This window comes from Lactuca virosa, chromosome 1 (assembly GCF_052849685.1).
Source record: "Lactuca virosa cultivar CGN04683 chromosome 1, Lactuca_virosa_CGN04683_v6, whole genome shotgun sequence".
Taxonomy (NCBI): domain Eukaryota; kingdom Viridiplantae; phylum Streptophyta; class Magnoliopsida; order Asterales; family Asteraceae; genus Lactuca; species Lactuca virosa.
Window position 1 is genome coordinate 154,284,205 of NC_136426.1, and position 72,089 is coordinate 154,356,293.

Sequence of the window (72,089 nt, forward strand, 5' to 3'; positions counted from 1 at the left end):
TTTAGAGGGTAGTTGGGTCATAAATTTGGAGAAGGTTAGGTAAGGGTAAAATGGTCCTTTGTACCCCAGGCATGGAGTTGTGGTTTGGATTGGAACTTAATTGTTAATTGGGTGTCGTTTTGTTATTAATAGTTCGGGGATCAGTCAACCTGTAGCCAGGAGTTTTCTGTAAGATTCAGCGGTACGATGTGAGTCTTCTCACTATATCCATGGGTCGAAGGCACCAATGCCGACCTATTACATGTTATGTGGTATGGTAATTGTCTTTGTGATACTTGCATGGAAGACCCCGAGGAGGGGGGGGAGTCCATGTCATTCCAGGTAAAGACCATAGGGGGAGCCCATACAACTATATGTATGTTGCATGATAATATATGGTTGTATGTTGTGTGGTATTTTGGGGAATTCACTAAACTTTGTGCTTACGGTTTCAGTTTATGTTTCAGGTACTCCAGTTTTCCAATGAAAGAGCTCGGGACGATTGCATGGCACACACCACGTGTTTCCGCATTCTGTGAATTACTCTGATTTGATGATGTTTTTGCTAACTCTTGGTTACCTTGGTTTTATGGGAAAGAAATGTATTAACGATTTATTAATCTAAAAACAAAAATTTTTATGTCATGATTTTCGGGACGTTACAACATTACTACATTGTTTTCATGTGGCTTCCCGTCTCAAAGTAAATCTACAAAAAAAAAGGTTTTTGGAGTTAGTATTGAAAATGGTGAACTTCTTCGTATGTCCAGTTTTCTTAAAATGTGGTCAAGCACATTTCCTATTTATCTATCTCGGTCTTCAAATTGGTGCGAATTTGGAGTTAGCCAAGAATTAGGAGTTGGTTATAGAGAAATTTATGTGTCAGTTATTTCTTTTGGAGGATCCTCCACTATTGTCATCTTCAACATCTAATTGTCTTTTGAAAAATTTGCTAATGGAACCCTACAGTGGAAATATTTCAACTATAAACTTGATTTCGATTTTCAACAACAAATAATCACTAACTATTAACCCTAGTCCCTGGTTAGATAAACATAATTGCTAATTTCTAGTTTTCAACACAATGCCAAATAATGAAAATTTGAAATAACCTAATAATAAATAATAGGATTGAGTTATTTGTGTTACTTACTTGTTTCATTGTGCAAGGTGGGTGAAAGTAAGGGTGACAATTCTTGACCCAACCCGTAACTCGACACGAACCCGACATGAAAATAAACATGTTTGAATTGAGATTTTTGACACACCAACCCGCAAACCCACCAACCTATTTATTTCATGGGTTGGGTTGGATTACTTGTTTAGGTTCATGGGTGAACCCGCCAACCCGAATATATATATATATATATATATATATATATATATATATATATATATATATATATATATATATAATTGAAAATTTTATTTATGAATTAATAGAATATAGTAGTATAAGTCATTGTAAACTTTTTTTTTCTTCAAATATGTTGCTTATTAACTTATTATGTTAGATTTGTATTTGGTTATTCATTTCATTATAGTCAATGTAAAATGCTAACTATTAATTAATATAAAGACGTGCATAATTCATATAAATTTAACACACGAAAAGTTATGCAAAAACGACTCATCGACTCTTTTACCTAAAATTGACTCACTGAGCCGCAAGCTCATATACTTAAATGAGTTATGTGGGTTGGTTTGGGTTGATATTTCGAACCCGCCAACCCATATATTATATGAGTTTGGTTGTGTCAATGTATTCCGGCCCACCAACCGAAATCCAACCCAATTGCCAGGCTTAAGTGAAAGTCCGTCGGTCAGAGAGAGGGTTCCAGATGCCAACGATAAAAAAATTGACAACAACAAAAGTCAGCAACGTCAACATTGAACAATGCATGGGTACGGGCGAATTGTTTTTGCCTTTTATTTTCCTCCTCTTGATTTTGAACAAGAATAAATAAATGACCTACCTCTTATTTCATTAAAAAGACTTTGGTATTAAGTTTAGGCTTAAACACTTTGAGCTACTTTAAACACTTTAGACAATTAGACTACGTTTGAATTTATAAGTTAGGGATAACCTATATTTTCTTCCAGGTTTTTTTTTTTTTTAATGACCACTAAGTTCCACAAAATTCAATTACTATTTTAAATCACGCGGGCCCAAAATTTAACTATATTACAAATCCAAAAGTCCAATACAAAGCCCATATCGATATACCTCCGCTTCTCAGCCCAAAGCCACCGCGCCTTATCTGAAATCCCCAATCAATTGGAGATATTCCTGCAACGGTAAAAGAAAGTTTCTGAATATTTCGGATTGAGGAGACGAGGAAGGCGATTTGTGGTCTCTGGAGGAGCCGAGTAGCCGACAGCCTCTCTGCCTCCGGTTTTCGATTTTGGTTACTGGGTGATTTTGGATTCTCTAATTCTAGTATTTCTACTGATTCTCTCATACAGTTAGACTAAGAAGGTATGCATAAATTATACACTATAATTATTGATTTTGGTTTCAAATTTCTGATTTTGGCTACATTTGTTCTCTCTCTCTCTCTCTCTCTCTCTCTCTCTCTCTCAAACACACACAGACATTCTCTTCTCTTTTGCAATTCAATATTTCTGGAACCAAAAATGTTCCACAGCCTGTAAGAGCATACAGGGGAACTTTTTAATTGATTTTTTTCATAAAAAAACTAAGAATACAAAAGTCTCATAATACGCGAGCTTTTTCATTTTGCTTTTTATTAGTTGTTTTTAGATGTTGTATAGTTTTAATTGGTTAAAAATATGTTGTCCCATACCAGAAATGAAAAAGCTAGAGCTTGTTAATTAACAAGCTTACTCAAAAAGCTCTCACAATAGTTTTTCCATTTTTCAAGAGTTTTTTTTTTTTTTTGAAAAAGCTGGAATTGGGGATGCTCTAACACTGATGCTCTTAATTTGGCTGAGAGCTTGAGTTCATCTACGATTATATCTTCTTCAATGATACGAATTGGTTGTTTCTTGCTTAAAGAGTTTACTTTATGTACAGCTTAGTAGCTGGGTTTTTTTTGTTATAACTTTGGATTTTGAGTACAGTTAGTTCACTGTAATTCTGTAAATTTTAGTTGCTTTTACAGTAGAAACTTTTATTGTTTTTAATTGTTTAATGTTTACTATAATTACTTTCAAAGGTTTTAACTTGAGTATATGTTTATTGTGGTTTGAAGTTGAATTGCATTGTTCATGTGTATTCAATTTCCACATGTTTATTGTTTAAAATCTTTACTACCCATTGATAGTCTTTGTTTGTTGTGTAGTTTTAAGTATCAAAATTCATTTTTAGCTAAACATGAAAGGATTATTGATATTTTTCCTGATGAAATTTATAACTTTCAGTAAATATTGCATACCCTACTAGTTATCATGCCCACTTTAAAAGCTAGGCATGAACATAGCAACTTGAAGTGGAAGGAGGAAAGTTAAAACAATACAATTAAAAAGAAAATACAAGAACTTAAATTTTACAAGTTATGATTTTGTATATGTTACATTTCGGTTTTTTCATATAATCATATTCACTTTATGACTCGATGTTTAATTAGTAATTCATATAACACATTCTCATTTAAATAAAGCAACATAATTCTACTTCTGAAGATATTCTAAATCACTTCCAATGTATGAAGTTTTTTTACAGACATCAGACACTCATGCTCCACTAAGTCTAAGTGAAGTTCAAAGATGGCAATGGCTTCTTTCAGTGCCATATCACATTGTCATCATCACAGGCTATGGTGGCAACCAAATACTTCCAAGCTTCCAGTTTCTTGCTCTATGCCACCTCCTTCATTTACAGGTAAATAAAGGGCCCGTTTGATAGTTGTTGTCTGGGAAAGTTTACTGACCGGGAAAGAAACCATGTTGTTTGATTGTACATCTGACTGACTGTGCTGAATGATGAAAAATGACCATTCAGCCAAAAAGATATGGTTTTAGGGCTTTCTGGGAAAGACATGTCTTACTGGGAAAGACCACTTTTCTTATGCAAATCAAACAGTCTTTCCAGCCCATTCAGCCATAAAGATCTGTTTGGACCTGGAAAGATGTCTATCAAACGGGGCCAAAATCTCATCATTTTTCTTGATTTTGTTCATGATGAATTGATGATGATAGTATGATACATTCTTGGATACCTGTTTGTTGAATTAAGCAATTTGGAATGTTGAATAGGTACTAGTCATGGATCTAAAGTTGGGTATAAGAGATCTGGAAGATTTGAAGGAGCTGGAAAGAGCATGGAAGATTCTGTGAAGCGAAAAATGGAGAAATTTTATGAAGGGCAAAATGGTCCACCTCTTCGTGTTCTTCCAATTGGTGGCTTAGGAGAAATTGGAATGAATTGTATGCTTGTTGGGAATTTTGATCGGTATATTCTTATTGATGCTGGTGTCATGTTCCCAGAGTAAGAAAGAATCTCTTTCCTTTTTCCTTTTTCCTTATAAGTATTGTTTGGATTCTGAATAATAGTTGATTGTTTATTTGAAAATCGTTACAAATTGAGATTGTAAATAACCACAATGAAAAGAAGTTATAAAAAATGAATACCACAATTAATAACTTATGTTGAACACTATAAGTTCAAATATGTTTAAGTCATGTTCTCTTTATGTCCATTAAATCAAAATCTTTTATAAACTTTATGGCCATTACTGATTGTGAATGTTAATAATTTTTTTTTTCAGCTATGAGGATCTTGGTGTTCAAAAAATTATACCTGATACAACATTTATAAAAAAATGGTCTCATAAAATTGAAGCAGTTGTTATAACACATGGGCATGAAGATCACATTGGTGCGTTGCCTTGGGTAAAGTTTCTATTCCACTTCTTATTAAAAATCATTTCTTTTATTGCTTATCATTTTAATATATATATATATATATATATTTATTATCATTCAATTATACTTTCTAACATTTTGTTCTCACTTTTTAACCAGGTTATACCTGCTTTGGATTCACGTACTCCAATATTTTCATCAACCTTTACAATGGAGGTCTAAATGTCCTTTTCTCCTCTTATTTTTCTAGTTTTATATATGTATTTTAGCAAATTACAAAAAAAAAAACATTATATTTTTAGCAGTTTTGCAGTTTATCAACCACTAATACTTCATATTTTTTTTTCCAATCAAACCATATAAGTTTAGATGTTTTCCCAACAGGCTGAAATGGTTAATTTGGAAAAATGTCATCAATTTTTATGGTTTGAGTGGAAAAATATGAAGTATAACTGTATAAGTGATGAAACTATAAAAGGGTTAATCTAAAAAAATACATTATATTTTGTGTTTTTTCCGGATTAGACCTCAATCTTTTTTGCCTGAAAAAGACCTTGTATTTTTTCATTTTTTCCAATCTGGCCCTTTTAGTCATTTTTCTCCAAAAAAAGGGTTTTATGCAGAAAAGTCCCGTTATTTGGGGAAATTTTTTGATAAAGTCCTAAACGTTTTTTTTTCAACAGAAAAGTTTTATTATTTTGGGAAAAAGCACGTAATCTGTTATTTCCTGTTAAAATAAAAAAATTTTTTTTCTCTTTAATTGGGGTAAAGTCCCAAACTTTTGGGAAAAGTTTCAAAAAAGTCCTAAATTTGTTTTTTTGAACAGAAAAGTTCCATTATTTTGAGAAAATCATATAATCTGTCATTTGCTGTTCAAATATAAAAGAGGATTTTTTCATTAATTTGGGCAAAATGTTAAATAATCGGGACTTTTCTGTTCAAAAAAAAACTTTTAGGACTTTATTGAAACTTTTCCCAAAAGTTTGGGACTTTTCTGTAGATTTCCCGACTTTTCTGTTCATAAAATTTTTTTTAGGACTTTATCAAAAGTTTTCCCAAAATAATGGGACTTTTCTTCATAAAACCCCCAAAAATATTGTAAAATATGAGGGTTTTTTCGAGAAAAAGTAAAAAAAGTTGAGGGTTGCATTTAGAAGGTTGAGGGTTTTTTTCGGAAAAAAAAAATACAAAGTTGAGGGCTTTTTCGGAAAAAATGAAAACATACAAGGTCTTTTTCATGCAAAAAAAAAAGTTTGAGGTTTAATCCGGAAAAAAACACAAAATATAAGGTCTTTTTTGAGATCAACCCAACTATAAAACTGCCCAAAATATAAATTTGACTTATGTATTTACACATATGAATGGATATTACTATGTTTTAGACATTTGGAGATTTTTGCTTTTGTTTTTTGAGCAGCTTATTAAGAAGAGATTGAAGGAATCAGGCATATTTGTGCCTTCAAGGCTTAAAACATTTAAAACAAAGAAGAAATTTATAGCTGGACCTTTTGAAATAGAGCCAATTAGGGTTACTCATTCAATCCCTGATTGTTCTGGATTAGTTCTTAGATGTTCTGATGGTGTTATTCTTCATACTGGGGACTGGAAGGTAATTTTACATTTTACACTTAGTTTCTAATGTGTATCCATTGTTTGTTCTTAATCAGTTAATACTTAATTACAACTTTATATTCAACAGATTGATGAGTCACCATTGGATGGGCAAGTTTTTGATCGTGAAGGTTTAGAACAGCTCTCAAAAGAAGGGGTAACTTTGGTAAGTTCCTATATTTTCTTTTAACTTTAAAAAAGGGCAAGTTATTGAATATTATATATGGTTTAAGTTAAGTTAATAATGTATATAGATTAAATATTATGTTCAGTTTATAACAGTTCTCAGTTAAAACAAAAAGATCATTTCTAGATAGAAGGGTAAAATGGTCATTTACATTTACTCTCATTAAGTCCAAAAAGGGAACGATCTTTGTTCATACAACACTTATTCTAGACAGACATTATTTATGCCCTTAGAAACTGATAGTGGAATTTGTGAAAGCTTGTAATCTTGATAATAGTTTGAATAAACACTTGCAATGTTATGAGAGTCAATGACCATTTTACCCTTATGTCTACAAGTGATGTTGAATAATTTCTTCTACATATGAACCTTGTTATCAATGTCTTATGTTACAATTTACTTCCTTTGTCCTATACAAATCGCAACATCTGATACCACACACAATTTTTAGCGAAATGCCTAAAATACCCTTTTTCACAAAACAAGTTAACTTTTCATCCCCAAATTGGTAATTGAGTCAACAGATAGTGAAATTTGTGAAAGCTAGTAATCTTGATAGTAGTTTGAACAAACACTTACGATGTTACGAGTGTCAATGACCATTTTACCCTTATGTCTACAAGTCATGTTGAATAATTTCTTCTACATGTGAACCTTTTGTCAATAATGCCTTATGTTACAATTTACTTCCTCTGTCCTTTTGTCAATAATGCCTTATGTTACAAATTGCAATATCTGATACAACACACAATTTTTAGCGAAATGACTAAAATACCCTTTTGTATGTTTGTCAGATGATGAGTGATTCAACAAACATACTCTCACCTGGAAGAACACTTAGTGAAACAGTTGTAGCAAATTCATTACTTAGGAATATTTCAGCTGCAAAAGGAAGAGTAATAACAACTCAATTTTCATCAAATATTCATAGACTTGGAAGTGTTAAAGCTGCAGCTGATGCAACTGGAAGAAAGTTGGTATGTTTTTTTTTTTATCCTCATGAGTCATCATCTTATGGAAAATGCAAAAGAAATTCATTTTCTTGGAATATTTTTTACTTATATTTCCAATATTGTTCCAAAACTGCTCATTGTTACAAAATATGAAAATACAGTGTGTTTTTTTTTTGCAATTTTTGTTAATGATATATGGTTTGTTTACTAGAAAGAAATAAGTCGAATGGTTTTGGAGTTCAATCACTAGAAAACTTTCATTGGATTTTGTGTTTTCTAGTCAAATGTCTAAAATACCCTTTTCATGTTGGTTTTCAATATTATTCCAAAACTGCTCTTTGTTATAAAATACGGTGTGGTTTGTTTACTACAAAAAAACCAAGTACAATGGTTGGGAAGTCAAATGTCTAAAATACCCTTTCCCACAAAATAACGTATATTTTAGTCGAATGTTGAAAATACCTGTTTCCACAATCCACAAGATAAAGTATCTTCTAGTCAAATGTCTAAAATGCCCTTTTCTACAAAGATAAAGTATCTTCTAGTCAAATGGGAAGTTAATCACTAGCGACCTTTCATTGGATAAAATATTTTCTAGTCAAATGTCTAAAATACCCTTTTTTCCAAAATAAAGTATCTTTTAGCCAAATGTCTAAAATGCCCTTTTCCACAAAATAACATATTCTAGTCGAATGTCGGAAATACCTTTTTTCCACAAGATGAAGTATCTTCTAGTCGAATGTGTTCCAAAATACCCTTTTCCACAAGCTAAAGTATCGTCTAGTCAAATGTCTAAAATACCCCTGTTTTGTTTCAGGTATTTGTTGGGATGTCTTTGAGGACATATCTTGATGCTGCATGGAAAGATGGAAAGGCACCAATTGATCCTTCAACTCTTGTAAACAACTTGACCCTAAATTTATGTTTTCATGGTTTTCATTTGGTGTATAAAGTCACCTTTTTTTTTTTTTTTTTATTTTTTTTATTTTTTTTTTTTAAATATTGACCACTATTCATGTTGTGTAGGTGAAAGTTGAAGACATTGATGGTTATGCTCCAAAAGACTTGCTAATTGTTACTACTGGCTCTCAAGTAAGTTGCAATAATAGGTGCAATTAGAAAGTAAACTTGATTTTAGTAATTAGGTTAAATGCAAGAAATAGCAACATATTTTCATTTATTTATTTAAATAGCATCCTACTTTCATTTCTTTATATTACAACAGTGTATTTTTATATTGTATATATACACACAATTGCTGCCTATTAGGCATGCCTTTATGCTATCATACTCCTTGCCATTGTGCTAACATGCACCTAATTAATCCAATTTACAGAAATGCCATGTTTAGTCCCTGTAGTTTTAAAATGGAATAATTACACGTTTAGTCCCTATAGTTATATACTATTGTGGCCACTTTAGGTTAATTACAATGTTTATATGGAAAATTACAGAATGGTCCCTGTGTATCATAAAACTAGAAAAATGCTTCCTATATTATCAAATATTTGTAGAAATGGTCTCTGCTTAAATGGAAAATTACAGAATGGTCCTTATGTAATATCATAAAACTAGAAAAATGCTTCCTGTATTATCAAATATTTGTAGGAATGGTCCCTGCTTAAATGGAAAATTACAGAATGGTCCCTATGTAAAATTACGGAAATGGTCCCTATGTAAAATTACGGAAATGGTCCCTATGTATCATAAAACTAGAAAAATGGTCCCCGTCTAATATGGAATTCCCAGAAATGGTCCCTATGGAATAGTGTAGTTATACAAATTGTCCTGTTTCTTACAATTATAGAATTGGTCCCTACATTTCAGAAATTTTCAGAAATGGTCAATGTTTAATTGAAAAATTACAAAATAGTTATTCTATTTCATTAATGATGTCAAAAATATAAGATTAAATCAATTCGCCAACTAGTTTTTTTTTTAATATTTATACATCATACTTTGAAATATCTACCTAAGTATAAAAATGACATGGTAGATTTTTCAAAGTACAATGCTGTAATTGGAGAAAATTAAATATCTATTAAATTATAAAAGTGAAAATAGACTTATATTTGGCTATTTGCTTATGCAGGCAGAACCTCGTGCTGCACTTAACCTTGCATCATTTGGAAGCAGTCATTTTTTCAAATTGAGCAAAGAAGACTTAATTTTGTATTCTGCCAAGGTTATTTATTATATATCATCCCAATCATCATAGTATTAAAAAAATATGTACATTGTGATAATTTAATTAGTTTTTTGGGTTAATCACATAAAAGACTTTATTTTTTTCATGTAAAAGACCTTGCATTTTTTCATTTTTTCTGATCTGGCCCTTTTAGTTTTTTTTTTTCCTATAAAAATGAGTTGTAAAATGTAAGGGTTTTTTTTTTAGGAAAAAGGGTTAATCTAAAAAAAGACCTTATATTTTGAGTTTTTTCCGGATTAAACCTCAAAAAATTATTTTTTGCCTGAAAAAGACCTTGTATCTTTTCATTTTTTCCGAAAAATCCCTTGTATCTTTTCATTTTTTCCGAAAAATCCCTCAACTTTGTACTTTTTTCTGAAAAAAAACCCTCAACGTTCTAAATAATTCCAAATAAACACTCAACTTGGCTCGTTTTTCTCAAAAAACCCTTCACATTTTACAAATTGTTTGGCAAAAAAATGACTAAAAGGGCCAGATCGGAAAAAATGAAAAAAAATACAAGGTCTTTTTCAGGCAAAAAATAAATTCGAGGTTTAATCCGGAAAAAACACAAAATATAAGGTTTTTTTGAGATTAACCCCAGGAAAAACTACAAAAGTTGAGGATTTATTTGGAAACATTTAGAAGGTCGAGGGTTTTTTTCATGAAAAAAAGACAAAGTCGAGGGTTTTTCCGGAAAAAAATGAAAAAAATACAAGCTCTTTTCCATGAAAAAAAATAAAGACGAGGTTTAATCCAGAAAAGAACATAAAATATAATGTCTTCTATGAGAATAACCCTAGTTTTTTTTTTTTTTTTTTTTTTTTTTTTTTGAAATCATCTCCCTTGTTTTATTTATATTATTATTATAGGTGATTCCTGGTAATGAATCTAGAGTAATGAAAATGATGAATCGATTATCAGAAATTGGGCCCACAATAGTCATGGGTAAAAATGAACAACTACACACATCTGGTCATGCCTATCGTGAAGAATTGGTAATTATTTTTTTCTTTTCTTGATTAACTAAATAAAAAAAAAAACATATTAATTAGAATTTGAATTTGAATTTTGTAGGAAGAAGTACTGAGGATTGTGAAACCACAACATTTTTTACCTATTCATGGGGAACTCTTATTCCTCAAAGAACATGAATTGCTTGGAAAATCCACTGGGATTCATCACACTGCTGTAAGTATCTACTATTAAGGAGGGCATTTACGTCTTTTCCACCTTTGTCTCTATTATCATACTAGTATATATTAAAAGTAAAACAAAAGTCCTTATGAAGAGTAAAGCTTTAGGCTTTTAAACTTTTGCCACTGAAGTTTTTATATTAAATTATGGCCACAATACATAGTTCTAGATTTTTACATTTTGGCCACAAATAATCTTAAACTTTAGCCACAAACTTTCTTATTTTAGACTTTAGCTACATAACTTTCTTATTTTGGCATGTTTAATCCCTAAACTTTCGTACGCCTGCACTTTCCACCCCAATTTATAAAAATTTCACTTTTACCCCCTCAAATTTGGATACCAACATTTTTCATTTCTATACCTTTCGTATCTTGGCATGTTGCAGGTTTCGCATGTTTGGTCCCTACGTAGAAAATAAATTACAAGAACAGTCCTTGTAATTTACGTAATAGGTCCTTGTGCAGAATTATATTTTACAAGAATGATGCATATGTTTAAAAATTACATAAATGCCCCTTCCTAATAACAAATTTACAAAAGTGAGCTTTGGTCCCTACATAGAAAATGAATTACAAAAATGGTCCCTGTGGTTTTTTTTTTCAAAAACAGTCCCTGTAATTTCGTAAGCAAAACCTTGTCTGCGTTGATGATTTCTAGTTGTAATTATGTTAATTTTATGTTATCAATAAACAGGTCATTAAGAATGGAGAAATGCTTGGGGTTTCTCATTTGAGGAACAGAAGAGTTTTGTCTAATGGTTTCATAGCCCTAGGAAAAGAAAATTTACAGGTTTCTCTCTCTTTCTCTCTCCTCTCTTTCTTTCTCTCTCTCTCTCACACACACACACACACTGATAGAATCCCACAACTGCAGTTGATGTACAGTGATGGTGACAAAGCATTTGGTACATCTGCTGATCTTTGTGTAGATGAAAGGATGAAAATTGCAACAGATGGAATAATAATTGTCAGGTTAAAATTTCTCAACTCTAAACCCCCATTTGTTACACATGATGACATGGCATGTGACATGACATGACATGACAGAACAGGTTGTACTGTGTTTGGCATGTTGCAAAGGTTTTTGTCCTGCCCAAAAGGTGGGACAATTTGCTATTTGCTCTCAATCTCTCATTTCTGTAAAAGACGTAAATGCCCTCCTCATCCTAATATTGAAAATAACCCTAGAAATCTTGTCTAGTCCCATTCAGTCTAATCCTAATATGCATTTACATTATAAATTTAGGATAATTTAAAGAAAGAGAGGTAAATATGTATTAATGTTCAACAAATATTATGTCTTTATGTGTGTAATATATATTTATATATGATTTTTTTTCATATCATTGCTCTTATGAGTCACAAATTGACAACTATGCCTTTACTTGTTTTCTCCTTCTTTTTCCCTCCAAACCCCATTAATATTGTTTATACCGATGAATACTGTTATGTTTTTTTTTTTCGAATGTAAGGGTAAAATGGTCATTTAGTCACATTAAGACAATTTAGTCTTTATATGTGTAAATATATATATTTATATATAATTTCTTTTAGTATCATGGCTCTCACAAGTCGAGTCACGAATAGAAAAATTATATTTTCAAGTCACGAGTTGACAACTATACCTTTACCTATTTTGCCCTTCTTTTTTCCTCCAAACTCCATTAATATTGTTCAAACTGATGAATATTGTTATGTTTTTTGTTCTAACGTAAGGGTAAAATGGTCATTTAGCCACAAACTATGCCTTTACCTATTTTTCCCTTCTTTTTTCCTCCAAACTCCATTAATATTGTTTAAACTGATGAATATTATTATATTATTTGTTCTAACGTAAGGGTAAAATGGTCATTTACCCACTAACTATACCTTTACCTATTTTCCCCTTCTTTTTACCTCCAAACTCCATTAATACTGTTTAAACCAACGAATAGTTATATATTTTTTGTTCGAATGCAAGGGTAAAATTGTCATATAGTCACACATTAACTATTGCATTTCTGTATTTCAGCATTGAAATCATGCGCCCTCAATCAACCGAAAATACTGTATTATTGAAAGAAACAATTAAAGGAAAAATAAGAATAACTACTCGATGCTTATGGCATGACAATGGGAAGCTTCTAGATGCTCTTCATAGTGCTGCACATGCAGCCCTATCCAGCTGTCCAATAAAAAGTCCCTTACCTCATATGGAAAGAACTGTTTCTGAAGTTTTAAGGAAAATGGTAAGAAAATATAGTGGAAAAAGGCCTGAAGTCATCACACATGCTATTGAAAATCCTATTGCTGTTATTGCTGATGAAATTAGTGAAAAGTTATCTGGTGTGAATGTGAATGTGAATGTCAACAATGGCTTTGAGATGCCTTTGGGGAAATCGGTTGATGGGAGTTTAAAAAAGAGAAAGTCAAGTAAGTTTCAAGAAGAAAAGAAAGATCCTGATTTTGATACTAAAGGTATGCATAATCCACTATTTATATTTTATTGGGTTATATGCAAGAAATTGCAACTTATTTTCATTGACTTGTTTGTTATATTATTATATATAACATTCTACTTTTGTTTCTTTCTATTACAACAATGTACTCTTAAAAATCTTCCCATTTATAGCAATAATTTGGTAGAAATTTTAAGGGTTAATCTCAAAAAAGACCTTAAATTTTGTTTTTTTTCCCGGATTAAACCTCAAGTTTATTTTTTCTCTGAAAAAGACCTTGTATTTTTTCATTTTTGACAAAATTGCAAGAATGGTCCCTGTGGTATGTCGAAAATTGCCACTTTGGGCCAAACAGGTTTTGACTAGCACAAATGGTCCAACAGTTTCCATTTTGTTGCTAGTGTGGTCCATTCTGCTTTAATTTTTTATAAAATGACGATTATGCGCTCTGTATTTTCTTTTTTCATTTTTGTATTACAAAAATAAAAGAAGAAAAGAAAAAAGAAAAGAAAAAAATACCCTTTCTCTCTCACTCACTCATTCACTCACTCTCTCTCTCACTCACACACTCTCTCTCTCTCTCTCTCTCTCTCTCTCTTGTTTCTTGCTTACCACCGACAAAAGAAGAAGAAATCGGCGTGTGTGTGATTGAGTGAGAGAGAAAGGGCATTTTTTTTCTTTTCTTTTTTCTTTTCTTCTTTTATTTTTGTAATACAAAAATGAAAAAAAGAAAATACAGAGGGCATAATCGTCATTTTATAAAAAATTAAAGCAGAATGGACCAAACTAGCAACAAAATAGAAACTTTTGGACCATTTGTGCTAGTCAAAACCTGTTTGGCCCAAAGTGGCAATTTTCGACGTACCACAGGGACCATTCTTGCAATTTTGTCTTCATTTTCCGATCTGACGTTTTAGTCATTTTTTTTTCAGAAAAATTGTAAAATGTGAGGGTTTTTTCGAGAAAAACTAAAAAAGTTTAGGGTTTATTTGGAAGCATTTAGAAGGTTGAAGGTTTTTTTTTTCAGAAAAAAATACAAAGTTTGAGGACTTTTTCGGAAAAAATGAAAAAATACAAGGTTTTATTTCAGGCAAAAAATAAATTTAAGGTTTAATCAGGAAAAAACACAAAATATAAGGTTTTTTTTTAGTTAACCCAAAAAAAAATGTAGAATGTGAGGGTTTTTTCGAGAAAAACTAAAAAAGTTGAGGGTTTATTTTGAAGCAGTTAGAAGATTGAGGGTTTTTTTCGGGAAAAAAATACAAAGTTGAGGGTTTTTCGGAAAAATTGAAAAAATAGGTCTTTTCAGGCAAAAAAAAAAAATTGAGGTTTAATCCGAAAAAAAAAACACAAAATATAAGGTCTTTTATGAGATTAACCCAAATTTTAAAGTACAATTCTTTTGTAATAAAAAATTGAAATTACAAACGCCTATTTTTGCATTTAACCCAATTGTTAATATACCTTTTTTTTTTAATCTTTTATTTCTTTTGCAACATCTTCAAGCATATGTTTGCAAGACCTTTATTACAGCTGATTATTTATTTAAATGATGGTCTTAAATTAATTAATTCTTTTATCCTATGTGGTATTTAGAGTAAAAATATATGAAATTATTTTCTATTTTGTACAGGAGATGATGGATTGTTATCCGAGGAAGAAACCACATCTGTTTCCGACTCGACCGGAATCGCGGTTTCCGATTCCGATGAATTCTGGAAACCATACACGGATTCCGATTCCGTTGAGCAATCGGAAAGTGATAGCAAGGATGATTCTGATTCTAGTAATACAAACAAGAAGCCTCTGAAAAGAAACAGATGGAAACCAGAAGAGGTTAAAAAGCTTATAAAGTTTCGTGGTGAATTGAATAGTAGATTCCAAGTTGTGAAGGGAAGAATGGCACTTTGGGAAGAAATATCTGGGAATCTTTCCACTCAGGGGTATAATCGAAGCCCTGGGCAATGTAAATCTTTATGGGCTTCATTGCTTCAAAAATACGAGGTTTTTTATTTTCCATATTAACTTTACATTTTTTTTTAAATGTTAATAATAATTATTGTTTCACTCATGTCTTGTTTTGTTCTAAACAGGAAAGTAAGAAAGAATCTGAAAGCAAGAGAAGCTGGCAATATTATGAAGACATGGATAACATCTTCTCCACTTCTTCTGATGCTACTATGATAAACAAACAATGATTTAAGAAATGAAATCTGTTAGCTAGGGTTTTGCTAGTGGAATATATAATTATGTGGTCATGTAATTTCATTAGATTTGAGTTTATTTAAGCTAGGTTTTGCCACTCAACTTAAGAAATTGTATTCTTCTAAAATCCATTATGAAAAAAAAAAAAACATAAAAAGAGGTGAATCCCTCTAGGGTTTTGAGTATTCCATGACTACATACATACCCTATGTCAAATGTCAATCTTCTCCAACTTTTGGAATCTTTATGCATGTTGTCTTAACAGATTTGAATGTTATATATAGATGTTAGTTATATAGGCTACAAGGACAAGCTTTCCAGGGTTATTTTTGTTGATGTGGATGAAGAGGGTATTCACATTTTTTACATAAACAAGAGATCATGACCAAGTCACTGTCCCATTTTGTTCGACAAAAGATTATAGTTTGTGTCTCATTGACATTAGTCCTTGTTCCAGCACAATACATACCAAACACAGTGCAACTTGTTTTGTCTATCTGCATTGTATAACAACAGGGGTCATAAGGTCTTATAGTTCAATCAAAATCGCTATCAGTTAAAATGAAGGTTTTAGTAACAATAGACTAAAAATGTATAATCTAGATAGATGTTAATGTTTATAATATAGAGCTATTATGAACAAGATGGTAAGCTTAATGATTTTAGCCACATAATTGAGTATTATGTATAATATGTATTTATAGACTCGAACACATAAAAGAGATCTTGAGTTGTGATATTCAAGAATTATGTGTTATTTTGACAACATGTGAGATGGGAGTTGTTGCGGGATTCTAAGAGGTGGAATCCTATATACCTAAAAATTTCCAGGTAAGAAACTTTGGCCACTTTTTTTGAAACTATAACTTGTTAATTTGAGGATTTTAGTTGGACAACTGATTTCTGAAAAAAAAAAAAAAAAAAAAAAAAAAAAACTAATTTCAAGAAAAAATCTTGCACTTTAGGCATTTTTTTGTTGAAAAAAACCATTTTCTTCCTTTTATGTTCCGACCATGCAAGATAAAAAGCTAATGCCAAAAAGACTCTTACTTTAACTTGGTAATTTAAGCATTTTCAGTATACATATGCCATATGCATTTTAGCATAAATATACCGATACATGATGCATGGTACATTAATAGATATGTGGTGATGTAAACTCTGTTTTTAGGTAGTCGTCAATCATTATGTGGTGATGTAAGTTGTCTTAAGTTTGGTTTTTCGTGGGGAAACCATTGATGCAAATAGAAGCTTGAGGATAGATCAAAATTGAACCCAATAGAAATTGTTTTAAGTTAGGTTTCGTGGCATGAGTGACACTTTTTCCATGCACACATCTTCAGAATTCACGTCGTTTTCCCAGAGTTTTCCGTTCGATATTCCATGACCCTCTTTTAAATCATTATGTTGTTAAAAGACACTTTGATCATTATCTTTTAGGGTTACAAAACGTAATACGTGAGTCAGTTTTTCTTAAAAAATGCTTATAACCATTAAATCATAAGTATCATCAATGAGACAGTTTCTTTCTCATGAGCTATGCTACCACACCCAAAAGCTTCATTGATAATACGAAGTGTATTAGAAACGTCAAGTTTCTCCATCTTTCTTATTGGATTCCATTTTATATTTGATATAACTTGGAGCCATTTTTTTTTTCTGAATCTAATAACAGAGAGAATTAAAAGGAGGAATGTCAGTTGTGCTGAGGAAGATGGGATCAGTCAATTGCCAGAACACTTGATAGACTCGATCTTAGAGCGGGTCCCAGTTCAAGATGCTGTAAGGACAAGCATTATATCAAAAAAATGGAGGTACAGATGGACCACAATGAGGGCACTGGTTTTTGATCCGAAGTTCTCTAAAAAGTTTGCAAAAAATGGAGCTTTTAGTCGTAATGGTTTTATAAGGATCATAAACAAAGTCTTGATCCTTCACAAGGGTCCGATCTTGAAATTTGCTCTTTATATACCAAATATGTTTCTTGATAGCTTCCAAGAAATCGATCAATTCATGCTACTCCTATCAAGAAACAGTCTCATGGAACTCATCATTGTTAATGCAAATCAACGTTATGAACTTCCTTCTTGTGTATTTTCTTGTCTAGAATTGAGAAGTTTGAAAGTGACAAAATGTTTCTTCAATCCACCACGTGAGTTTGAAGGATTTCTCAATCTTGAAGAACTTATTCTAAAGCGTATTGATTTTGGGGGTAGATTGTGTGGAACTAAGATCAACCTACCACGGCTTAAGACGTTGACCCTGAATATGTGTACAAATGTTTACAATTTCAACATTAAGGCTACAAAACTGCAGAATTTAATTGTCATTGCTTGTCCTGATGCCATGTTGCTTCAGTTATTGGACAACCGATGCCTTTTTCAGGTTTGGATTGCTTTCGAGAAACCCATACAAGATTTTGTAGGAGTTGAAAAAATGACTTTGGCCAAAATGTTGAGCAACTTTCCAAGAGTTATACAGTTCAATATCGACAGTCATTTTCTTAAGGTAAACTTTTTATTCTTTTTCTTAAGAGATCCTATATTTCCGGTCTATTGTAATTCTTTTGCATAATTGTAATTCTTTTGTATATTGGGTAAGTTAAAAACTAACTTTCATCTCACAGTTTTTTATTGCAGAAAAAATTCCAAAATTGCTTCCACAAACAATTTATAATTTAAAGCAATTGCGGTTGTTCCATTATCAACTTGCTGATTTGCATCAACTTCACGGTGCTCTTTGTTTGCTTCGGAACTCACCAAATCTTGAAACGTTGTGTATATTCATGGCAATGGTAAAGTAGAGAACATTATAGGTAAAAAGTTTTCGCTTATCCGATACAAGAGTTGATGCTAAACTGTGGTTGCATTTTTTGTTGTTTTAGGAGACTCGGGTTGATGTGGGAGCAGCTTCAAATCACTTGGAATCCCCAAACTGCTTGGATTGTACATTGGAACATTTGAAAATTGTTGAGATGAGACATTTAAAAGGATCAAAAGCGGAACTGCTTTTTATAAAGCTTCTTCTTGCTCATTCCCCTTCTCTCCAGAACTTTACCATTACACCAAGTCAGAAAACTGATGCTCAAAAAAGATTTGACATTGCTAAAGATGTGATGCAGTTCCCTCGAGCCTCAACAAAAGCAAAAATGTTCTACTTGAATCCCAAGCCATAATCATGTAGGTGATAATGTTCAACCACATTGCAATTATTTTGGGGTGGCATTACTGATTTTTTGTATTTATTTTTATGTCACGTGATCAAGTACAATTTTAAAGTAGATGAACAACAATTCAACATCAATTTACAAAAATGTAGACAGATACCTACAACCGAAATCAAGACTTCGTTAAAGTAAAATACGAGATTTTTGTAGAATGATAAAAATGACCATTTTAACGTTTTGTAATTTTTTCCTGCTAAATGAAATGTTCCTGTTTGAGAAAATATTTGAATTAACTTGCTGAATAATTATAAAAATTATAAAAAATGCTCTATTAAAAAGGTGAAATTGTGAAATCACCACCAAGCATCATGTTGTATTCTGTTTGAGATTACAACATCCATATGCAATCATTTCCAAACAATACAATGTCAAACTACAAAACATGGTTGGATATGTCTTCTTTGTGGCTTTGTTGGCTCCCGAAACACAATATGTGTGGGATTAAGGTGAGGACAGTTATATTCATTGTTTAAACCAATCTAAAACAGATGGAAAACTGAGTGGTGTGAATTAACCACCTCTTAACAAAATGAATCAACTGCCTCTTAATCAACAAACACAACCTCATTTGAGTGCTTAACAGGGGGCATAGACAGACATGAAGTTAATCAAAAGTAATGCTAGAAACCAAAAGGAGGATGTGTTTGAATCATCATTCTTCAAAGATGCGGGCTTCTTTCATAATAACTCAATTATTGCAGTAAGGCAAAACCCACATCAATTTACAAAATACTAATAAAGTCTAAATAGGGATCACTCATTCGGATGTAAGTGTACAAGAGGAATCACCAAAAAGTATCATATCAACATATCATATTATACTATGAAAAATGTATTTTTTCTTTCATCTCATGCAATGAAACCCTTAACCATTCAACTTTCAATATAATATATTTAATTTATTAATTTATATATATATATATATATATATATATATATATATGTATATTATAAGTTTAGGTACTCAAACTCACCATATTACGTCGTTTTGTATCACATATACACATTGTAATTGTCCAATGTTCTTCTAATTCAACTTCTAACTTAATTTAATTCCAAGATATTTATAAATTTTACATTTATCTTCCTTTTACATAATTTTCATTTTTAACTATAATATATATAGCCTAATAGGTGTTCGACATAAAGATGTGATGTAAGAGGAAGATAATAGTGAAAATTTGAAAATCTTGAAAGCAAATCAAGTCAGGGGTTGAAATTTAAGAACATTATAATGAATATATCAAACAAAACGACGTATTATGGTGAGTTTGGGTACCTAAGCTTATATACCCTTAAGGGTATATTCACTTTTCCCTATATATTATTAAATATAAATTATTATCATATTAGTTATAAATTTTTTGAATTGTCAATCTAATATCCTAATTTATTAATTGTCAACATAATAAACTAATTGTCGATATGATGTTAAATCGAAAACCTAAATCAAAATATCAAACAAATTAAAAATGTTTTTTAAGTTATTTCTAAATAGCTAAAAAAGAAGTTTTAAACGTTCACAACTTTTCAAATCATTTTTAAAAGCGATTCTAAATAAGTTAATTAATGCAAGATCACTACAAAAAAATAAAACTCTACACCTACACTTTAGTCTTCTATAACTTTCTAATGATAATAAGATGCCTACTAAATTAATTAACAATAATAATAATAAATAGTGATATATATAATAGATTAAATTACATTACTTTACTAACAATTGTTCATATTTGTAACGTCCCAAATTTCAACCCACATTTTTCGATTAAAACTTTAAGTATTTATTTATTTCACAACTGCAAGATTTAAAACATTTATCAGAGTATCATTAAAAATTATCAAGTACACAAATCCCCCATTGATGCAATGCAATCAAGCCGTGCCCCTCCTTTAATATAAGAACACCTGAAACATGTAAACCACAAATCGTAAGCACAAAGCTTAGTGAGTTCCCAAAATACCACACATAGCACAACACAAATAAACAACTATGGGTTATCAGCAACCTTGGGGACTATCAACAATCCCAGTGGGCTAACAGCACACCCGATGGGTTATCAGCAAACCTGGAGACTATCATCAGTCTCAGTCACATATATACAACATAACACAATAATAACAGCTAGACCCAGCTGCTCATCACAGATACAATTATTCTACCACACAGGCTCATACAAACATGCAAGAGTCACAAAGACAACTAACATCCTACATACATAATTTAGTGAGCCGACATTGGTGCCTTCGACTTACGAGCAAGGGAGAAGACTCACCTGAATCGAAAAAACCCTGAAACACTACGACACGATCTCTTTTCTGCATTGCTTGCACCCGTAAATCCACTAACACCAGAACCAGATGAAATCTTATTTAATAGCCCAAAACCCTCAAGTTTGACCTTTGGTCAAACTTGGTAAAAAAGTCATCAATCAACGGAAGTCAAAGTCAACAATTCAACTTCAGGCTGAGTACGCCCACCGTACTCAGCTCGTACGCATGGCGTACTCATCGTCCAGAATCGGGACCCCGTACGAGTACGCGCATCGTACTCAAAGGTACACCCAACGTATTCAGCCAAATGACACTTTTCCATTAAGTGCTTAATCTCTTAAGTTCTTTCATCCAACACTCAGATCTAGTCCTACAACATCATTTTAAGTCATAAAGTTTCCACCTTTATGAGTTTCCATGTCTATACATGTAACACCGTAAATTTTCAAACAAAATTTTCATTTAAAATCATATAATTCTCATAACATATTTCACAAAAACCTCATTTATTTAATTTACAAATCGCAACTCCATATTTGTTTGATTAAAATCCAGGATCCTCAAAACATAACTCTTTCGCTTGTGTGTACAATCAAGCCGGTGCCTTCCCGTGATCCTGAGAAAACCTGAAACACATAACATACAACACGGTAAGCACAAAGCTTAGTGAGTTCCCCAAAATACCACACATATCTCAGCAGCCTCTCATGGCTATACTCAGATAAGACCCTCCGGTCAATGTGTCTCAGTGGGACCCTCCGGTACCATAACTCGGGTGGACCCTCTGGTCCTAACTCAGCAAGGCATAGCATAATAACAAAGCATATCATAATCACGAAGCATAATGCGTAATATAGATATCACATAACTCAGCGTGAGCATATATAAACAACGTTTACGTTGACTAACATAACAGCATAAGTCACGAAGACAGTATGCACAATAACGCATATATCAATATAACAATGAGACCCTCTGGTCAATAATGAGGACCCTCCGGTCCAGTATCTCTATGAAGACCCTCCGGTCACACAGTAACTACTACTCAGATGTATAGTGAGAAGACTCACCTTGACAGCAAGCAATCATCCTCAAACTCGAATCTCGAACAAGCCACCGCTTAACACATAGGGTAATTATCTCAATAAATACTCGATTCTCGACTCTAAGTAAACCGAAGGTTATTCTTCCTCTTTCTAACTCTTGAAGTGGATAAAAGACCATTTTACCCCTCCATGGTCTCCATTACTCATGTTGACCAAACCCTAAAGTCAACAGAAGTCAAACTCGAGTCAACAATCCATATTGACCTGACTCGCCGAGTGCACCCATGTGACTCGTCGAGTCCAATTGTTTTCCTCAGAAGTCTCGTGGAGGTTGACTCAGCTCGTCGAGTTGACTCCCAACTCGTCGAGTTATTGCATGGTCGTGAACATCGGGACAAACCCTAACTGACTCGTTGAGTCAGCTCATGGACTCGGCGAGTTTACTCAACCTGATCACTCATTCAGACGCCCAATGTCAGATCTACCACACTAGACTCTAGATCCAGTCCTTAAAGGTACAGAAATCGCGTAAAGTCTCGACCTTTACGTTCATGCATGACATATATGACCAAAAATGCCAAAACAAGTCTTACAAAGGGTTAGGTGCTCAAAGTCTAGTCTCTAGCTCAATAAAGTTCAGGTCCTTAGGCTCTCCCTACCCTCCACACTTCAGATATGAGGTTTCAACCTCAAATCATACACAAAAGGCTCATTGACTCTAAACAATGGAAGAAAGCCCTAGAAAACTCCCATATCAAGATCTCCATAGAAGATGAGCAAATCAACATCTTTACCTCAAGAAAACTCTGCTGAATCTGAAGATCCAAAGTCTCCTCTTGCTCTAACCTCAATACTCATCACTTCTCCTTCAAAGAATGCACCCACAATCACTAATTTAGCTCTTCTCTCCCTCTCTAGCTCTAATGGAGATTAGGGTTTGATCTGTGACAACCGTCAAATTCTGGTCTAGTCAAAGTCAAATAAAGTCAACAAGTCAAACCGGTCAACTCTACTAACTCTTGTATACTAGGGTTCACTTTATGTAATTACTGTACAACTCACTATTTTAATAAGAAATCATCACTTGAAAAGTTTGTATTTTTAGATTTCTTGAACCCTAATTGGGGTAAGTGAGGTAGCAAAGCGATAAAACACTATTACATACCCTTCGGAGGTGTGTAAGACTCTTAAACATGGCTAAACGGGGTTTGCGGACCTTGCGTTTCAAAGCCAAACACTCAAAAAGGCCACAAAAGAAGTCTCTCCCAATCTCTTTCACTCCATCTCTCTCAGCCTTAAATCTCTCCCAAATCTCTCTAAGTATGCCAAATCTCTCCAAGTATGTCAAATCTCTCCCAAATCTCTCTAAGTATGCCAAATCTCTCCAAGTATGTCAAATCTCTCCCAAATCTCTCTAAGTATGCCAAATCTCTCCAAATATGTCAAATCTCTCCCAAATCTCTCTCAAAATCTCTCTCAACTTTTTATAATCACTCGGGGCATCCCGACCCTCGAATTTGACGAAAACAGCTCGAAAACGGAAGTCTACGCGAAAAACAGCCTTAAGGAGCCGAACCTTCTTAGGAACCGAACCTTCTTAGGAGCCGAAACCTTGCATCAGAACCGAAACCCTCTCAGCCGAAATGGACCGAGGGCTCAGTCTATTTCGGTCCCCTGACCATTCCGAACCGAGACCTGACCTTCGGCTCTCCCCTTCCCACCTTCGGTCCGAGAGGCGACTCTACGCAGCCGAACCCTACTCTCGGTTCCTCTTCTACTTTCGGTTCTAAGGGCTAGGACCGAACCTCCGGCCCTGAACTTCGGAAATTGGCAGTTTTTGCCCGGTTTCCAATATTTTTAGAGTTTTGAACCCGTTTTTCGAGATTTTAACATGGGATTTTCACCCAAACTCGTATTTTAACATAATAAACCCTAAATATTCATATTTAATTATATTTTTAAGAAAATCCTTACTTAGGAATAAAAATCTAATGGGTATGGCTTAGAGGTGGAGTGTTGACCTTGCTTTAGTGTATGACACAAGCAACCACCCCATGCCCACTCCATGAACCACCCTTGTCCTTCCACCATATCTAGTCATTCCATAGTACTTTTCCCACCATTTTTCAGCCACACACTTGGTCAAGAGCTGGAAAGCCCTCCCCTCTCCTCACATTTCCCTCATTCCCCTCATTTTCCACCAAAGAACAAACTTCATTCTCTCTCACTTTCTCTCTCTAAATTTCGAGATTCAAGGATATTCTCCAGACTTTTCTTCTACTTTTGGTAAGTATTATCATCCTCCATATGATTATTTCACTCCTTTCTACTCCAATCATAGGTTGCTTACACAAACTTCATCATATTTGTGTTAGTTCTTCGAATCTTCAAGCAACCTTCTAAGTGTTCTTGAGTTGAACACTACCTTTCTTCAACATCCACCCACTGAAATCACACAAGGTGAGTTCATACCCCTATCTTTTCATGTTTTTCTTAAGTTTTAAGGGGGGGGGGGGGAATACAAGTTAAAACACCAAGAACACCACTAAACTTACCCAACAGCTTTCATCAGAAAAGTTTAACTCGATTCATGGACTGTTTTGGTCAACTTAAACATTTTAGTTTTCAAAACTGTATTAGGTGATAATAGTTCAGGTTCATAAATTTAAAATGACTATTTGCACATCACCATATGATTTTTCTACAATTTATGGTGATTTTTACAAAACTGCCTATCATTTCAAGAACAAATCCGGACCAGTCTGTGAATATGAGCTTTTTCACACAAGTGGGAAGTCACTAAAAATCATAATAAAATTTATGAACAAACTAGACACATTTTCCAAACTCTCAGAATTTACAGATTCTGATTTGGACTCTTGATGATTTTTCTATAAATCTTCTAAGAACAGGAATAGAAATGTTAACACTAGAAAAATGTTATCTATTCATTCATACCTTGTAACTTGTTGAGCAAGGTGTGTATCATTATGTGCATATATGTGTTATATTATATGTCATTTTGTCTTGGTAAATAGACATACAGAAAACAAATGGATTTTTACCTTCACAAAGATGGTAATTTATTTAAAATAAACAAAGTTTATTTCCATTGCATTCAAACATTTTGATAGACTATTGTAAGCATAGTTTATGTTCACTACTACTACTATCATTTGATAAACTATAATAAGTATAGTTTATGATGCACTACACAACAAGTTCATTACGAAAGGTTTCATTTACACAAAAAGGGTTTTCATTCACTTCACGTAAATCCGTTAATGACTAAATTGTGAGACATTCGCTTCATGTTACTTTTCAAGTAATGCACTATAAGTCCTGTATTGTAACCAGAGTGTCTTTAAGGGAGAGCGTGATAGTTGTGTATAGATCTATATTGGGATTGACACCCCACACCTTGCTGCTAGCTACAGTAGGACCTCGAGGTCTACGGGTGACAAATGTCATATCAGTTCCGACGCCTGAAGAACGTCGTTTCAGGCCATCTAAGTCATAGTATGGTTATAATAACTCACATAAAGTATTAACAACTCATAGGAATTACGTGAATTTCATTAAATCAAACGAGTTTATATCAATTTAAACTTGCATTGTTTTACTATAAGTATGGAAATTACTTGTACATTTTGGTCTTTGGATTTAAGGCTGCAATTCACACTCTAAGGAAAATATTGGATTTTTCTGAACAAACATTACTTTTACAAAGGAAAAGGTTTTCATCACTGCATTCAAAAGCTTATGAACTCACCAACTTAATTGTTGACACTCTTTTAAACTACTTGTATTCTCAGGGAATAAATAAACAGGTAAACAAGCGCTTTTGAGGATGGGACGTTAAGGCGTCAAACATTTCATTTTTGTCAACATAATGTAATTGATTTGGAAACATGTAAACATATACTATGATGTAACCTTTTCAATTATATTTATGTTGGTTGTGTTTACTTTGATCACTATTAAAATTGTTGTTATGATACTATACATGAAGTCCTCCACCCTCGGACGTTTCCGCCATCCTTGGTTTGGGGGTGTGATAGATTGGTATCAGAGAAATGTTTATAGTGAACTAAGTATATCGAACCACGTAAGATATACAAACTATAAACCCATTTGGGACTGAAAGTCTCTGGTTGAACATTTTCAAATGACTTTACTTTTAGAAAGTAAATGGTTTCTTGTTAAAAGTATAAGTACATGCATACATGCTCGCATAGTGTCATAACTATGAAGAACATAAAGTAAAAGAGGAGGAGTTGTACGTTACGAGTATGCCTTGGGATATATGGTCAAGTCTGGGATGGATATAGCCTGATCAACTACATCTGTCCGAGAAGTGACTTGCATATATTGGGGGATAGTCGTAGTGGACAACAAATCTGACAACCTAACATCACCCTATAATGAATACACTAAGAACCAAACATAACATTTAAAAATACTATAGGAGTATTTTGTAAATTTATAACTCGACATTTTAGATTCATTTCATATCTCTTACACCCCTATTCTCGTACGGACATCATGGCGGGATTCCATCTACCTGGAGACCCTCACTTTCCTAATGAGGGAAACGCCAGATGGCTCGAGGCAGAACCCGAGGAGATGATCGAGGAGGATCCTGAGGAAGACCCCGAAGAGGTTGAGGAAGAAGAGGAACCCGAGGAGGAAGAAGAAATGGGGGACGAAGAAGAAGAAGAACCAGAGGAGGAAGTCATCAACTCTCCTTACATCGCCAGGGTGCCTGCGAACCGTTTTGGCTACAACGGGCCCGAACCCCGTTGGGTAATAGTGATCGAGCGATGGAGCCGTCAGCAACGACAACGATCACCATTTGGCGATCAATGATGTTACTACGACCTCAGCCATGGGGACCGGCTGACAGAGCACTTCCGGTCATGACTCAACAGATAACTAACATCGATGATCGCGGTAGAGCGACGACAGACCGAATTCGGGAGCTGAGTGCCAATATAGAAGCTACTACTACCCGCACCAGAGACCTAGAGAGAGACTCCTACTTCAGGGACCAAATCATCAAGGACCTTCTCGCCGCTCGAGCAGAAGCAAGGGAGTATCAAGAAAAATACTTGGCACTCGAGGAAAGAGTGATTGCGGCCGAGCGACGATTGGCCGAACTCCAGGGCGCATCGACCTCGTCCCAAGCACCACCAGGGACTGATCATCGTGAGTAGAACTCATGCTACTCGCACGTCCTTGTAGAGTAGGTTTATGAGTATACGTTGGTGCTACTATTTTTGCATATAAGCTAACCCTGCGATTAAGTGATTACACTACTCAAGGGGCTATGTTATGCCAAAATTTTCCATTACATTGATGTAGACCTGCTTAAAGGTCATATTCTCCTAAACAATATGTATCAAATTATATCAATGAAATTGGCATGTATTTTATTTCATTGCGAGTTTATGATAAATCTCATAGCATGGCAGTGCAAACAATTTGATTTCGGTGTTTCTGAGATTCTTAATGTACACCTCCTGGTTAGTTGTAATTGTGAGACGATCGACTTAGAAATGGTGAGTCCGCCTTAGGTCCTGTTCCTTGTTTGGTTGTGGGCCTAGGATAGACTCATTAAGTTCAACGGCCTATCGGACCATAATCACAATTAACTGGTGTGCATCGAGTGATCATAGGAAATGACCAGGCATGACCAAAGATTACAGAATTACAATTGGGTCACTACTAAATTCGGGGAGTTCGAGCGCAAGAACTTTCTTCATAAATCATTTTTGAATGTTTTAAGTCGGGTCATATAACAAATAATCAAATTCAATAAACTTCGACTTACAATTGAAGACTTACTGATTTTTCGTCTTTATAACTTTTGACAGAACTATGCCGCCAAGGAAAAGACCCAGACCTTCCGGCAGCACAGCACCACCTCCTCCGCCGCCACCTACACAGTTTGATTCAGTGATGTTCCAGGCTGCAGTAACAGCAGTCGTGGCGGCCACAATGTCGCAAATAGGTACAAACGGTGCTGGTGGTTCTGGATCTGGTGCTACGCACTCTAACCACGGGGACAGTACGAGACGGACAAAAGAGTGTTCTTACTAAGACTTCACGAATGGCAAACCTGATTTTTTTAATGGAAGCGGGGGAGTGGTCACACTAATGCAATGGTTCGAGAGGACAGAAGCAGTTTTTGAAATCTGTGCTTGTCCCGAAACGAGCAAAGTCAAGTATGCGGCATTCACTTTCACCGGTAAAGCTCTCACTTGGTGGAATGGCCGAGTTAAGTCACTTACTCCTGCGGTGGCTAACTCTATCAGCTGGGAGGACTTGAAAGCTTTGATGCTAAAGGAGTATTGCACGAGGGGCGAAGTGCAAAAACTTGAAGAAGAACTCTGGAACCTCAAGATGTCGGGCACAAACCTTGAAACTTATACTACCCGATTCAATGACCTCGCACTCCTCTGCCCATCAATGGTCACTCCAGAAGAGAAGAAGGTGGAACGATACCTCTGGGGGCTATCATCCCAGATTCAAGATAGTGTGCTCACCTCGAAACCCACTACTTTTGACAGTGCCAAGGAATTGACACAACAACTTATCGATCATAGAGCCAGCCACAGTACTGTTACTACCACCCATGATCAAGCTAAGGGGGGAGCAATAAAAGAAAATTCTGGAACAACAAAAAGAAGCAGTCGGTGCCAGACTCCGCCAAAAAGCAACAGACAGTTGCTGTCCGTGCTGCCACTACTCCTGCCACTCCAGCACCACAGAGGCAATATGCTGGAAACCTTCCCAAGTGCAACAAGTGTAATTTCCACCACACCGGTGCTTGTCGGGAAATGTACTACAAAAATTGCAACAAGAAGGGGCATACCGCTCGCTTCTGTAGGGCGCCAGCCCAACCAATCACTCAAGTCGCCAATACGGGGGCAAGTCAAGCCTGTTACGGCTGCGGGGAGACAGGACACTTCAAAAGAAAGTGCCCAAAGGCACAAACCCCTAATGCTGGTGGCGTAGGGAGAGTCCTGGCTATAGGACATGGAGAAGCAATCAAGGACCCCACGGTGGTTACTGGTACGTTTCTTCTCCATAACTCATATGCATGCATACTCTTCAATAGTGGAGCGGAGAGGAGTTTTGTGAGCCATCAATTTAAACAATTACTTAAACACGATCCCCAATTACTAAAAGACACATACGTCGGAGAAATGGCAAACGGAAAGGCAGAGCGCACTAGCGATATATACTCATGGTGTACCCTCATTCTAGACAATCATTCATTTAAAATCGACCTAATGCCGGTAACAATAAAAAGTTTCGACATAATCATCAGAATGGATTGGTTAAGTTCTCATCGTGCTGAAATTCTGTGTTACGAAAGGGTCGTTCGCCTCAATCTGCCAAGTGGCGAAACCCTTCTTGTCTATGGCGATAAACCCAGTGCAAACTGGCAAATCATCTCTTGCGTCAAGGCTCAAAAGTATCTCCGAAAGGAATACCACGCCTTCTTAGCCCACGTAGTAGATAAGAAACAAGAGACGAAGGATATCAAAGATATTCCAGAGGTGTGCAACTTTCCCGACGAATTACCAGAAGACCTTCCAGGCGTACCCTTCGCACGGCAAGTCGAATTCCGAATCGACTTGGTCCCCGGAGCTACCCCAGTAGACAAAGCTCCATACCGCCTAGCGCCGACAGAAATGCAGGAATTGTCCAGTCAATTGAACGAGCTGTTAAGTAAAGGGTTCATCAGGCCGAGCTTTTCACCTTGGGGAGCACCAGTCCTATTTGTGAATAAGAAGGACAGATCTTTTCGCATGTGCATCGACTACCGTGAGTTAAATAAGCTTACCATCAAAAACCGATACCCTCTACCCCGAATCGACGACCTCTTCGACCAACTTCAAGGAGCAAGCTACTTTTCAAAAATCGATATGAGGTCGGGCTACCATCAACTACGAGTTCAAGAAGAAGATATCCACAACACAGCCTTCAGAACTCGCTATGGGCACTACGAGTTTGTAGTGATGCCCTTCGGGTTAACAAACGCACCTGCAGTATTCATGGACCTGATGAATCGAGTGTGTCGACCCTACTTAGACAAGTTCGTGATCGTATTCATTGACGACATTTTGGTCTACTCACGAAGAAAGGAAGAGCACCGCCAACACCTGCGACAAGTGTTAGAGACATTGAGAGCTGAGAAGCTTTATGCTAAATTCTCTAAGTGCGAATTCTGGATCCGAGAAGTGGATTTCCTTGGTCATGTGGTCAGTGAGAGAGGGATACATGTGGACCCCTACAAAATCAAGGCAATCAAGAACTGGTCAGCACCTACAACACCAACGGAAATCCGACAATTCTTGGGGCTTGTTGGATACTACCGAAGATTCATCCAAAACTTCTCCAAGATCGCTAAACCGCTCACCACCTTGACTCAAAAAGGTGTGATGTTTAAATGGGAAGATAAACAAGAAGCTGCCTTCCAAACGTTAAAACAAGCGCTGTGCAGCGCACCAATCCTGTCTCTGCCAGAAGGAACCGAAGACTTTGTAGTCTACTGCGACGCATCAAACCAGGGGCTTGGGTGTGTATTAATGCAGCGAGGAAAGGTCATTGCCTACGCGTCGAGGCAACTGAAAACGCACGAGGTCAACTACGCCACGCATGACCTCGAATTGGGAGCAGTAGTGTTCGCCCTAAAGATCTGGAGGCACTACCTTTACGGAACAAAGTGTACTGTCTTTACCGATCACAAGAGCCTTCAGCACATTCTCAACCAAAAGGAGCTCAACATGAGGCAAAGACGATGGGTAGAACTACTGAACGATTACGAGTGTGAGATTCGTTATCAACCAAGTAAGGCAAACGTAGTAGCAGATGCCTTAAGTCGAAAGGAATACTCGGGACGCCGAGTAAAGTCATTAACGATGACAATCCATTCACACCTGTCCACACAAATCAAAGAGGCTCAACTGGAGGCCTTGCAACTGGAAAATGTGACGGGTGAGGCATTAAGAGGAATGAATAAAAACCTAGAAGTCAAAGACGACGGAGTTCGTTACCTCATGAACCGAATCTGGACACCGAAGTTCGGTGGTTTCCGAGATGTCATCATGAACGAAGCACACAAGACTCGATACTCCATCCATCCAGGTTCAGATAAGATGTATCTGGATCTCAAGAAGTTATACTGGTGGCCAAACATGAAAGCCGAAATTGCTACCTATGTAGGCAAGTGTTTGACTTGCGCCAAGGTCAAAGTAGAATATCAGAAACCCTCAGGACTACTACAACAGCCTGATATACCTGTGTGGAAGTGGGAACGGATAACCATGGACTTCATAACCAAACTACCCAAGACCACGGGCGGGCTTGATACCATATGGGTAATCGTAGACAGATTGACCAAATCAGCGCACTTTCTGCCGATAAAAGAAACCGACAAGATGGAGAAACTGACTAGGACGTACATCAAAGAGATTGTACGACTGCATGGCGTGCCAAAATCCATTATCTCAGACAGGGATAGTCGATTTACCTTGCGATTCTGGCAATCACTTCAGAAGTCCTTGGGAACTAGGCTGGACATGAGTACAACCTATCACCCACAAACCGATGGGCAAAGTGAGAGGACCATTCAGACGCTAGAAGACATGCTTAGAGCGTGTGTGATAGACTTTGGTAAAGCTTGAGATACCCATTTACCACTTGTCGAATTCTCGTACAATAACAGTTATCACACTAGCATCAAGGTTGCACCATTTGAAGCCCTCTATGGCCGCAAGTGCAGGTCACTTCTGTGCTGGGCTGAAGTGGGTGACACGCAACTAGCTAAGGGACAAGTCCCTAATAGCACCCTCACTAGCCCGGGGATAATAAGATAAACTACAGAGAAGATTGTTCAAATCCGAGAACGATTAAAAGCTTCTAGAGACAGACAGAAAAGTTACGCGGATAACAGACGAAAGCCATTGGAATTCCAGGTTGGGGATCGTGTGCTATTAAAGGTCTCACCCTGGAAAGGTTTAATACGTTTCGGCAAGCGAGGAAAGCTGAACCCTAGATACATCGGACCATTCGAAATCCTTGCCAGGATTGGCCCGGTAGCATATAAACTACGATTGCCACAGGAACTTAATAACGTACATCCTACCTTCCACGTATCGAACTTAAAGAAATGTCTATCCGACGAGACCCTCGTGATACCACTCGACGAAATTGAAATCAACGACAGTCTCCACTTCGTGGAGGAACCGGTAGAAATCATGGATCGAGAGATCAAAAGAACAAAGCAAAGTCGTATTCCCATTGTGAAGGTCCGCTGGAACGCTAAACGAGGACCCGAATTCACCTGGGAACGCGAGGATCAGATGAAACAAAAATATCCACGTCTCTTCCCAAATTCTTGAAGTCCCAGTCAAAAAGCTAAATTTCGGGACGAAATTCCTTCTAACGGGGGAATGATGTGACAACCGTCAAATTCTGGTCTAGTCAAAGTCAAATAAAGTCAACAATTCAAACCGGTCAACTCTACTAACTCTTGTATACTAGGGTTCACTTTATGTAATTACTGTACAACTCACTATTTTAATAAGAAATCATCACTTGAAAAGTTTGTATTTTTAGATTTCTTGAACCCTAATCGGGGTAAGTGAGGTAGCAAAGCGATAAAACACTATTACATACCCTTCGGAGGTGTGTAAGACTCTTAAACATGGCTAAACGGGGTTTGCGGACCTTGCGTTTCAAAGCCAAACACTCAAAAAGGCCACAAAAGAAGTCTCTCCCAATCTCTTTCACTCCATCTCTCTCAGCCTTAAATCTCTCCCAAATCTCTCTAAGTATGCCAAATCTCTCCAAGTATGTCAAATCTCTCCCAAATCTCTCTAAGTATGCCAAATCTCTCCAAGTATGTCAAATCTCTCCCAAATCTCTCTAAGTATGCCAAATCTCTCCAAGTATGTCAAATCTCTCCCAAATCTCTCCAATTATGTCAAATCTCTCCCAAATCTCTCTAAGTATGCCAAATCTCTCCAAGTATGTCAAATCTCTCCCAAATCTCTCTCAAAATCTCTCTCAACTTTTTATAATCACTCGGGGCATCCCGACCCTCGAATTTGACGAAAACAGCTCGAAAACGGAAGTCTACGCGAAAAACAGCCTTAAGGAGCCGAACCTTCTTAGGAACCGAACCTTCTTAGGAGCCGAAACCTTGCATCAGAACCGAAACCCTCTCAGCCGAAATGGACCGAGGGCTCGGTCTATTTCGGTCCCCTGACCATTCCGAACCGAGACCTGACCTTCGGCTCTCCCCTTCCCACATTCGGTCCGAGAGGCGACCCTGCGCAGCCGAATCCTACTCTCGGTTCCTCTTCTACTTTCGGTTCTAAGGGCTAGGACCGAACCTCCGGCCCTGAACTTCGGAAATTGGCAGTTTTTGCCCGGTTTCCAATATTTTTAGCGTTTTGAACCCGTTTTTCGAGATTTTAACATGGGATTTTCACCCAAACTCGTATTTTAACATAATAAACCCTAAATATTCATATTTAATTATATTTTTAAGAAAATCCTTACTTAGGAATAAAAATCTAATGGGTATGGCTTAGAGGTGGAGTGTTGACCATGCCCACTCCATGAACCACCCTTGTCCTTCCACCATATCTAGTCATTCCATAGTACTTTTCCCACCATTTTTCAGCCACACACTTGGTCAAGAGCTGGAAAGCCCTCCCCTCTCCTCACATTTCCCTCATTCCCCTCATTTTCCACCAAAGAACAAACTTCATTCTCTCTCACTTTCTCTCTCTAAATTTCGAGATTCAATGCTATTCTCCAGACTTTTCTTCTACTTTTGGTAAGTATTATCATCCTCCATATGATTATTTCACTCCTTTCTACTCCAATCATAGGTTGCTTACACAAACTTCATCATATTTGTGTTAGTTCTTCGAATCTTCAAGCAACCTTCTAAGTGTTCTTGAGTTGAACACTACCTTTCTTCAACATCCACCCACTGAAATCACACAAGGTGAGTTCATACCCCTATCTTTTCATGTTTTTCTTAAGTTTTAAGGGGGGGGGGGGGGGGGGGAATACAAGTTAAAACACCAAGAACACCACTAAACTTACCCAACAGCTTTCATCAGAAAAGTTTAACTCGATTCATGGACTGTTTTGGTCAACTTAAACATTTTAGTTTTCAAAACTGTATTAGGTGATAATAGTTCAGGTTCATAAATTTAAAATGACTATTTGCACATCACCATATGATTTTTCTACAATTTATGGTGATTTTTACAAAACTGCCTATCATTTCAAGAACAAATCCGGACCAGTCTGTGAATATGAGCTTTTTCACACAAGTGGGAAGTCACTAAAAATCATAATAAAATTTATGAACAAACTAGACACATTTTCCAAACTCTCAGAATTTACAGATTCTGATTTGGACTCTTGATGATTTTTCTATAAATCTTCTAAGAACAGGAATAGAAATGTTAACACTAGAAAAATGTTATCTATTCATTCATACCTTGTAACTTGTTGAGCAAGGTGTGTATCATTATGTGCATATATGTGTTATATTATATGTCATTTTGTCTTGGTAAATAGACATACAGAAAACAAATGGATTTTTACCTTCACAAAGATGGTAATTTATTTAAAATAAACAAAGTTTATTTCCATTGCATTCAAACATTTTGATAGACTATTGTAAGCATAGTTTATGTTCACTACTACTACTATCATTTGATAAACTATAATAAGTATAGTTTATGATGCACTACACAACAAGTTCATTACGAAAGGTTTCATTTACACAAAAAGGGTTTTCATTCACTTCACGTAAATCCGTTAATGACTAAATTGTGAGACATTCGCTTCATGTTACTTTTCAAGTAATGCACTATAAGTCCTGTATTGTAACCAGAGTGTCTTTAAGGGAGAGCGTGATAGTTGTGTATAGATCTATATTGGGATTGACACCCCACACCTTGCTGCTAGCTACAGTAGGACCTCGAGGTCTACGGGTGACAAATGTCATATCAGTTCCGACGCCTGAAGAACGTCGTTTCAGGCCATCTAAGTCATAGTATGGTTATAATAACTCACATAAAGTATTAACAACTCATAGGAATTACGCGAATTTCATTAAATCAAACGAGTTTATGTCAATTTAAACTTGCATTGTTTTACTATAAGTATGGAAATTACTTGTACATTTTGGTCTTTGGATTTAAGGCTGCAATTCACACTCTAAGGAAAATATTGGATTTTTCTGGACAAACATTACTTTTACAAAGGAAAAGGTTTTCATCACTGCATTTAAAAGCTTATGAACTCACCAACTTAATTGTTGACACTCTTTCAAACTACTTGTATTCTCAGGGAATAAATAAACAGGTAAACAAGCGCTTTTGAGGATGGGACGTTAAGGCGTCAAACATTTCATTTTTGTCAACATAATGTAATTGATTTGGAAACATATAAACATATACTATGATGTAACTTTTTCAATTATATTTATGTTGGTTGTGTTTACTTTGATCACTATTAAAATTGTTGTTATGATACTATACATGAAGTCCTCCACCCCCGGACGTTTCCGCCATCCTTGGTTTGGGGGTGTGACATGCTCTCAGGGGTGTAGGGTGACTGGTAGGGCGGAAATGGGGGCATAAATTCCCTTATATAGGCTCCAACCCCGGGAAATTAGGGTTTCTTTGCTCAGTACCTACTCAGCGAGTCCGTCCTATGACTCGTCAAGTCCACTCATTAAATCCATGCGAGCCACTCGACTCGACTCGGCAAGTTGGACCCTCAACTCGTCGAGTCTCTCCATAAATCTCAAAATTAAAATTCACAATAATATACCTGAAAATCTGGATGTTACAATTCTCCCCCTCTTGAATTTGATTTCGCCCTCGAAATCGCCCCTCAACAACATATAGATCGAACCTAATAACCCGAAAAGCACCACTGAAAGGATCTCATACCACTCAGATATCTTTCCCCATGGACACCTGAATCCAAACAGGAACTTCCAAACCCGGAATAAGACAGACCTTTCTGCTGCTACGGTACCCTTTCTGACTCTCCAGACTCTGAAAATTCTAGTGGCCTGTCTCACTGCCAGACCGCCCTCTCAAGATATTACCATGTTATTCGCTCCTCGAATGATAGACCCCAATAACTCATTGCCCCTATGATTCTTTCGTTGCGACTGATAAAACAAGTCAATGCCCAAAAATTGGCCACCGAACACTTATACCAGATATATTAGACGATTCTGATCCCACTCCAGGGAATGAAAGGATCACATCTCACCAGGGAGCTCACCAACTGCAATCAAAACCCATCTGAATAGTGAACTCTCAACACCCTGTCCTCAGATACAAGAAAATGGTCATGCTTGCTCAGAAGTGTCCGCTGACATCTAACATTCATAAGCCCCAAGTCCCTTCTCAAATATCCCTTTCAACACTGAGTACCAGGTCAACCCCCGACCCCACAGTTGCACCTCCAAAGGTTACCCATTACATACCCCAAAACGTCTCACTGACTCCCTTCTCACACTAACTATCTCGGCCCGGTGTGACACACAAGTCACGAAGTTCGCTTTACCCCAAGCGGATACCACAACCCCAGCTGAAATCGTCTCACCCTCGACCTCTGTCGTCTACTACTCATTAGCTCCATACGTCTCGCGGTCCTTTCCATACAAATGAACTGAGCCACCCAGGTCTAAGACATCAGATGACACACAATACCCCTCAAAATGGAACCCGCCTCTAAGTTTGGAATCTCATTTCGCCTTCTCAATACACCACTAGAGCCAACTCAAAACTCGAGAGTCTGGCCTGACGCAAAATTGGAACCACTCATTTCCAATCTGATACTCGACCCGTACCCGCGATTCGTGAATGTATGCACACACCATCTCTCCAATTCTTTCCGCTTACGATAATCCCTCCTCAACCCGGGATACAACAATCCTCGACCGACACAGAGACCCCAGCCTCGCCCCTGGTCCGACAACCTGGTTCCAGAAGACTCAAGTGGCCAGGCTACCCAAGTCTAAGAACTCTTCTGCATCCCACTCTGACTAGCGAATACTACAGCTCCCCGTAGATTCACAACGCTTCTCTCTTGCTCGCTGGCTGGTGAAAGCTACGGTTCCCTCGCAGTTCCACAATACTCTCTCGCTGACCAGTGAAAACTACGGCCCCCCGTAGTTTCACAACGCTCTCCCTCTGACCAGTGAAAGCTACGGCTCCCCGCAGTTTCACAAAATGTGTTAGAAATTATAAAAAACAACATTCAAAGATATATTATGTTGTAGTTTCTTCTCTGGTTTCCATTTTTGTTGTATCCGATAAAAAATAACGCTATGACAAAAAATAATGTTTTTTTTTTGTAACTTCTCAAAAATTAAGAATTTTTTATTTTTTTATTTTTATATTAACAAAACCATTATCCACAACAATATCATAAAACCATGGTGAAATCAGAGTATATAAAATAACATCCAAGTATAATCAGACTATCAGAGTCATCTAAAATGCGGAATAACGTGGTGTGTGCACTGTAATCATCCCGAGCTCTTTTCATTCAAATCAGAAGTACCTGAAACATAAACTGAAAACCGTAAGCACAAAGCGTAGCGAGTTCCCCTAAATATGATATACCATACATATCAAACATATAATGGGCCGCACCCGACATCTGGTCTCTCCCGACATCGAGCCCCGCCCGAACAGATCTGTCAGTCATCAAGCCCCGCCCAGTATACATACAAACATATAAACACATGCAAAAATTAAAAAGATAAATAACATACAATATAATCATCAGGCCTCGTCCGATAAACATATCAGAAAACATACATGCAGAGTCACACAAATAACTAGCATCCTAATCATAATAGACCATGCGCCGACATTGGTGCCTTCGACCCATTAAACACAGTGAGGAAACTCACATCAGGATGCTGAATCTCTCTGATAAAAGCTCGGGCTGCTGATCTGGGAAATCTCGTGTTAACATCATCAATAATACCCAATTAATAATTGGGTCTTAATCCAAAATCAAGAATCTAGGTTACTTGTCCAACATCCAGGGTAGAAGACCATTTTACCATTTTTCCTACTTGGCCCAAAACAAGGCCCAACCAATTAGCACCCCAAAGGCCCAAAATGGCCCAATCTAAGAAATACCAAAGTCCAGAAATTATCCATAGGAGTTAAGGGGCCAAGCCCAAACGAAACATAACCCAAAGACCCAAGCCCACAACTCCTTCGACCCACAATCTATCATACGCTCGACGTACCAGCCTCTTATACCATGCGTACGCGATCAATTCGGAAACGGGTTCGTAGCCAGTATGCTCAGTGTACCCAGGAGTACGCCTCGCGTACTAGCCCGGTCCCAAACCTTTAGCTAAATGACTTAATTACTTCAGAACTTATCATCCAATCCACAAAATATCATCATATTAAGGTCCTAACCCATAAAGTCGAAGGCTTTAAGCCTTTACATGTCTAAAAACACCCCAAGGCCCAATTCTAGCATCTTAGCTCCATAAAGTGAAACATAAACTTTGTATGGTTGCACAAAACCCATCAAGGTGACATTTTTATGTATTAGACCATTCCCATTGGCAACCAAATGCCTGGTTGGTTGCCATAATTGAATTAGAAAAAATAAAAAAATTCGTAATAACCAACTACGAGGTTGCTCCACCAAACCTCAGTTGCCATTTTCATTTCTTTTATTTATTTATTTATTTGTTATAACTCTTTTGCACTTTAAACATTATTTTGTAATTAATATAATTTAATTTTTATTAAAAAAATAAGAAACACACTAAAATACATATAAAGAGTTATATATATATATATATATATATATATATATATATATATATATATATTTACGTATTCAAAAATATATGTATAATTTCATAAAAAATTAATAATAATATTAATAATAATAATAATAATAAATAAAAACAATAACAATAGTAATAATAATAATAATAATCATAATAATAAATAATAATAATAATAATAATAATAATAAATAACCTGCGTGCTATATTATAAGTACAATGTTTCAGGTGACATTTCAAGCAAAGCCATTTAGTTTAGTGGTAAACCTGCTGATTTCGTAGGGAAGAGGCTTGGGTTCGAAACCCCCCAACTTTAATTTTCGTATAACCGAACATTTCGTGTAAAATTGGGGGCTTTTATGACTAAAACCGCATAGAATAATTGAACCCAATCGTAAGTCACATTTTCTTGCAGTCCTACATGTTCTAAAATCTCATTGGGTTAGAACGAAAACCACGACATGAAAGTCACGGTTGCTGCATTTGGTAGCGTTGGCAGAGAAAATAGTATAAACGAGGTCAAATGTGGATGATGTCATCACCGAGACCGTCAAACTTTGTGTAAACTGTAACGGTGGGTGATTGCGTTAGAACCAACACCATTTTCACATAGATATACTCGACATGGTAGATCTTGCGAAGACTACATCACACAATTTAGCATAATGCAAACTTTATCAACATAAGCAACTAATGTAACCACCGATTTAACATGTCCTCTTGAAAGTTCATTAATACTCCAAACTAACAAAGTATCCATATTAATAACTGATTCCATCGTTAGAAAGTAAAGGATGTTGATTATACAAGTATCACGCGATGGTTTGCACTCCGATGGTGGAGCTGTTGGTCGGCGACGTAACTTCCATGGCTTTGTATAAACAGAGAGTGAAGGAAGGTGGGTCTATTTTATATTATTTGTTTGTTTGGTTTTTTTTTTCTTAATTTGTAAATAATTGTAATATTTGATCACAGTTGCCATGTTTTGCTAAATAATTTACAAACGGCTAGAGTTTGGTAATTAATTTTTCAAAACACTATTGTCAAGATAAAAACTCCATCCATGTTAACATATAATGGGAAATTGTCAGAAAAGTCCTAATATTTTTAGGAAAGTTACACTTTAGTCAAAAGATTTTTTTTTGAACATTAAAGTCCCGATTATTTCATTTTGGCTCAAGTTTACAAAAAAGTCCTTTTTTTCTTTTAACAGGAAAAGACATATTATCGTGTTTTTACAAAAAATCGGGACTTTAATGTTCAAAAAAATAATCTTGGGACTCAAGTGTAACTTTTCTAAAAATATTGGGAATTTTCTGACAATTTCCCTACTTTTTACAGCTTACTCACTATAATAGTATAATATACAGTATATAATTAATTGAGGGGCTGGTGGATAGTAAACCCTAATTCCCGATTTTGGATATTTTACACCGACGGATTAACTACTGTTCGTCTGATTGATGGGTAAGTTTCTTCATTAACCTCCATCTTTTTTATTCTTTGAAAGTCGTGTGGGAAAGAGATTTTGTTTGAATTCTGTTGTTTAGGATTTATTTTGTTCATTCCAATCGGAACATAAACTCTGTTTTTGGGTAGTCGTTGTCAATCATTACGTATCCACTGAAAATCAGAAATCAGGACACCGATTTCCATGCGATTTATTACAACGCATTCTAAAGGTACTTGAATAGTTGTTAAATTTGAAAGGCAGCAAGTAGAATCTATATTATGTGGTCATGTATGTTTCAAGTTAGGTTTTGCCAGGTGAAGCAATTGAGATGATAGACCAAAATTGGACAGAAAGAAACTGTTCCAAGTTAGGTTTCGTGGCATGAATGACACTTTTTCACATGCACGTATCATTTAATTCCCATAGCTTCGGTTTCGCTAAAGATTTCCCTTCGATCATCCATGATACTCTTTTAAACCAACCATTATGTTGTTAAAGACGCTTGAATTATTATCTATTAGGGTTACAAAATGTAATATGTTATTCACATTTTCTTAAAAAATGCTTATAATCATTAAATCATAAGTATTGTCAACGAGACAGTTTCTTTCTCATGAGCTATGCTACCACACCCAAAAGCTTCATTGATAATAAGAAGCGTATTAGAAAGGTCAAGTTGCTCCATGTTTCTTATTGGATTCCATTTTATATTTGATATAACTTGGAGCCTTTTTTTTCTGAATCTAATAACAGAGAGAATTAAAAGGAGGGATGTCAGTTGTGGTGAGGAAGATAGGATCAGTCACTTGCCAGAACACTTGAAATACTCGATTTTAGAGCGGCTCCCGATTGAAGAGGCTGTAAGGACAAGCATTATATCAAAAAAGTGGAGGTACAGATGGACCACAATGAGGGTGCTGGTTTTTGATCCGCAGTTCTCTAAAAAGTTTGCAAAAAATGGAGCTTTTGGTCGTAATGGGGTTATAAGGATCATAAACAAAGTTTGTGAGTGTAAACCAGACTTGGTGTGAACCTGACATCAGTAGCTGCACCTCTATCTATGTTGACAATAAGAACTCAAATGGCAACTTCGTATGTTCACATAATGAACACAATAAATGGTAGCAGTAGTAATTGTAGGCTTGTTTAAGTATAAATAGAGGCTCTAACCTCAGTTGTAAGACACCACAAACAGAGAGTGTAGTGTGTAATACTTAGAGTGAGTATTAGAGGGTTGTTTCTTTTTCTTGTAATATTGAGCGTGTAAGCTCTTCTCTTTTGTTCTAGTTCTGAATAAAAGTGTGTTTCAACCCCAACAAGTGGTATCAGAGCTTGGTTAAGCTCCGGGGGAAGCATTCTTTGTTTTTTGGTCGAAATGTTTTTGTCTCAAAAACAATTTCGGAGTACACCGTTGGAAAGGTCTCGTTCTGAGGATTCCGAAAATATATTTTTTTGAATTTTTTGACCACCGGAAGGCCTCCAAATCACCGGTCAAAGTTGGTCAAATCTGCCGGAAAAGTCGCCGGAAAAACCAGGGTTCGCCGGAGAAGACGACACTGTAGCAGGTGCTGTAGCAGCACTGTAGCAGTGACATCAGCAGTGACGTCAGCAGCTGACCAAAGTTCTGGAAATTGCAGTTTAGCCCCTGTTCTTCCGGAAAGTGCAATTTGGCCCCTGTTTTTCAGAAAAATTGCAATTTTGGTCCTGTTTTTCAGAAAAATTTCAATTTAGCCCCAATTTTACTTCTGTAAAAGTTCTGTTTGCCCCCTGAACTTCTGAAAAGTTCATATTGGTCCCCGTACTTCAAAAAAAAAATTATATATATTCTTACTCGTGTATGCCCAAGTATATGCCAAGAATGACTACACCAACCTCGTCATCTTCTCAAGCCGGAGTTGAAAGTTTTCAAAGGACCGGGAAAGACGGTAGCGTTACGTTACACTATCCAATGCTCACGAAGATGAACTACGCGGTGTGGGCCATAAAAATGCGAGTGAATTTACAAGCACAAGGAGTATGGGATGTAATTAAAAATGCAGAAACGGACGAACGTAAAGATCGGATGGCTCTTGCGGCTATTTATCAAGCAATTCCAGAGGACGTACTTCTAATGTTAGCTGAGAAGGACACATCTAAAGAAGCATGGGAAACGCTCAAGATGATGCACATGGGAGCCGATCGGGTCAAGGAGGCTAAAGCTCAAACCTTGAGAAGTGACTTCGAGGTGATCCGGATGAAAGACAGTGAATTGGTAGATGATTTTTCCATGAGATTGAATACTATCGTAACCGGTATTCGATCTCTAGGTGAAAAGATTGAAGAAATTACGGTTGTGAAGAAGTTTTTGCGAGCCGTACCGATACGATTTATACAAATCGTAACATCGATCGAGCAATTCGGAGATTTGAAGAATATGACGGTGGAAGAAGTTGTGGGTCGTCTTAAGACCCATGAAGAGAGACTTCGAAGCTATGGAGAAAAAGAAGAAGGACCTTCTCTATTGCTTACACATGCCGAGTGGGCATCTCGTTCGAAGCAAACTGGCGAGAGAAACTCGTCAAACACTTCAAGAGGACGAGGAGGACATGGTAACCGAGGCCGGGGACGAGGCCGAGGTCCTGGACGTAGCCAAGGAGGTGGTCGCGAGTACAATACAAATCGGAATGACCATAATCCTTCTCGAAAGGATAAAAGTAAAATCAAATGCTTTACTTGTGAACAATTTGGTCATTATGTTTCGGAGTGTCCAAACAAGAATCGAGGTGAGGAGGCAAACCTCACTCAAGCCAACGAAGAAGAGCCTATTTTAATGATGGCAACCTCACAAGAATATGCACACAAAAAAGTGTCTCTAAGAGAGAAGATTTGTGTTAATCTTCTTGCATCGGGAGAAAGTCGAGTCGAGTCTGAGGTATGGTATCTCGACAACGGTGCTAGCAATCACATGACTGGAGACCGCTCAAAGTTTCGCGAACTAGATGAGCACATTACGGGCCATGTGAAATTTGGGGATGGTTCGACCGTCGCTATTTTGGGAAAAGGGTCGATTTTATTCGATAGCAAAAATGGCGACCAAAGACTCCTTAATGAGGTATATTTCATTCCAAGTCTAGAAAACAATATTATTAGTCTTGGACAAATGACGGAGGAAGGGAGTCGGGTTATAATGGATGGGTCGGATCTGACATTGTTTGACAGAAACAAAACTCTACTTTTGAGAGTTAAACGATCCCCAAACCGGTTATATAAAACTCCTTTAAGGACCGGTAGACCGACTTGTCTTTTAGCAACAAAAGACGAACCAGCTTGGATATGGCATTCTATGCTCGGTCATGTTAACTTTCTCGCCTTAAAGAAGTTGTCCGAAAAGAATATGGCAATCGGAGTCCCAAAGATTGAGCACCCAAACCAAGTATGTGAAGGGTGCGTTCTTTCCAAACAAACCCGAATTCCTTTCCCGGATCATGCAGTTTTTCGGGCTCAAAAACCTCTACAACTTGTTCATGCGGACTTATGTGGTCCGATCACACCTACGTCTGTTGGAGGGAGTAAATATTTTCTCCTTTTAGTAGACGATTTTAGCCGGTGGATGTGGGTTTACATGCTATCGGAGAAGTCTCAAGCCTTGAGCACTTTCAAACGGTTCAAGTTGATGGTTGAAAAGAATTCGGGTTATAAAATAAAGACACTTCGAACGGACCGAGGGGGAGAGTTCACTTCAAAAGAATTCTCATTATTTTGTGAAGAAAATGGTATTCAAAGGCATCTTACGACACCATATTCGCCTCAACAGAACGGAGTTGTAGAAAGGCGAAATCGGACCGTTATGGACATGACAAGAAGTCTGCTCAAAGGTAGAAATGTTCCGGGAGAGTTTTGGGGAGAAGCGGTTAGACATGCAGTTTATCTTCTCAACCGCCTGCCAACAAAAGTACTTCCCGACAAGACGCCTTATGAAACGTGGTTTGGCAAAAAGCCCAACCTTGAACATCTACAAGTTTTTGGTTGTGTTGCTTTTGCTAAACTTGTAGGTGGTCACTTGAAGAAGCTTGATGATCGAAGTAAGAAGATGGTGTATTTAGGTGTGGAAGATGGAACTAAAGGCAACCGTTTGTTTGATCCGCAAGACCGAAAGTTGCGAGTTAGTCGCGATGTTGTTTTTGACGAAAAAGAAGAATGGAATTGGTACAAAAACAAAGAAGAAGAGATGGTGACTCCTAAGACCTTTAACATAATTGAACCACAACCCCAAATACACCTCGAAACACCTCAAAATGACCCCGAAATCAATCTGGAACAACCAAACAGTCCAGGAATCGATGCTATCCAAGTTGGACAACCATATGCTGAATTTGACGAGCCTGAACCAGCTCCACATACTCCTATCTCAGCCCCATTTTCTTCAACCTCGCCCCATATGGAAAGCCCTTCTAGTGAGATTGGGCCAAGGGGATTGCGTCCGTTAACCGATATTTATTCTGAAACCGAAAATGTGTTCCTTGAACCCGGAGAATTGTTGATGATTGCAGCGGATCAACCCTTGAATTTTAAAGAGGCGGTAACCTCTAAGGCATGGCAGGAGGCTATGTAAACAGAGTTGGATGCAATCGAGAAGAACAAGACATGGCAACTTACCGATTTGCCATCCGGACACAAAGCAATCAGTTTGAAATGGGTGTTTAAAGTGAAGAAAGACAACTTGGGAAAAGTGGTGAAGCATAAAGCTCGACTTGTAGCAAAAGGATTTGTACAAAAGGAAGGAGTCGACTTTGATGAAGTTTTTGCACCGGTAGCACGACTTGACACCGTAAGGCTCATTCTTGCCTTAGCAGCTCAACATGGGTGGGTTGTCCACCATCTCGATGTCAAATCGGCTTTTCTCAATTGAGATCTCAAAGAGGAGATTTATGTCACCCAACCAGAAGGATATGTTGATAAAGCAAACAGTCACAAGGTGTTCAAGCTTTATAAAGCTCTTTATGGTCTACGGCAAGCTCCTCGAGCTTGGAACATTCGTTTGGATAAAAGCTTAAAAAGGCTTGGTTTTACAAAAAGTTCACAAGACCCAGCTGTTTACAAAAGGAACTCAAAAGACAAAATTCTTATTGTTGGTGTCTATGTTGATGACTTGATCATTACCGGGTCGAACACTAATGATGTTGTCGAATTCAAAGAACAAATGAAGAAAGAATTCGAAATGAGTGACTTGGGATTACTTTCTTACTACCTTGGAATCGAAGTTTCGCAAAAGAAGTGGGGAATATCTTTGCGACAAACGGCTTATGAAAAGAAGATTTTAGAGCAATTTGGGTTGCTGGATTGCAATCGGACAACGTCACCAATGGAACCTAAGTTGAAGGTTAAGAAGGATGAAGATGGTGAAAAAGTTGATCCAACTGAATATAGGCGAGTGGTAGGTTGTTTGAGGTACTTGACTCACACTCGACCAGACCTGTCATTTTTGGTTGGAATTGCAAGTCGTTTCATGGAGGAACCAACCACTTTGCATTTCCAAGTTGTGAAACACATCTTGCGATACGTAAAAGGAACTGTTGATTATGGAATCAACTATGGAAGAGGTCGTGAAATTGAAGATTTGGTTGGTTTTACCGATAGTGATCTTGGAGGTGACCCTGTTGATAGCAAGAGCACAAGTGGAATGATTTTCTATCTGGGAAGGAATGCGATAACTTGGCAATCCCAAAAGCAAAAGACTGTTGCTTTGTCCACGTGTGAAGCCGAGTTCATGGCAGCTACAACAGCAGCATGTCAAGCCATTTGGCTTGCTAATCTCGTGAAGGAGCTCACGGGACATCATATTATGCCTATCACCTTATATGTCGATAACAAGTCAGCAATCGCATTGATGAAAAATCCTATGTTTCATGGTCGAAGCAAACACATTGACATTCGTTATCACTTCATACGAGAATGTGTTGAACGTGGGCAAATTATAGTGGAATATGTCAACTCGAAGGATCAACGGGCGGACATCTTTACAAAGGCTTTAGCATACGTGAAACATAGTGAAATGCGAAACATGATCGGCATGACGAATCTCTAGCCAAGTTCGGTTTAAGGGGGAGAATGTGAGTGTAAACCAGACTTGGTGTGAACCTGACATCAGTAGCTGCACCTCTATCTATGTTGACAATAAGAACTCAAATGGCAACTTCGTATGTTCACATAATGAACACAATAAATGGTAGCAGTAGTAATTGTAGGCTTGTTTAAGTATAAATAGAGGCTCTAACCTCAGTTGTAAGACACCACAAACAGAGAGTGTAGTGTGTAATACTTAGAGTGAGTATTAGAGGGTTGTTTCTTTTTCTTGTAATATTGAGCGTGTAAGCTCTTCTCTTTTGTTCTAGTTCTGAATAAAAGTGTGTTTCAACCCCAACAAAGTTTTGATCCTTCATAAGGGCTCTATCTTTAAATTTCATCTCCATATACCAAATATAATTCTTGATAGCTTCGAAGAAGTCGACCAATGGATCCTACTCTTATCAAGAAGAGGTGTCAGGGAACTCATTCTTGCTAATTCAAATCGTAGTTATGAACTTCCTTCTTGTGTGTTTTCTTGTCTAGAATTGAGAAGTTTGAAAATGGCAAACGGTTTCTTCAATCTACCACATGCGTTTGAAGGATTTCTCAACCTTGAAGAACTTCTTCTGCATCGTTTTGATTTTGGGGGTAGATTGTGTGGAACTAAGATCAACCTACCACGGCTTAAGACGTTGGCCCTTATTACATGCACAAATGTTTACAATTTCAACATTAAGGCTACAAAACTGCAGGATTTGATGGTCATCGATTGTCCTGATGCCATGTTGCTTAGGTTATTGGACAGTCCATGCCTTTTTAAGGCTATGATTGCTTTCCAGAAACCCATACAAGATTTTGTTCGAGTTGAAAAAATCACTTTGGCCACATTAATGTTGAATAACTTGCCCAGTGTTAGACAATTTTGTATCGACAGTCATTTTCTTAAGGTAAACTTTTTATGCTCTTTCTTAAGAGGTCCTACATTTCTCGTCTATTGTAATTCTCATGTTTATTGGGTGATTTAAACACTAACTTTCATCTCACAGTTTTTTATCGCCGAAAAAATTCCAAAGTTGCTTCCACATGCAATTTATAGTTTAAAGTGTCTGCGGTTGTCCCATTATCAACTTGCTGATTTGCATCAACTTCACGGTGCTCTTTGTTTGCTTCGGAACTCACCAAATCTTGAAACCTTGAGTTTATTCATGACAATGGTAAATTAAAGAAAGAATTATAAAACTACAACTTTTTGGGTTATATTATACAAGAATTAGATGCTAAATTGTGGTTGCATTTTGTGTATTTTTTAGGTTCCTCGAGTTGATGTGGGTCCAGCTTCAAATCATTTGGAATCCCCAAATTGTTTGGATTGTACATTGAACCGATTGCAAACCGTAGAGATAACATATTTAGATGGATCAAAACCGGAACAGCTATTTATAAAGCTTCTTCTTGCTCATTCCCCTTCTCTTGACAAGTTGACCATTACACCAAGTGAGCAAACTGATGCTCAAAAAAGATTTGACATTGCTACAGATGTAATGCAGTTCCCTCGAGCCTCACCAAAAGCAAAGATATTCTACTTGAATCCCAAGCCATAATCATGTACGTATGAATGTTCAACCACATTGCAATTTTTTGGGGGTGGCATTACTGATAGAAGTATCGATTATGATGGACTCTTTTGCATTTACATTAACAAAATATGTACAAATTGCCCTTTTTTGTATTTATTTTTAAAGCACATGATCAAGTACAATTTAAAAGTAGATGAACAACAATTCAACATTGATTTATGAAAATGTAGACAGATACCTACAACCGAAATCAATTCTTCCATGGAAGTTTTTGTGTCCGCTACTGCACTAGGGTCTAGCGTTCAACGATATGATCGTGCAGGTCGTAATGGTAGTATGATTAAGATTATGATTAACTTTAGTAACACAAATCTACCATAATTTAGAAATACTAGTAATGTCTTACAGTTGTTCACGATGAATTTCATATTTTGAAAACAATTCATAAATATATTTTCTTATACTGTCTAAAAATTCTTTTTTTTTTCAATGTACAACACTAAACACGCTAAACAATTATTCATAAATTGATCAAAAATGATAACACGATAAAGAATTTATTTCCTATTTCTTAAAAAAATTAACATCATATTTGTTTAGTTTGGTTTACAAAAACATTAATTTGTATTTGTAAACCGAAGTAAATAGATAACCGAACTATAAAGAACATTGTATTCAAATAATAAAAATATATTGCAAGTATTATATACAAAAAATAAAAATATATAGTATTAAAAAAAGTGATGTTGTCCTTGTAGATAAACAATGAAGAAAAAAGAACTACATAGGATAGGACATGTTTTTTAGACAAAACTACATAAATGGTTTCTATGATTTATCAAAGCTCATAACTTCAGTCTCTCTTAAATGTTGTTTTGATGAATATGGTCAATGGTTTCTAAACTTTGCATTGTTGGTTTCTAAAACTTGTATTGTTGAATATGTCATTCTATTCTTTTTAACTTACTTTAATGAAAAATAAATTAAACTAAAATATGTTTTCATACCCCTTCTCTCTTCGTAGAACACACCAAACCTCTCTCTCTCTCTCTCTCTCTCTCTCTCTCTCTATCTCTCTCCAATTAAAATAAAAATATATTGTTGAATATGTCATTCTATGCCTTTTGTTCATCATAAAAAAATAAGTCAAAAACTAAAGAGAATTAATCTTTGTGTTCAGTCGTTTCTAATGTAATTCTCAATTAAACTCGCAACATTTCAAATTAAAAGTAATATAACATTGTTAAGATACGATTGATAGAACTTGGTGTCTCGTTTTTGTTGTATTTAACATAATCAAAACCAATTGCATGAAATTGTTATCAAAATTGAGCATAAGTATCAAAGGGTAATGTATACCTTGGTGGGATTTTGGGACTAAATTCTTCAGAGTATCAACTTTGTCATTCAATTGATGTCTTTTGTGCTTTTCGGTAGCAAAATGTTTAGTGTATTTAACATATCTTCCATTTCCAACGATTCCATTAATCTCTCCAATGAACTTTAGAATCCTATCTCTTTCATGATAAAATTGATGAAGGTCTCCTCTCACATCTTCTCTCTTTATATCCATATCCCCAAAAATCGACCCACCGCAAGTCAAGTTTACCCCTTTGCAGATAATGAAGCAATTCTTTGAAGAATAGAGGTGTGGAGGGAGGTTTAATGGAAGTAATGTATCATACAAGTTTTAATCCATGTGGGTCGAGTTTGAGAAGGAGATTGTTGAGTTTGAGCATCCGGGTAACTGGAAAAGGCATGTTTATGAAAATAACATAAAGCCACAAGCAATTTCAATATGCCTTAGTTATCTTAAAGAAATTTAGAGATTTCAAATAGATTTAGACTGTTACCTTCAATTCTATAAAAGTGGGTTAATTCACAGTCCTTGCATATGTGCAATGTAAGAAACCAATGAAATTGGGCCATCTCCGACCACCATTGCCTGGTGATGCACCCTCGTTGTGGTCGTCTTCTTTGGTCCTACAACCGGCTAAACAGGAGCCACTTTGGCTCATACTTCATCTCGTTACTCACACACACACACTCACTCTCTCTCTCTCTCTCTCTCTCTCTCTCTCTCTCTCCATCTAGCTCACTTTCTCTTTATCTCGTACCTCATTCCACGATCGAACACAAGATACATCAACGTACATCGCAACCTATAAGTTTTCTGTCTCTCCTTTCCCTTGTTTTCTTCTTCGATACGTAGATATAGCATACCTTCGGTTAAAAGATTATGTGAGGAAATGAGGGAGAGAGGGTATGGGGGTACGAGTAAGGAGAGGTGGGGTAGGTATTTTTATTTTATTTTTTAGGAGAAAATTAATTAAGGAAAAAAGATAAAATAAATTAAAAGGTTAAAAATGTCATTTTATGTGGTTCATAGACCATCAATAAAAGTTTTAGGAACCACATTATAAACGAGAGGGGCCATTTTTATAATTTTTTTTATGACCATGGTTCAGTAATCATCATAGTCTTTATAGGCTAATAGTCTTTGACTTTTGGTCTTATAGATATATAAACACACTAACACACAACACAATAAAATTGAAATGAGAAAGAATTTAACCTCAAAGTAAAGGAGTTGTACCCAAGTTCATAGCCCATGTGTCAGTGATCTTCAACTTTTTAGATTCTTTAAAGGGATAATGACTTAAAAGGGTAATATATTTTTCGATTTGTACACATTTGGTCACTGAGTTTTTTTTTTCGTGCACATTTACCCCTTTAACTTGTTAAACTGTATACATTCGGTCCTTATAACCGCCTACTCCAGGTTAGCCGGTAAAAATAACTTAACAGGGTAATATATTTCTCACTTTGTACACATTACTCCTTAATATTTTTGTACACATTTAGTACTTATGAATGATTTCTTAAGGTTTTTCTCATGACATCTAACGTGGGACAATCATTAATGAGGCGCTTGGGGCTTTTGATGTTTATGTCCATCGTGATCTCGACTACTTGGTTGCTTAGATCATGTGTTCTGAACTCCATAACTTCTTCATACGATCTCACTTTTTAACAATCTTTATATCCATGCATTCTTATTTTAGTCTACTACAACTTTCGTTTAGATTACTCCCGTTAAAAGGTAATATATTTTTACTTACGATCTTTATATCTATACGTTTTTTATGAATGCATGTATGGATGTTTTTTTTATAAAATCGTAAGTAAAATATATTACATTTTAACGAGAGTAATCTTAATGAAAGTTGTAGTAGACTCAAAAAACGAACACGTAGATATAAAAATCGTGAAAATCTGATATCGTATGAAGAAGTTAAGACGTTCAGAACACAAGACCTAAGCTAAACCACAAGACCTACGCAACCAAGTAGTCGAGATCGCGATGGACATAAGCATCAACAGCCCCAAACACCTCATTAATGATTGTCCCACGTAAGATGTCATGAAAAAACCTAAATAAATCATTCATAAGTACTGAATGAGTACAAAAACCAAAAAGACTGATTTTGGTACAAAAAAGTATTAAGGACTAAATGTGTACAAAAATAATAAGGTCTAAATATGTACAAAATGAGAAATATATTACAGTATTAAGTCATTTTTCCCGACTAACCTGGAGTAACCGGTCATAACGACTGAATATGTACAATTTAACAAGTTGAAGGGGTAAATTTGAACAAAAAAAATAACTTAGTGACCAAATGTGTAAAAATTAAAAAATATATTACCCTTTTAAGTTATTATCTCTTCTTTAAAGTACACACAAAGTCCAATACACGATATTTAGGTTTTTTTGAGGGCACCTACCTTTTATGTAATTGAGATGTTAAGGGCACCATAATTTTTAAAAAGACTCATCCGGTTATTTCATTTTACTATGTATATAAATTATTAGATCATTAGGGGCATGCGCCCCCACTCCCTTCTCCATAAATCCACTCGTGACTGGTGTGCTTACGGGTTTATAGTCTTTCACTTTGAACTTTTGTAAAAAATTCTCTACATACTTCTTTTGTTACACAAATAACCCATTTTTTCTTTGATTTACTTCAATTCCAAGAAAGTATGCCATTTGTCCAATATTTGTCATCTCAAGCTCCATAGTAATCACTTGTTTCCGGTGAAGATCATGACATATACATACAAGAACACCATCATAATATTTCCGCTTTGATTTCCTTTTTTATATAGTACATGTTCTTCTGGACATTTCACAAAACCATTCTTTTAGTAGTGCTCATCTATTTTTGTGTTCCATGCTCTCAAAGCTTGCTTTAACCCATATTAGACCTTTAATCAATAAAGTTTATCTTCTTGACATGTTTGAACATAATCTTGAAGTTTCTCAATATAGACTTCCTCTTCAAGATATCCATTTAAGAATAATGAGTTCACGTCCATCCAACAAGTTTTCCACTGATTTTGTGTTATAATTATTGTCAAAAGTCTGATAGTATCAACTCTTTCCACTGGAACAAATAGTTCATCATAACCAATTTCATGTCTCTATTTGTAGCCTTTTACAACTAACCTTCCTTTGTAGTTTACCACTTTTCCTTTCTAATTGGTCTTTGTCTTTTAGAACCGATTGAGACCAATTGTTTTTTTTTGTCCTTTTGGAAGAGTTGTAAGCTCCCATGTGTCATTCCTTTTTATCGAACTATTTTCTTCATCTATAGACTTACTCAACTTGGTTTCCTCTTTAGTTTCTCCATATGTTACAACATTCAACCATCACTCATAACAATGAACAATAAAATAGAGTAACAATTGGGTTTGTTTCATCATAGGCATCATCTAGACTTCTCATTTTTGGTGGTGCTCCCCCATAAATGTCGCTACATCTACTACTTTGTGATGTCGATGGTGCTGATGTAGGAGTTGTTGGATTAGGACTTCTAGAGGAGTATGATGACCACTTTCATCATATGGTGTGTTGAAATTATCATTATCATCTTCAAAGGAGCCTTTGGTCGTAATGAGTTTATGAGGATCATAAACTTAGTCTTGACCCTTCAAAGGACCTATCTTGAAATTTCATCTCCATATACCAAACATGTTTCTTAATAGCTTACAAGGTGATTAATGCATGCAATTACTATCAAGAAAAAGTGTCATAGAACTCGTTCTTACTAATTCGAATCAACCACTACAAATTAAACGACATTTAGTGGCATACGTTTTTAATGGCATATTATTTTTTTTATGCCACTATATCATGTTTTTAGTGGTATATTTTATATGTCACTATAGAATTAACGAATTTAGTGGCATTTAACAAATTATGTCACTAACATTCATATTTATTAGTGGCAATATAATAAAAAAAATGCCCTTAAAAATATAGATTTTGTTGCATACAGTTAATTATTTACCAATAAAGATTTATTGTAATATTAAAAATTGTTCTTTACTAAAAGAAATATGAATTCTTTTTCCTATTAAAGAACATGTGCTCAATTTTGAGATTCGCAACCTAATCCTCAAACTGCCACATTACTTGAAATTCCCTCTATGAAATCTCGTTTCCCCTTCTCCTCACAACCCTAAATCGGTCAAACCATGCCCTAACTTCATCGCCGCTGCACGATCATGCCGACTTTGTTCAATTCGTCGTCACCACACCATCACCCCGTCGTCGTCCAGCTCGTCGCCGCCACACCATTACGCCTCTATCATCATAGTCGTCATCCCCTACGCCTCCGCCAATGCGGTATATTTGATCCACATCGACATCACTTTCTTAACAGGTATTTGACATTATAATCCTCTTGTATACCTAGTTAAGTTTTAATCTTATGCTCCTAGCTTTCCTTTCCTACTCTTAATGCATTTTATTGAACCTGATTCAAGCTTATATCATGGTTATTTATTGTGGCTTAATTGAATAGAATTTAGCTATTTTTTAGCTTAGTTGAATACGGTTCAGCCCTTGTACATTGATTGTCATGGAGATTTCTTAAACAATGTTCAACTCTTTCTAGCTTAATTGAATACGGTTTTTGTTGTTTGGATGTAAAGTAGAAATCCATCACTTCATGTTGACTTTGGTACAGTTTCATATGATCTAATTGGCTTAATAATTAAGCTTTTTTTTGCACTTAATCAGTAAAACTACATGAACAATTAACTAGAACCTCATCATTATAACTTATTGTAAACCACAACACAAGATGATATGCCATTCACAGCATATATGTATAATCAGAATATTGAATTTATATGTATATGTATGACTTTATGTATGTATCAGGAGATATTGGTGTGTCCTTTTTACACAAAGATTGTCTATTTCTTAAGATATAGAGAGATATGACATCAATATGATAGATGGAAACAGTTGTATACAAATCATGATTTATGGTGCATAAAATATTGACATGGTTTGAAGAAATAAATCACACATACTGTCATATCCAATCTGTCCAAACATGCAACTCTAATTTTCTCTATTTTTTAAACATTTTCTTTTTTTACCTGTGACCATTTGATTTGTTAAGTATTTCATACGGACAACTGTACATTTGTTGACTTAATCTTGAAAACAACCTTATAAAATAAACCAAAAATATAGACTTAATGTGTTAAGACATTAACTTTGACCTATTGTTCATTGTTCATTTTTCCTTTTTTCCCAACTCATCTCACGATTAAATCAATGATTATTTAAACTTTCACAATTAAAGCGCATCAAAAATAAAGTAAAGAAATAGAACATAACTTAGTTTATTTAATCTTTCATAATATACTAAAAATTATTTCATTTAATTTCCTAAATCCATAAGTAAGGTTGGCCTCAGTTGATGAGGTTATGAAAGTTTGGTTGAAGTTTAGTTGATTGATTAACGTTAATGATTTGTTTGTAGATCATTCAGTGGAGTCTGTTCCATAATCGAAGACTTCCTGTACAGCTTGTTAAAACTGCTTTTGGAAAATTCCATATCAAACAAAGATGATTTGGGGCAGCTGGATTTTTCTACTATCAGGTTTGTTTATTCAGTAAGATATCATCAATAACTGTTTAATTAGTTGGAAACTACATTTTGTTTCCAAACACTTGATAGTCTCAGATTATTCTTCAAGAGACTAAAAAGTAGCTGATTGCAGGTTTTTTAGCCCTATGAGCCAAACTCATAAGGAACATAGTTGTAACATCCGGATTTTCAGGTATGTTATTTTGAATTATTTATTTTTTAGGATCATTGATCTACTCGACGAGTTGGTGCTATAACTCGTCGAGTAGAAGCGGGGTAGCCACGTGAGTTTAATGAACTACTCGACGAGTCCAAGAGTAGACTCGCCGAGTAGGCGCTGTAAGTGGAATCCCTAAATTTTCGGGCCTGAGCCCTATTTAAATGCACGTATGGCCTTCATTTGCGGCTACCATCCCAGAGAGAGAACCCCCTATCGATCTTGAGTGTGTAGAGTGAGAGAGATAAGGCCGTTTGAGCTTTTGGTGTGATTTTGCAAGAAAGGAGAGGAGCTCCAGCAAGAAGGATCAAAGGAGATTGCTATTCTGAGTTAACCAAGCAAGGAGTTCACCTTGAGGTACCAAATCAGACCCCTCTTTCTCTCTATTGTATGGGTTTCATTATTTGGGGTTAGGGCTTGAATAATTCCTTTTTGGGGGTCTTGGATGCCTCAAACCCCCTTCTTCGAGTTGTGTTAGAGATCTAGACCCTTTTGGGTCCAAGAAGTCCCACGCATCCAGCTTTATGCATTTCCAATGGAGTTTTGAACCTAGGTTGCCATTTTAGGAGCTATTTCACCAAAAAGAGCCTTATGAGTGTTGCATGAGTATAAAGGTTGGACCTTTACGTGACTTTTGAGGGTTGGAAGGCCATATCTATAGATTAGAGAAGCAGATCTGACCTCAGGAGGTCGTTTGAGCATTTTCATGGAAGAAACTCGCCGAGTCCATGAGCGGACTCGACGAGTCGGATCGTGTTGCACCACGATTCGTGATCAGTGGTAACCATTGAGAGAAAGGTTGACTCAAAGAGTCGAGTGAGGCCTTAGAGGATTCAGAGGACACGCATGGACTCGCCGAGTCACCCGGGTGCGCTCGACGAGTCTGGTCAAAGTTGGACCGTTGAATGGGGTTGACTTTTAGGGTTTGGTCAACATTTGGACATTGGACAATTGGAGGGGTAAAATGGTCTTTTCCCCTTCTGAGAGAATATAGGGAGGGATTATTCTAGCCTTTGAGAGCCGTATTAATTAGAGATAATTACTTTATGTGATTAGGCGGAGGCTAGGGCAGATATTCGAGTTCGAGACTTTCCGAGATTTCCCGAGGTGAGTCTTCTCACTATACATTACCTAGAGTGGTATCTATGTGCATTGTGATATATGTACGCTATGTGTTGTATAGACCGGACCGGAGGGTCCAACGATTTAGACCGGACTGGAGGGTCCAACGAGCTAGACCGGAATGGAGGGTCCAACGAGCTACGGGACTGGAGGGTCCCGCTGAGACACTTTGACCAGAGAGTCATACCGAGTTATAGCCTCGAGTGGCTTATGTGTTGTATGTGGTATATTGGGGAACTCACTAAGCATTTATGCTTACCGTGTTATGTGATATGTGTTTCAGGTACCAGCGAGGATCGCGGGAAGGCGCCGGCATGATTTGTACACACTGGCAGAGCATTATGTTTTGAGATTATGGGATATGTTCTATTATGATGACATTGGATCATGGGATTCTGGGAATATTATATATGTTTTTATTATGTTGAAAAATGAAAAATTGTTTTTAAATTTTACGTCGTTACAAGTTGGTATCAGAGCTTTGGTTTGAGAGATTCGGATGCACCTCCGAGCGTATCTGAACTCAAACTGAGGATTTGAGAGAATTTTTCATAAAAGAAACAATTTTTCTAAAAGAGTAAAAGATTTTTGAGAAAAGCAGAACGGAGCACTGTGTACAATCAGCCAGCGTCCGAACGGTGATTTCCCAAAATACCCTTACATTATGTGTTATGATTTATTATAAGATATGTTATGCATGCTAGAGTAGGCTAGGTATTCATGGTTAGGACTAGAGTGGGCCTGATTTGTGATGCCTTAGCCTAGGAGTTACTGCTACTATGAGGTACTTCGAGAGTGAGTAGGTAGCAGCGAGGAGCTTATGAGTGGTCTACCAGAGAGTAGCTTGAGTTAGTGAGATATAAAGTACTTGTGATCTGGGATCCTAGGAGGAGGACTTGGGGTGAATACCGATGCGTTGTGGAAGGTAGTATAGGGCCCGTACTACTGGAAACACCGGATCGGTGAGCAGTCCAAGTAAGAATCCTTAGGGTACTAAAGAACAAGTAGGGTTGAGTATCGAGTGCGAGTATACTCGAGCGAATCTCTGATTTCTTTTGTGTTGTATTTCAGAGACATCATGGTTGGGACGCGCCACCACCTAGGAGGCAGTGGTACCAGTGGTACCAGTGATGAGGAGATCCGTAGGTTGATTCACGAGGAGGTGGCCACAGCCATACGGGCGGAGATTCCTGAGATGTTTGGGTCTATCAAGACCACTTTGATTGAGACGTTTGACGAGCGGTATGCTTCTCTTACCGAGGCTGCTGTTGCTGCAGCCACCGCAGCCGTCGCCGCTGCCAGGCCACAGGGGGGTGACTCGTTGCTGTACCGAGAGTTCACCAACACGAAGCCACCAGAGTTTGATGGGACTCAGGATCTGATAGTCGCGATGAGGTGGATCTCTGACATTGAGGGATGCTTCTACACCTATTCTTGTCCGGAGCATCTGAGGGTACGGTTCGCACTGAACCAGCTTCGCTTGGGAGCGAAGGACTGGTGGAAGTTTGTTACGACAAACTTCACTCCTGCAGAGATTACAACAGTGACCTGGGAGAGGTTCACCACCATGTTCCGAGATGAGTATGTTCCCCCGGTGGAGAGGGAACGATTGGCACAGGAGTTCTTGTCCCTCAAGCAGGGAACTAAGTCGGTGACAGTGATTACGAGGATGTTTCATGAGAGGGCGTTGTTTTGCCCTAAGCATGTGTCGACCGAGCAGGCACGTATGAGCCGATATCTGAGCATACTGAGGAGAGACATTCATGAGTTCGTGGCGAACTCGACGTACCGGACATTTGCTGAGCTCCAGGAAAATGCTCGGAAGAGGGAGATCGAGCTGGAGACTCAGGCCAGGGAGGAGGCCGAGTCTCAGAGGAGGGACAGGCGACCGACGCAGTTGCAGCCGACAGCCAAGCGGGCGAAGCCCGCTGATTCGAGATCTGGAGGTCCGAAGGGCCGCACTTGTGGGAAGTGCGGCAAGAGCCATGAGGGAGTGTGCAGATCTGGGGTGTGTTACAAGTGTGGGAAGGAGGGGCATTTCGCGAGGGATTTCCCTAAGGGATTTTCGGTTTGCTTTCATTGGAACCAGACAGGCCATCGGAAGGCCGATTGCCCGCAGCTACTATAGGGATCAACACAGGGATCTGCACCTGCTGCTAGAGCTACCGAGGTCCGGCCAGCGAAGGCCGAGGCACTGAAGGCTCGCGGGAGAGCCTTCTAGTTGACAGCGGAGGAGGTCCGCGCAGCGCCCGATGTTGTGGCCGGTATGTATTCTTTTACTTACTTATTTTGAGTTTGAGATTTTGTGCTTATATTGTGGTATGCATAGGTACTTTTCTTGTGAGTTCTGTACCTGCGTTGGTGTTATTTGACTCGGGTGCGAGTCGATCTTTCGTGTCATTAGCATTTAGTCAGCACATCAGTGTCCAGCGAGAAGTGTTGAGTCGACCTCTACGAGTTTCTATAGCCGACGAGCGAGCAGTGTATGCTACTGATGTGATTCGAGGATGTGTACTCGAGATCTTCGGTGTTGAGTTCCCGATTGACCTAGTACCGATTGCGATGGGTGATGTCTGTGTCATCGTGGGCATGGACTGGTTGAGCTGATTTGGAGCTGTTATCGACTGCGAGCGTCAGATGGTGATGATACGAGACCCTAGTGGGGGAGTGCTGACAGTGTATGGCGAGGGTACCCGAATTGGGTCAGCATTTTGTTCGGCTGCCAGAGTGAGACAGAGCCTACAGTAGGGCTGTGGAGGGTTTGTAGCCTATGTGATGGATACACGAGCGGCCGCAGAGAGGCCGAGTTCGGTTGATGATGTTCCAATAGTGCGTGAGTTCCCGGATGTTTTTCCCGAGGAGTTGCCGGGTGTGCATCTCGAGAGGCAGGTGGAGTTCCGCATCGATTTGGTTTCGGGGGCAGCGCCTATCGCCAAGGCGCCTTATCGCCTTGCGCCGCCAGAGATGCAGGAGTTATCCTCGCAGCTTCAGGAGCTGCTGGGAAAGGGGTTTATTCGTCCGAGTAGCTCGCCGTGGGGAGCGCCGATCCTTTTTGTCAAGAAAAATGATGGTTCACACCGGATGTGAATTGATTACCGGGAGTTGAACAAATTAACGGTCAAGAACCGTTATCCATTACCGAGGATCGACGATCTGTTCGATTAGTTGCAGGGCGCGTCTTGGTTTTCCAAGATAGACTTGAGGTCTGGATATCACCAGATGAGGGCGCGTGATGAGGATATCCATAAGACATCATTTAGGATTCGTTATGGGCATTACGAGTTTGTGGTGATGCCTTTTGGGCTCACCAATGCACCAGCGGCATTCATGGACCTCATGAACCGAGTATGCAGGCCGATGTTGGATCGATCGGTGATTGTGTTCATCGACGACATTCTAGTGTATTCCAGGTTCAGAGAGCAGCATGAGGAGCACCTGAGGGATATCCTCGGAGTATTGAGATCGGAGAGGCTATATGCCAAATTCTCCAAGTGTGATTTCTGGTTACGTGAGGTCCAGTTCTTGGGACATCTCGTTAATCAGAATGAGATATTGGTCGATCCGGCCAAGATTGAGGCGGTCATGAGTTGGGAGGTGCCGAGATCCCCCACCGAGATCAGGAGTTTTCTGGGGTTGGCCGGCTACTATCGGAGATTTATTCGGGATTTCTCCAAGATTGTCGTTCCCCTCACCCGATTGACCCGGAAGGGCGCTGCTTTTGCTTGGGGTCCAGAGCAGCAGACCTCGTTTGAGACTCTTCGCCAGAGGTTATGCGAAGCCCTGGTGTTAGCTCTTCCAGAGGGAATGGAGGATTTCGTGGTGTATTGTGATGCGTCTATATCGGGATTGGGTGCAGTGCTTATGCAGAGAGGACACGTGATAGCATACGCATCGAGGCAGCTGAAGCCTCATGAGACGAGGTATCCCACCCACGATTTGGAGATGGGGGCGGTGGTGTTCGCCCTCAAGATATAGCGCCATTATTTGTATGGGGTTCGGTGTACCATATACACGGACCACAAGAGTTTGAAGTATCTGATGGATCAGCCCAACCTGAACATGCGTCAGAGGAGATGGTTGGATGTGGTAAAGGATTATGACTGTGAAATCCTGTACCACCCGGGCAAGGCTAACGTAGTAGCCGACGCCCTGAGCCGTAGGGCGGAGAGTGCCCCGATTCGAGACATATGTATGAGGATGACAGTGATGACTGCGGTGTTGGATACTATTCGAGAGGCCCAGGCAGAGGCTGTGAGATCGGAGAACCGTAAAAGGGAGCGGATGATTGGATAGGTGTCCGAGTTTGTGACGGATAGCCGAGGGCTCTTGACCTTTCGTGGTCGGATTTGGGTGCCGTATACGGGCGGGGCACGTAGCACCTTGATGAAGGAGGCGCATAGATCGAGATTCTCGATCCATCCCGGGGCCACGAAGATGTATTTGGACCTGAAGAGAGATTATTGGTGGCCTTGTATAAAGAGGGATGTTGCATGGGTAGTAGAGAGGTGCTTGACCTGTCGCCGGGTTAAGGTCGAGCACCAGCTTCCGCATGGCAAGTTGCAGCCGTTAGAGGTTCCCCAGTGGAAGTGGGAACAAATTTCTATGGATTTTATCACCAAATTGCCACGGACCGCGAGGGGTGTTGATGAAATTTGGGTGATTGTGGACCGGCTGACGAAGAGCGGTCACTTTCTTGCTATTAGTGAGAGCTCTTCTGCGGAGAGGCTGGCGGAGATGTATGTGAGAGAGGTGGTGTCACGGCATGGAGTGCCGATCTCGATTGTGTCAGATCGAGATGTATGTTTTACTTCCAGGTTTTGGAAGAAGTTTCATGAGGAGTTGGGTACGAGATTGCACTTCAGTACTGCTTATCACCCACAGACGGACGAGCAAAGTGAGCGGACGATTCAGACACTCGAGGACATGCTTTGGGCATGTGTTATGGACTTCGGTGGAAGTTGGGACACATACTTACCTTTGGCTGAGTTTTCTTACAACAACAACCACCATTCGAGTATTGGTATGCCTCCCTTAGAGCTTTTATATGGGAGGAGGTGTCGGACTCCCTTCTGTTGCGGAGAGGTAGGGTAGCGAGTGATGGGTAGCACCGAGATAGTGCTTAAGACGACTGAGCAGATACAACATGTCAGACAGAGGTTACTGACAGCCCAGAGCCATCAGAAGAATTATGCGGATAGGCGGCGATCCGAGCTCGAGTTCCAGGTCGGAGATTTCGTACTCCTGAAGGTATCTCCTTGGAAATGAGTGATCCGGTTCAGGAAGACGGGCAAGTTGGGGGCCCCGATACATTGGTCCATTCAGGGTGATCGCGAGGGTGGGTAAGGTAGCATACCGTCTGGAGCTACCCGAGGAGTTGAGCCAGATCCATGATACCTTCCACGTATCCCAGTTGAGGAAGTGTTTAGCCGATGAGACGGCAGTAGTGCCTCTAGAGGATATTCAGGTGGATGCGAGCCTGAATTACATTGAGAGGCCGATCGCGATCTTGGATCGGAAGGTCAAGGTTCTGAGAAACAAGGAGGTGCCCCTGGTTCAGGTCCAGTGGCAACATCGGAGAGGGTCCGAGCTGACTTGGGAGCCGGAGTCGGATATGCGGGAGCAGCATCCAGAGTTGTTTGCAGAGCGAGACTTCGAGGGTGAAGTCTGATTCTAGTGGGGGAGAATTGTAACATCCGGATTTTCAGGTATGTTATTTTGAATTATTTATTTTTTAGGATCATTGATCTACTCGACGAGTTGGTGCTATAACTCGTCGAGTAGAAGCGGGGTAGCCACATAAGTTTAATGAACTACTCGACGAGTCCAAGAGTAGACTCGCCGAGTAGGCGCTGTAAGTGGAAACCCTAAATCTTCGGGCCTGAGCCCTATTTAAAGGCACTTATGGCCTTCATTTGCGGCTAGCATCCCAGAGAGAGAACCCCCCATCGATCTTGAGTGTGTAGAATGAGAGAGATAAGGCCATTTGAGCTTTTGGTGTAATTTTTCAAGAAAGGAGAGGAGCTCCAGCAAGAAGGATCAAAGGAGATTGCTATTCTGAGTTAGCCAAGCAAGGAGTTCACCTTGAGGTACCAAATCGGACCCCTCTTTCTCTCTATTGTATGGGTTTCATTATTTGGGGTTAGGGCTTGAATCATTCCTTTTTAGGGGTCTTGGATGCCTCAAACCCCCTTCTTCGAGTTGTGTTAGAGATCTAGACCCTTTTGGGTCCAGGAAGTCCCAAGCATCCAGCTTTATGCATTTCCAATGGAGTTTTGAACCTAGGTTGACATTTTAGGAACTATTTCACCAAAAAGAGCCTTATGAGTGTTGCATGAGTATAAAGGTTGGACCTTTACGTGACTTTTGGGGATTGGAAGGCCAGATCTATAGATTAGAGAAGTAGATCTGACCTCAGGAGGCCGTTTGAGCATTTTCATGGAAGAAACTCGCCGAGTCCATGAGCAGACTCGACGAGTCGGATCGTGTTGCACCACGATTCGTGATCAGTGGTAACCATTAAGAGAAAGGTTGACTCGACGAGTCGAGTGAGGCCTTATAGGATTCAGAGGACACGTATGGACTCGTCGAGTCACCCGGGTGCGCTCGACGAGTCTGGTCAAAGTTGGACCGTTGAATGGGGTTGACTTTTAGGGTTTGGTCAACATTTGGACATTAGACCATTGGAGGGGTAAAATGGTCTTTTCCCTTTCTGAGAGAATATAGGGAGGGATTATTCTAGCCTTTGAGAGCCGTATTAATTAGAGATAATTACTTTATGTGATTAGGTGGAGGCTAGGGCAGATATTCGAGTTCGAGACTTTCCGAGATTTCCCGAGGTGAGTCTTCTCACTATACATTATCTAGAGTGGTATCTATGTGCAAGCCGGAGGGTCTTATGTCTTTTGTGTATGTTAAGTTTATGTGCATTGTGATATATGTATGCTATGTGTTGTATAGACCGGACCGGAGGGTCCAACGATTTAGACCGGACCGGAGGGTCCAACGAGCTAGACCGGACTGGAGGGTCCAACGAGCTACGGGACTGGAGGGTCCCGCTGAGACACTTTGACCAGAGGGTCATACCGAGTTATAGCCTCGAGTGGCTTATGTGTTGTATGTGGTATATTGGGGAACTCACTAAGCATTTATGCTTACCGTGTTATGTGATATGTGTTTCAGGTACCAGGGAGGATCGCGGGAAGGCGCCGACATGATTTGTACACACTGGCAGAGGATTATGTTTTGAGATTATGGGATATGTTTTATTATGATGACATTGGATCATGGGATTCTGGGAATATTATATATGTTTTTATTATGTTGAAAAACGAAAACTTGTTTTTAAATTTTACGTCGTTACAATAGTCACTTACTATTAAGGTCATTATCATTTTATTCTATTCAAAATTTGGATATTCTAATCTTGTATTGCTATATAACATTATTTCCATATTATCTTTTTTTAAAGGGTGCTAACTAATATGAAAAGCAACACATTACACGTCTGTTATTTTCTCCCCAGAACAACTGAAAAAGGTGTGATTTAAACTTTAAAGAAGATCATATGACTTTAAGTATGTTTTAATGATGAAATATTGATTCTTTTTTCTTTTGTTTTGACAGATAGAGGCGATGCTTCTGCAGATCAAATGTTATTTCTTCAAATGCCAAAAGCAACAATGGTACATTATTTGATTGGAAGAAGCCCCTAAGTTAGACAGCTAATAGACAATTCGTTCATTTCAAAAACGAATCAATCTTTGTCTATATAGAAGGGTATAATTGTCACTTTCATATTTAAACACTTCATTCGGTCCAAAACAGAAACAATCTTTGTTTATACAACACTTTTTTAAACTTTATTTGTTGATTTTAGGTTCATTTGCAGAGGAAGCTATTGGAAGAGAGGGTGTAACTATGCAAAATGCTCCAGGGAATGCAACTGCTAGTAGAGACCTGGAGGTGCAAGAATACTATAATGGTATCTACATTACAATTCACTTTTTCACTTCCGTATGATAGGTTTATCTTGCTTTTTAATCATGGTGAATGTTTGGCAGAATTTGAGAACAGATTGTTGTCTATAGTCGATACTGCATCTCAGAAAAGAGAATTGTCCACCATTACAGAATGTGCAAAAATCTTATATCAGGTACCTAAAGATTATACAATTATGCCAATAACTACTTTCATTATTATTTTAATTTAAAATGATAAAGAAAGTAGTTATTGGCTTATTGTGTGGTTTTGAACTTTTTTTTTATGTAAAGAACTTGACTTTTTTGTAAAAATTTCTTTTTGAATGCAGTTTTTTTATTTGTTAAACATCTTTGAGCTCAATGGTGTCCCTCGGATGAAAATCCATATTTGTTTAATGGTGATTTTGTTGTTCATGAGTCTTTTATTATTTTAACTTTATCTCCCTAGATTTTTTTTCCAGACTATTACAAAGACAATGTCCAAGAGTAACCTTCATAGGGGAGATGATGAACTTAGAGGTCATCAAAATCACTTGCACTTAATGTAAGTTACTCTAACTATTTTATACAATTCTCAACTTTTACTAACGTAGTTTTTGATATAGGTTTATGGCCTGCTAATGGCAATATCAACTTCTACTAATGGTAGACAACAAGTGAAGAAGTTGAATTGGACTTAAAAGCTGCAAAATGTAGGCTTGATAGTGACAACTATGACTTAGTCAAAGTCAAACAAAAGATTTTATTAAATACCTAGCCGTTTGCAAGGTTGGAAAATCTATTTGTTATGAAAGGAATGAAATAGTTTATTCCATTGTAATGAAAAAGAGAATGTTGTTTGTTTGTCTTATGAAATAGAATTTTTATTATCTTCTATGTGATGCAATTTAATTAATTTTATATTATAGATAAAAGTTATGTAGATATATTAGCCTAAATTATAGAATCTCATTAGTATTTTCTAGCTTAAATGTGCCATAAAAACAATGTTTTGTATTGTGGCAAATAAAAAAGTGTCACTAAATTCTTAAAACGTGTACCTAAAAGTAGTATGAATTCTTTAATTAAATGATCATTGGCACAAAATATGTGCCACAAAACCTTTCTTTTATTGTGGCAACTAAAAAAGTGTCATTAAAAGCCTAAAAAACTGCAGCGGCAAAAGCTAAAAGTGCCACTAAAGGGTTTTAGTGGGAGCGTTTCTAGTGATACTTATTTTGTGTGTCGCTGATTCTTTGAGAAGCCTTTAGCGGCATTTTTTAGGTTTTTAGTGGCACTTTTTATATGCCACTAAATGACATATTTTTTGTAGTGAACGTTATAAACTTCCTTCTCACATGTTTTCTTGTCAAGAATTAAGAAAGTTGAAACTGGAGAAATGTTTCTTCCAGCCACCACTTGAGTTTGAAGGATTTCTCAATCTTGAAGTACTTATTCTCACGTATGTTGATTGTCACCAGAACTTATGCGGAACTCAGACCAGCTTACCACAACTTAAGAAGCTATCCTTGTACGCATGCACAAATCTTCACAATTTCAACATCGAAGCTCCAAAACTCCAAATTTTAAGTTTCATATTCTATGGTAATGCTCTGTTGTTGCTCCTTTTATTATTAGATACTCCATGCCTTCTTACTTGCCTTATTACCATTATTGTTGGGATATCTTTCCAAAATCTTACAAAAGATTTTGACCGAGCTAAAAGAATTAATATGGCGACTATGTTAAATTACATGCCAAGAATTACAACATTTATTATCAGACTCTCATTTTCTTAATGTATGTTAAAATTAAACTTAACTTTTTATGTTTACTCGTCCAATGGAATTCTCACATTTTATATTGGTTAAAATCTCACTTTCGCCTCACAGTTTTTGATCATATAAAAGAATATTCCACAGTGGTTTCCACATCTTGTTAATAGTCTAAAGCATCTTGGTTCGCTAAAATTTTAACTTAGTGATTTAGATCAACTTCATGGTGCCATGTGATAATATCCAATGTGAAGAATCATCTGGGATGTGAAAGGATGACAATGGATCGTGTAAAGTTCAAATTCACCTGGCTAATCCAACATGTTTAGTTTAACGATATTATAATAATCCGTAATATTTATGAAAAAAGGAAGAAAGAGATGGTGAAATCACGTGAGATTTGTCCATCACATTTACTCTAGCTACTTCTTTGTTGCTTTAATCAAGGCTATCAAAGTCAATTTCCTTTTAATGTTTATTTAATGTTGTAGTTAAAAAAGTCGAAAAGTAGTTGTCTAGTTTTAAATGTTTTGTTCTTTTTGTATTAGACAAGCCTTGAATGAAAAAGTGTGATAGTAACTTTGTCTCAATTGTTGGCAATTGTTCTCTCTCTTTTTTTGTTGCACATACACACGAAAGCAAAAGCTCTCCATCTCCCTTTTCATTTTCTGTAAAAGATAAGTGATTGATAAGGTAACAAAACCAACATTTGGTATCAGAGCGTATAAAAAGTTTATGCTATCAACCCTGTTCTGCATCCATGGGAGATTCGTCAAGGAATGGAAGGATGGGCAGATTACACTACACTATCATATACGGTCAAGAAACAACTATGTTGCATGGGCCATTAAAATGAAAATGTTCATGCAAGAACAAGGTGTTTGGGATGATGTAGAGCCCAGTAAACCAGAAGATGTAGTTGAAGTTAGAAAATATAAGATGGCACTTGTAGCCATCTATCAAGGAATCCCAAAAGATATGTTGCTGTCATTGGTAGAGAAACAAACAGTAATGAAAGCATGGGAGAATCTAAAAATTATGTACATGGGGGCTGATAGAGTAAAGATAGCAAGGGTGCAGACCTTAAAAGCGGAATTTGAAGTTCTAAATATGACGATGATGGAGACAGTGAAAGAGTTTGCTATGAATATAAACAATATTGTAAGCAATATTCGGGCCTTAGGAGACATAGTTAAGGAAGCATATGTAGTGAAGAAGCTACTACGAGCAGTGCCAACAAAATTTTTGCAGATTGCATCAACCATTGAGCAATTTGTAGATCTTGATAAGATGACTATTGAAGAAGTCGTTGGTAGGTTGAAAGCTCACGAGGAGAGAATCCGAGGGCACAGTGAAGTTGAAGAAAAAAAAGCTTCTATTGACTCACCAATAGCGGCCTGAAAGAAACAAGAAGAAAAGTGAAGAGGACTCAAAATCCTCTCACAGATCCTACCACAGTAGTCCAAGCAATCAACGAGGTCATGGAAGAAGTCGTGGCAGATGGAACTCCAATGTTATAACTGTCAAGAATTTGGGAATTATGCCTCAGAGTGTAGAAACCCAAGACGTGAAAGGAACCATGAAGCAAATTTGACCCAAGATCATGTTGAACCGACATTATTATTGGCTTCTTTTGATAACAATGAAGCAATAGAGGAGGTGTTCCTGAATGAAGAAAAAGTGACACCAAAACTGAAGTTAGAAAGTGATGAAACAACTCAGTCAAATGTGTGGTATCTAGAAAATGGAGCAAGTAACCACATGACCAGTCAGAAAGATAAGTTTTATGATCTTAACCGAACAACTGAAGGTTATGTAAAATTTGGAGATGGGTCCAAGGTGTGTATAGAAGGGAAAGGTTCTATTATTTTCCAGTGCAAGAATGGAGAGCAACGAAAGTTGCAAAATGTGTACTATATCCCAAGCTTGTGTAATAATATCATAAGTTTGGGTCAACTAGTAGAGAATGGTGACCGGATCTTCATACATGGATCATTTCTATGGGTTCATGATGTAAAAGGGAGACTACTCATGAAGGTAAAAAATTCTTCAAACCGTCTATTTAAATCATTTTAAATGAAGTCGGGTCCAGATGTCTGCTTGGAGAGACATGTGAACAAACTTGGATTTGGCATGCACGAATGGGTCATGTTAAATTTACTGTCCTCAAACAAATGTCAGACACGAACTTAGTTTGTGGACTACCAAAGATAGATAACCATATTCGGTTGTGTGAGGGGTGTCTAGTGGGAAAGTGATGGGTTTTGAGCAAATCATCAATCCTATGGTGCACATGCAAAACCCTAAAGCTTTGGATCTTGGTTTCTCTATTGTACATGCAAATCATCCAAAGCTTATAAACCCTAATTCTAGCATATGAAATATCCAAATCTATAACTAAAGAAGTTTAGATGATTACCTTTCAATTGTTGCAAAATTTTCAAGCTTTGAGAGCCTAGTATCACAAATGCAATACCTCTAATCGATCACAAACACCAAGGCAAGAAGGATGATCTTGGAGAGAGGAGATGGAGGCTCAAAAATCGGATCTAAGGACTCTAGGGTTCAAGGGTACCCGATTTTGGATGCCCTAGGGTTCCTTTTATAGGTGTGCTGCTAGGGTTTCAGTCAAAATCCTAATTGGATAGCTTAGGCCTTAAGCAGTCCAATGGAACCTTCTGGAATAAGGCCTTAGACGATTTCAAGGTGGGCTTCCACCCTAATTTCGTCCACCCCTTTATCCATAGGATCCACAACCCATATCTTATAATTGCAATTCCAGTCCCTAAGTTCAATTAATATCTTTTGATCACAAAATTAATTCTTAATTAATTATTGACAAATATTAATTAACTAATATGATTTATCTTTTAATATATTATTCTTATAATATATTAATAAACCATAATATCCTCTTTCTCCACTAATCATCTAGTCAAGTTGCTTTGGTGAAGGCAACCCAAAAGGACCATGCTACTATTGGGTCAAGTACATATCAAATATAGTTATGGTCTTAGACACCTAATCCAACAGTCTCCCACTTGGATAAGTCTAATAACTATAATTGCAAGTATGTCTTCAGAATCCGATTAGCAATCGTAGCTCTCAAAAGCCGCTGTCAACTCTGACCCAGTCAAATGACATGTCTTATAGATAAGGGATCGTATAGTCCTCCGTTCTCAAGATATCGTGTGGACAATCACATGGAACATAGTCATACTAATTCCAGCAGTTTGTTTCTCGATCTCTAATTTGTACGACATAGAAATTAATTGAACACATCAACTTAGTCCTGACCGGGCCCGACACATAAGTCAAACCAAATCATCGAGGGGCCCAAGATATCGCTTTTGTCATTGTGAGACAAAAGGAACAGATAAACTTGGACTCATATGCTTGTACTATTTGCTCATCAAATCGTGCACAATAATATGTTTTATAACATCAAGTTACTGATGCGTTTACGCATTATCAATGCACAACCAACTCGCAAACAACAACTCATATATCTAGGTTTAAAGACTATATGATATTATCGTCTTACAATCACTCGTGATAAAATTCCATGAAGTGATTCAGGTAAGCGCGAGTTTAATCCAATACTCAAATCTTATTTCATAAGCACTCATGAACATTGTAGCAAACTTATGCTATGTCTAAACACCTTTAGACAGTCTACAAGCCAATTCATGACAGTCTTCTTTCATACCCACTTCCAATGTATGATCGACTGTGAATGGTTCGAATAATGTTATTATTCAGGAAGTCAAAACATACAAGGTGAAACAATAGTAAATAATTAACACAAGATAGTAACTTATAAATAAAACATCTTTTATTTAATCATCAAATGTTAATTACAATTTATCTATTACAAGTTTCTAAAATCTATCTAATCACAAAAACTAATATCGTCCTTCAGACCAATGCTCATAGCATGCTGCAAGTGCTTAACCCTACTCGGTCCCTTCGTAAGGGGATCTGTTGGGTTATACTCTGACGATATCCTCTTCACTACGAGGAGTCCCTCTTCTACGCGATGTCTAATAAAGTGGTATTTCCTGTCGATATGCCTGGATTTGCCATGATCCCTCGGTTCCTTGGTCAAGGCAACCGCACCTTCCTTATCGCATAAAATCTCCATAGTCTCCTTTATGGCAGGTACAATTCCAAGGTCTCCGATGAAGTTCTTTACCCATATTGCCTCCTTTGACGCTTCACTCGCTGCTATGTACTCTGATTCACACGTTGAATCAGCCACAGTTTCCTGCTTGGAGCTTTTCCAAGTCACTGCTCCTCCATTGAGAGTAAAGACCCAACCTGACTGAGATCAGTAGTTATCTCGGTCTGTCTGAAAACTGGCGTCACTGTACCCTCGTACTCTCATGTCATCACTTCCACTGAGGACTAGAAACCATTCCTTGGTCCTTTGTAGGTATTTAAGAATATTCTTGACTGCGGTCCAAAGGTCTTTACCAGGGTTCCCTTGATATCTGCTGATTATGCTCAAAGCGAAGGCCACATCAGGGCGAGTACAAGTCATAGCATACATGATTGAGCCAACTGCGGAAGCGTAAGTAGGTCTGGCAATGGGGCGGGTTGGGAGCGGATCAGCCTTGATCCAAACCATTTTAACAAATTTTAAAAGATGATCCAAACCTACTCCGTAGCCCACAGGATTTTGAATAATCAAACCCATGCCCTTACCCACCGAATCAACGGATATCCAAACCCGCTCCGTAACCCGCATGATTTTAAATAATCAAACACATGAATCACATTTTACTTAATAATTAAAATAACAATTCTTAAATAAAATAAATGTGTAGTACAACTTAATACTTCAACTAACATTTCTTAAAAAAAAAACAAATGTCTACTATAGCAAACATGCATGACAAAACGTACACCTAGAGATGCATCTTCAAAAAATCAAGAATCTGACCATTCAACTCACTGAGCACCTGTACAAAATTAACCACGTACAAGTATATATTAAGTGATTTCAAGTAAAAAAAATTAAGTGACTTCTAGAGTTAAAGCAACATACTTTTTTTTTCCTCGAGGGTAACCAATCTTGTGTAGTCACCAACGCCTCTACAGTTTCAGGTACCAATGATGAACGACATTCATCAATTATTCTTCCTCCACTACTAAATGATGCCTCAGATGCAACACTAGTTGTCGGAATGGCTAATATGTCACGTGCGATCTTTTCAAGAGTAGGATGTTTGGCACTATTGGCTTTCCACCAATCTAGGACATTAAAAGACTCGCTTCTTGGAAATAAAGATTCTTCTAAATAAATCTCTAACTCATTTTTGCATGTAGCAACAACATTAGATTTCTCTTTTTCATACCAGGAATCAAATCCACATAACTCATCATCAGAAAAGTGTGCCTCACTTGAAGAACCACAGAATTTTGGGCTTGATTCTTCTTTAGAATGAGATAATTACTCATCATACTCATTGAAGAGCTCCAACAACTCACTACGAACTTTTTCAACATATGAAGTAGCAAGAGAACTGTGGATCTTATTATAGTAGTACTCAACTAAACTCATTTTGTAACTGGGATCAAATACAACAGCAACTGATAAAACCAAGGAACATTTATTCCAATATTTGTCAAACTTAATCTTCATTGGGTTGGCCATCTTACGCAAAAATTGATATTCACTGGTTTCCCACTTTATCATTTTTCAACTTAATTTTACAAACATAAGAAAAGAACATATTTGAAGTAGGATAAGAAGAACCAGAAAACCGATATGCAGCTTTATAAAAGAGCTCTAAGCAGTCACTTATAACTTGGGCAACTTCCCACTCCTCTTTAGTTGGATGGAATTTATAATTATCATTTGTTTGTGCTAAACGCCAAAATACATCGTTCATTAAGCACTTTTAATCATCAGAAAAGTAGAATTCCATCTAGTAGGGCAATCCATTTTTAC

At 37.4% G+C, this 72,089-nt stretch overlaps 1 protein-coding gene, 1 long non-coding RNA gene and 2 pseudogenes across 3 annotated transcripts; all 4 read left to right on the plus strand.

Moving 5' to 3' along the window:
• Positions 1-2,257: 2,257 nt before the first annotated feature.
• Positions 2,258-15,772, plus strand: EMB2746 (RNA-metabolising metallo-beta-lactamase family protein). 2 transcript variants are annotated; one of them, XM_079079412.1, is made up of 18 exons: positions 2,258-2,458; positions 3,654-3,823; positions 4,198-4,429; positions 4,710-4,833; positions 4,966-5,022; positions 6,224-6,415; positions 6,506-6,583; positions 7,399-7,581; positions 8,375-8,455; positions 8,584-8,649; positions 9,650-9,742; positions 10,618-10,743; positions 10,823-10,936; positions 11,639-11,734; positions 11,819-11,916; positions 12,956-13,401; positions 15,016-15,386; positions 15,476-15,772. In XM_079079412.1, exons 2-18 carry the CDS (start codon positions 3,709-3,711, stop codon positions 15,578-15,580), a joined length of 2,577 nt encoding a protein of 858 aa, XP_078935538.1. In that variant the 5' UTR covers positions 2,258-2,458; positions 3,654-3,708; the 3' UTR covers positions 15,581-15,772. The 2 variants fall into 2 exon arrangements, with proteins under 2 accessions (XP_078935538.1, XP_078935547.1); XM_079079421.1 differs by having other exon boundaries at positions 3,665-3,823.
• A 935-nt stretch (positions 15,773-16,707) lies between these two features.
• Positions 16,708-18,762, plus strand: LOC145122352 (F-box/FBD/LRR-repeat protein At1g13570-like; annotated as a pseudogene).
• A 9,251-nt stretch (positions 18,763-28,013) lies between these two features.
• LOC145122357 (F-box/FBD/LRR-repeat protein At1g13570-like) lies at positions 28,014-48,129 on the plus strand (annotated as a pseudogene).
• A 16,327-nt stretch (positions 48,130-64,456) lies between these two features.
• Positions 64,457-65,201, plus strand: LOC145107151 (uncharacterized). Its single transcript, XR_013707745.1, has 3 exons — positions 64,457-64,552; positions 64,841-64,923; positions 64,985-65,201. It is a non-coding gene; the product is annotated as an uncharacterized LOC145107151 (long non-coding RNA).
• Positions 65,202-72,089: the final 6,888 nt, after the last annotated feature.

Bases quoted from the DNA above. Each gene is read 5' to 3' on its own strand.
- EMB2746 (XM_079079412.1), top strand. From the start codon at position 3,709: ATGGCAATGGCTTCTTTCAGTGCCATATCACATTGTCATCATCACAGG. The intron at 6,416-6,505 runs GTAATTTTACAT...TATATTCAACAG, and splicing joins TTCATACTGGGGACTGGAAG to ATTGATGAGTCACCATTGGA. The intron at 9,743-10,617 runs GTTATTTATTAT...TTATTATTATAG, and splicing joins TAATTTTGTATTCTGCCAAG to GTGATTCCTGGTAATGAATC.